We start from the raw sequence: 72,089 nt of genomic DNA, 5'->3' as shown, positions 1-72,089 counted from the left end.
TATGAATAAACAACGTCATCACTTCATAGAGATAATCTCCATAAATTCATATTTCTAGGAAAGAGTCTGTCCTTTTTTGGTAAAGTGAATGAAATTTCACTCGTAATAAAGAGATGTAATGCACAAGTTTACATATAACTGATTGTAAAAATTATTCTATAACTGATAAAGTGAGTGGAAAAACACTCTTTTATATTTATTGTCTTTTAGCTCTGTTATATTTCGAGAATAAAATATAATATTATTCAAATAATTTCTTTGATACATACCTCCTTGATATCATCTAATCTCAAGATCTTCTTGTTTAAGAGCACACTATGAAAACAACACAGAGGAACCTGGATAAACAAAGTAGAAAAGAAAAGCAGAGATTCACACAAACACGAAGATGATAGTGTGGGACTACACAGGTATCTAGGATACAATAATTGTGTTAGTAACGGCACTGACGGATTCCAGCGGTGTAAGATTTACTGACAAAATGTCATGTGAAATCTTGGCTGGAATCCACAGGGAAGTTTGAGTAGAATTGTTGATGTGTAATAGTTTGTGTGACTGGATGAATTGCAGTGGACAATTTACATCAAGCTACTGGGACACTAATTAAATTTCAATAATATTTCCACTGAAATCATATTCAGATTATTAGTTTAATTTCCAAATTCTAGGAGAAAAAAAATCATGTGAAATTCTCATTCTATTCACATATCACAATCCAGTAATAAACCATGCCTTGGGAACAAATTTGGGTTTGAAAGATAAAAGATTCAATGGGTGATTTCAAGTACGGTGTTCGGTGTTGGATTTGAAAGTGTAAAAAGGCAGCAGAACTGAGCTCCAACACCAAGCTGGGTTCAGAAGATCGATACTGATTGTGTTATCGATAGCCCAAGACATCATACCTATGCGCTATGCTGCTAAATCATCTAAACTGTACATGAGAATTCTCAACGACAAAAGTGAAATCGGGGAGAAATTGCAATAAATTCTCATCGTACAGAATGCCAATGCTTTAATCAATTCAAGAATTCCAAAAAGCAATTATCAAAATATATAAAGCTTAAATGATTTGTACTCATCTTAACTGTAAAAGCTGATTTTACTGGGATATTTTATCGTGTTCGCCGCCTGTCCGTGAGCTCGAGATAGCCAACACCAAAACCAACACCGAACTTGAAATCATGATTTTCCCAATCGCTGGGGGTTGGTGTTGGTGAATGGGGAAATTACACGTAGATCGTCAACACCTGCTGGGTTCGGCAGACAACATTCAACACCAGCCTTCAACACGAACTGCCAGAAATACATCATATTTTCCGAGGTCAATCTCAACACCTGCCTGCTTTCTAGTACGGTGTTGTGGCTGGTGTTGTGACAACACCAACACAAGATTTCAACACCGTACTTGAAATCACCAAATGAGTCATCCTTGACTTCAAGATGAAGCACATCTTTTCAAATTTTCACCTCAAGATGAAATTGCTGAGTGCAACACATAATTGATGATTTTCTGGCTGAAGGAAATTGCCTTCCGTCATTGGGATACAACTCATGTTTCTCTCAATGTAATGAAAGAACATGGTCTAGACCACTGTCACCACACTCTATTGCCATAAATATAAAAGAAAACCAAAGAGCATATTGCAAATAAGAAAGCTGTTTCAGAAACCTGTTTTAAATAAACAGATCTTACAATTATAAAATTTGTTTCCATTGTATTTGGACACTCATAATAAAGGACAATTATTTTCTTTCTTTTTTTAATATTTCATAACAAATACTCACTGAACTGCTAGTGCTTGGCAAATTGCAAACAAAATGTAAGCATGAATCTATAAATGAAATACAAATTTGGACAAATTAATTTGTCCAATGTATCATGCATGAATTTATGTTCACTCTCTCTTTATAGATACAACAACATAGGAAAATAGCATAGAAGGAATTTTACTGAGACAAATATTGTTTTATCCTATCAAATTATGAAAAAAAATCATTCTGTGCAATCATTTTTTTTAATGGTAACATTTTCTTCCTTGCTTATGTCTGAACTTTTTATTTTCATTTTTAATAGGTATATCAAAACAAAAGGTAAAGACATTAACATTTTAATGATGTGAATGGAATATCAAGAATTATTTGTCTATCCTGGGAAATATCTGAGAATCACTTTTTTTCTGGGACACTCTATACATATTCCTTTGGAAATTGATCAATGCACTAAATGTCAAGGCTATTCTACAAAGCAAACACAAACCAAAGAAGTTGATCTACATTACTATGCATGGCCATGAACCTTGGGCTTTGAAATCTATAACCAAAATCAATCTATCTCTCATTCTCCAAGGTATATATGAACAGAGTGAGAGAAGATCTTTCCTTGTTTACTCTTACAACTTAAGTGGATAAGTCTACAGGTGTATGGAATCAGAGAATAAAAATTGGGGCACTGCTATAACACTCTCTATTTGTGTCGGTGTGTCTGTAATCGCCTTATAATTGAGAAATCATGAAAGTGTGCCAATCAGATATCACAACAGGGATGGTTCTGAAAATAGGGTTGGCCCCCATGAATGGAAAATGTGGTTAAAGGTGTAGAGAAGAGGCAAGACTAAAGAAAAATATTAAGGGAGGTAAAAAAAGAAGGAAAGTAGTTTTAAAGCGTTGAAGATAATTATATTACGTAGAGCAGGAGAAGAAATAGCTAAATTTGAGGGAGGAATGGGGAAGGGAGGGGGGAGAGGGGGATAGAGGACTCTATTATCTGCAGAGTCAAATGTGACTTAGAGTGATGCCAGCAGGAGTCAAAATTGAATTTGGCAAGGAATGGTGTGGTATCTGATGAAAAATTACTCAATTTCGACTTTATGTAACTCAGAAATGAGTTACTCTAAGAGGCTGTTCTCACTACGTTCCTAAAACTAGTTTACTGGGAACCGGTTCAGAAAGCCAGTTTGGAAGATCGCTTTGCTAGCGTTCTCACTTGATCACACGAAAGTGGTTTTCAAAATCACTTCACGTATAGCGCTCTTGTTGCTATGGAAACGCTCTCAGTGGGGAGACACGTTTCGCGCGAAATTCGAAACCGCAGCATAGGCATTCTACGCCTGTCGTGTGGAGTAGCGCGCTCAAAATGTGCGAAGATCGCTTCCCGAAGAACGGTTGTGTCCTCACTTACGCTAAAACCACTTTTCCGATGCGAAGCGATCTTGAAAACTACATCGCGAGGTGGTCTTCCAAACTGGTTTGGAAGAGCGCTTCCAAGAGCGCTTCGACCGTTCTCACTTAGCGTTAAACTAGTTTCCACTAAACTAGTTTCCACTAAACTAGTTTAAGGAACTGAGTGAGAACAGCCTCTAACTCGAAACAGAGTTGAATCCCAGCCGACACAAGAAGCCAGACAGGATATTAATTGGTATTGTGTGATTATGAGGGGACATCTAGATTAATTGGCTTATGATTAAACCAACACAACAAATTATTCCCTTAAAACGTGAGACTATAAGACATTTGAACTGTTTAATATCTTTTACATTATTCTAAATTCTCAAAGTCCTAAACAGTCAGACGGCAGGTCCCAAGAAAGTGGCTTCTTTCATCCAAGTGATATTCATGACTTTAGATGTTTTGCATATCTAATGAGCTTGATGCGAACAAAAACACCTCTTTTCATTCGGTCATTGCTGCTCTAATTGTGCATCGAATTTCATGATTTTGGTATCATTGTAAAGAAGAAGAATCATTCTTTCAGGTCATGTGTTTGAATTTATTCAAAGATTTTGTAATATAGGTGAAAAATTGATCTAAAATATGCTACAAAATAATTATTTTCACCTGACAAAAGATGCTATTTTCCCACTTTATTTTTGTTTGAGCCCAAATGATTTTTAAATCATGATAAAGCTGAATATGTATGCTTTAAAATGGTATAGGTTTCAAAATAAGAATTAGTTTAATCAGGTCAAGATCACACTTTTCATTGGCCAAGTACATAAAGCAGCTTGAAAACAAGAATACTGCACTCTGATTGGTCAAAGAGACCACACACTGGCAAGTTCCAACGGTTCCAGTGCCTGGATTCATGGGAAGGTCACACTTCCCATGTGGTAATCTCCTCAAATTACCCGCGCCTGTTGTTCTGTGAACCTTATCCAGCCAATCAGAACTCTGGATTTCATGCAAGTACAAAATTTCAGAAATCTCGTCTTGTACCTTGGTGGGAAAAGTGTGATCTTGACCAGATTAAAAGGTGCCGCATATCAAGAGTGGCATTGTGAGAAAGTACAGAAGTTCAGCTCTATGGTGATATATATATCATTGAGGCTCAAAATAAAAAGTATTGCACAATTTGCAAAAGAAAACAGAGGAAGAAAATTCAGTTTTGGGACACATTTTCAGGCCAGAAATTTACTTATTTAACAAAATACTGTATACAAAATAAATGACCAATATGAGAGAATAACATTTACTCTATCTGATGGTGCAATAATATTTCATTTAACTTGAGATTAAATCAGGTAAATTCTTAGAGAAAGAAAATCTCACGAGTCACGAGATTTTGCAAGGAGGATTCAGCCACGAGATGATTTGGATGAATCTGGCCTTTTTGGTCATTAGCATAGGGACCTGCGGTCTGACTGTAAAAAGTCACATTTTCGTCAGGGGAGGAAAAGGAAAAGAGGAGAAGGGGTAAAGCAGGGGAGGGGGAGAAGGGGAGAGGAGAAGAGAAGGAAGGAGAAGAGGAGGAGGGAATGGGAGGGGGAAAGGGAGAGAGTGGGGGGGGGGGTTATAAGGTGTAGAAAAAATGTAAACCTCTGTTGATGCAGAAACTGGCAATCGATAAAATGCTACCAGGAAGAGCCCTGAACATACAGTCTGTACATATAATCAATAATCACCAATGTTGTTTCATCTTTGCACTGGCAACCCTTCTTCTCATCCAAACCATAGATTAACAAGCTCAAAGCCCAATCCAAGTTATCGCAGTGAGTAATAAATAAGAGATAAGTCTTTAAAGTCTAGATGCTAGTTACCACAAATAAATAAAAAGGAGGTATAATCACTCCTTAACCAGTTTATGCAAGCCCAATGGGAGTTATACATGTAAACAACCATTTGACAAAAATAATGAAAATTCAACATTTTGTGATTTAATTGCATTTCCATGAAAAAAAAATTTGCATTTGCGAAATACCCCAAAGTAGTGCAGTGAAATATTCAGCATATACTTTTTAGTCTGGAGAGGGCTTTATGTGTGCTAAAGACCTACATTTATTACAATGCATCCATTTTGGTGATGACGTCAAGACATATATTTCATAAAGAACTAATTTTCTTGGGATATTCCCCTAAGCAAGCCGGCACCGATGCAATAATGCAACTTAAAATGTGAATGATATCGTGGAAAGTAAGCCACTAAATATGAATCTTGCCTTCCTTGTAAAAATTCCCCGAGGCACCTTTATTCCGTTTATTGGGATGACACGATTTCAGCGGAAGAGTTTGTCTCGAAAGAGGCATCAGGTAGTGAAGGATGGGGTGCTGTGATCATCTCTATAGTGCTTAAAATTATGTTCTGATAGTATTGATCTGATATCTCTTTTTGGTTTAGATCATAGATATGCTTGTCATTTCATACCTTGTCCTCCCCAATCTCAACACACCTTCCTCTTCTTCTCTCTCCCTTGTATCACTTATATAGATTTCGATTTGTTTATTTTTTGGCCTTTACCTTCTTTGCGGTCCATCATATTACACTCTCATGATTTAAGTCACTATCAAAGTCATTTTTGTTCAATTAATTTAAACAACTCCAATCTCCCCTGTAATTGTAGTTTATCATTTTTTTTATCTTGTCTTATCTTCTTTTCTATTCTATCTTCTGTATTTTTGCATTGTGTGATGATGTGTGGGTGTGTGTGTGTGTTTATTTATAACCTTTTTTTACCGGTTATGATATTTGTGTATTTGTAGGGCCCCGGCTATAAGCAGTTTTGCTTCTTAGGGGTCCTGTCCATTAAGTAACTTGTAACTTGTTATATTTTGTATTAGTTTGTTGGTATCATGTTATTTTTGTAAATATTTTGATGTTTTTTTAATGGTCAATAAAATTAAATTGAAATTGAATTGAATTCAAATTGAACTTTTAAGTGAATCCTCCCATTTTCATATTAAAAAATGTGTGTTTTGCAAAGTCAATGCCTATCGGTACTTACTCAGTGTTTCTTTACATATTAATACAACTAAAATAATCTTTTCATTTCATCCCTTCTGTAATTCTAACAATTCTAACTATAATTCTAACTTTTTTATTTCTTTTGTGGGAATGAAATAAATATAAATTAATAAAACCTTCACAATTTTATTCTAGTTCACCTGTCTCTTTGCCTCAATCTTTTTTTCTTTAGATATTTTGTAATGTGACTACATCTAGGTCCAAACTTACAACCTGAATTCTCACGAGGTACGGGGGTGGTGTTGTAAAATCTATATCAATAGCTATTGGCTACAATTTCACTAATTTTCCTCTCATCCTTCCGAAAGTATAGGCAAGTATTTGACAGAAGCAGGTGACAGCCATGCGCTCATCTGGCATCAAGCTAAAGCAATTGTCACAATTTCAAGTTCTTTGCTTCACTCTGCTCTCAGGAATAGTTTTTTTTTCTTCAGAACTTTGAGCATTGACACCCCCCTGACTGAAAAAGATGATAAACTATAAATGCCAAGTCACTATGTTAACTAATCAGCAAATTTCAATTTTAAAAATTAGTAATAGCAAAATGCAAAACATAAATGAGTCAAGAAAGAAACATGTTAATGCAGGCAATAAAGAATTACCCTTCTACAAACCGCTTTCCAGAATAGGTATATATTTAACCCGACATTGGTACGTCATTCGACAAAGCATAACAGCAATGAACCTTTCCGTCCTGTGGCACAAGCTAAAAAAATGTGTGCACCCATCTAATGAGAGTTTGATATTTTCTAAAGAAGTCAACAGAAAATTAAGGGAAAATGGTAATTTAAAGATTTCATAATTTTTTTACTAGTATTATCGATATCCTTATTAGTATTCTATTGTTGTTGCGGATGATATTATAGTTAACATTATTACAATTAACTTATTTGGAAGGATATTGCCAGTTTCTCGGTCACAACACCTTTCATCACTCCTGAAATTATTTCTTGCACATCATCAAAAGTGTGAAAGATATTTCAGAGAAATGAAGAAACATGTATCTATGTTAATTTGATTTATTTCTGAATGATTAATTTATAATAATGAAACTGCACTGCCAATTCTACCAATTCTAATAGGCAGACAAAACAGCACCCGGTTAACAGATATCCATTGCTAAAAGTATATCATTATATTTTATTTCTCTTAAGGCATCTCTCGATAGATCTATAGTCCTTATTTCATACTCCGGCACAAAATTGCAAAGCAGAAGAAACTCAAGAAACAGCAACTTTACAGGATGAAATCCTGATGAAAGTCGGAGATGACCGATTTTCAAATTAGCCAATTTGACAGAATACAAAACAAGATTTTCTCAGAAAAGCTGGGTGTAAAAGTCAGTCTATACCCTATGAGTGTGGGAATATAATCAATATTTGATTGGGATATCAGGTCTGAATCGCAAAGAGCACAGCTTGTATTTTGGAGGGCGAGATATTTCACACCCTGGTAATGAATGTTCCAGCATTCTGATTATCTAATCCAAGGGTTACCGTATACACCAGCCATTTAGACAGAGGATTGTGGAAACAAATTTCACCCTTCATTTGCCATTATGCACTTGACAGAATCCTGTTTTATTTTGATTACTTTGCAGCTCATCAAACACTTGATTACTAAGTAAATCCAGAATCTGGTTAGAAGGTGGTTGAATATACACCTATAAGTAATTTTCATTTTACAGTTCCTGCTTTTTCTAACAGTATAGTAATTCAAGTTTAGACCATGCCCCATGTCCTTGATGGATTATTTCAGAATATTGTTCTTGGTTATCTTAACTCTTAACACGCCATACACACTACTAACCCAACGCCACAGTGCTAATCCGATGCTAATCCCCATTCCCCTGTGCCAGCCACAAAACCCCCCTGTGCCACATTGATTTTGGGATCGCGAGTCGTATTCACTCCTTTCAATAGTCATGATTACAATTGCTTGTAACTCTGTAACGATTAGTTTATCCACAAAATATTGTGTAGTAAAGTTGTAGGAAATTTCATACCCCTTATAATGGTGTCCTCATTACATGAATTGGTTATTATCTTTACCGCTAAAACATGAGTTGTATCAAGTAGTTCCATTTTGTGGAGTGTTTTGTATGGATAAAAAAACCTAGGTCTCTTCTCTCTCGGAGGCGGAGCCATATCTTGTAAAAAATGTAGAAATACTCGAAAAAGTTGAATGTAAACCGCGTGAGTAAGTTGATCTGTCAGAAAGCAGAGTTCGCACTGCACACAATAGTGCTAATTACGGCGTACATGCGATGCGCAATACAATGCAAAACGGCGTAACAATGATTGTAATTCCGAATGTGCGCAGTCATGCACGAAGCAGGCGAGGGTAGGAAACAATGCAAGCACAAAGCAATCAATAGTAGGCGTGCGAGCACGAGTGTGGCATGTTATAGTAGGATAGGTAGCGGGCCTTTTTTCATTCAAATATAGGGAACAAACATACTGATATTGATATCAACTGATCAGTGCAAAATACAAGAATTAATAACACACAAGACAAAATGAAACAGAGGAATATCAGTAAGTTCTTGACAGTAGAAGACAACAGTACATTTTTGGCTAAATACCAGCCGATTTATATGGGAAAATTTCTGAAATAATGATAATGAGCATAAAGTTGCCAGCGCATAGAAAAGGGTCTTTTGGTCATATGTACATGGCATCAAGAATGAGTAATGCCCAGTTGGTCCAATTTTCACTTTGTCTACTTATTATTTCTTAGTCTTACTTTGTCAAATGGAAATTTAGTTCATATACAGTTAATTTAACCACATTGTAAGGTAGTGTTTAAAGATAAATACCAGTTGTGGTAACAATCTAAAAATTAGTTCGAACAGAATCCAAGGAAATTACCACCAGTGTTTGTATGTATAAATAAAAAATGTGCCAAATAGCTCTAGAAAAAAATGTGTAATTGATGAGGAATGAGGAAAATAAGCACAGAATTCCATCAGATGTTGGTTATTTTTCAAAGCAATATTCATACATTGTCCCACATATGCTTTTCTGTGTTGGTGATCATCAGAATTATCGATTTTTAGCTAAGATTTCATGATTTTACAAAGATAAGTTTACAGATCTAGATGTACATGTATGATTATATTTTGACAATTAACCATGATTTGAAAGACTTTTTCATCAAATAATTGTTTGCTGCAACTACTGTTCTTTACCTTTAATAGACCAAATGGTTAAATAACAGAACTAGTTGTAGATGAACTAGGACTAGACCATGTAGGATGATACCAAAAGAATTCTAAGGACTGTAGGATTGTAGACTAAGAGGGTGTAGACCAGCGTTTGTCAACCTTTTTTTACTCGAGGACCACTTTGACTCTCAGATTTCTTTCGAGGCCCACCTTCCAAAATTTTAAGAAAACGTCCATTTTGATGAAAAAATGTTTCGTGAAATTTGAACACAAAGCTCTGAATCACACTTGAAACAAACATTTTGAGAACTAATCTGCATTCGCAAATGTCCGGTAAATGGGCGACAATTGCATTAAAACCATCATAGTGTGCATGTGCATGCTTTGCAACATGCATGATACCTAATAGCGTGCTTTAGTTTTGTTTGACCCGCGTAGACTGATCGGACATACCATGTTCGGACAGCTCTGTGAAATATACTATTGTTTTTCTCCTATTTTTTTATCCCCCTAGTAGTCCAGGAAAAATAAGGTTTGACATCAAACAAATTGCAACAGAATTTTTTTCACCACAATGCATTTCCATGAAGTCCCCAAAATGACATACTAAAAGTCCAGAAAAATCAAAGTGGTGGAAAGACGTCTAATTTGCATAAATCCAAAATGGCGGCCATCGTGAGAACTTTTCATGATTATAAATAGTAGTACAAACACTAGTCTGATCATAGCACCTTTACAAATAATGATTAAAGCATCAAAAGTTCACCAGTGTTATATCTTACCATAGGCTTCATTCTAAAATTAGAATGCAAGTCAGATTTGACCTCTGATGACCTCTAGAGGTCAATGACCTTTAGGTCAATGACCTCAAAATATTAGAAAAATTGATGATTTGCATCATTTAGTTCATGATAAATATGGTTATAACGAAAAAAAAAAATCAATATTGACTTTCAGGGTATCCTGATATTCTAGAATGAAGTTTGTGGGTTTTAAGATTTGACCTTTGACACTGTAGAGCTAGAAAAGGTCAATGTCTTTAATATTGTGGAGTATTGATGCTCATTGCTCACTGTTTTATGATAGGCTTAAATATGCCTATCATGTAAAAAAATTGCAATACTATTTATTTCAACACAGTGCATTTCCATGAAGTCTCTAAAATGACATACACAAAGCAAAAGTCCCGAAAAACCCAAGTGGTGGAAAGGCGTCTAATTTGCATATATATATATCCAAAGTGATCGAAAATGATTAATCGTAGAAGTACAAACGCTGGTCTGATCATAACACTATAATTATGATTAAAGCATTTAACTTTCACCCATGTTATATTTCATCATAGGTTTCATTTAAAAAATTAGGATGTAAGTCAGATTTGATGTCTGCTGAACTCTAGAGGCAATGACCTAAATGATTATTGACGTCGAAATATCATAAAAATTGATGTTTTGCATCATAAGTTCGTTATAAACATTGTTAGTTTGTGAGAATAGTTAATTTTAACTTGTAAGGTCCTTTTATATTCATGAGAAAATAGCCAGATGAGTATTAAAAGTTGTGACCTTTAACCCTGAGGGCTTCAAAGGTCACTGGATTTAAAATATGAAACTTAACTAGTTTACTAAAACCAGTTTCTGCTGAATAGAGCAACCCGGTACAAGCCACAGCAAAGTGAATATCTTCCATGGTACCAATCGCTTTGCAGCACGCTTTGCTATACAGTCACATTTTCCAGAAATTTGGAGGAAGGGTAGAGTAATTGCTATCCTCAAACCTGGGCAAGATCCAAATGTGCCTAAAAGCTTCAGGCCGATCCCCCTACTATGATATCTCTACAAGCTACTTAAGCATCTCATCCTGAACAAAAGATGGTCCAATATTATTAAAGAACAGCATCCTATTCCTAACCAGGCTGGTTTTTAACTTGGGAAATAATATACAGGCTAGGTTTTCAACCAGACTCAGTTAACTGAGGACAGTTAAACGGGTGTAGAACATTTTGTTGAATTAACAACTGCATCTGACACTGTGGTCTACTCATATATTGGTACAACACATTGATTCGACATTCATCTGACCAAACTTATCAAACTTCTACTAGAAAACAGATATCTCTTGATGGAGCTCAACAGGAAGACCAGCTGTAAAGAATTCAAAAGAATTGACTCTGTCAAGGTAGTGTTCTCGCTCGAGTCCCGTCTTCTTCTAACCCAACCAAGACAATTAAAGGTTAGCTTGTTTTATCCCCGCAATCCTCATGCTTGAAGGAAACTCAAAACAACCTATGGTTGGAATTCCCTTATAGAACTGCGACCATGCAATTTATCTTGGTGTCACTAATGATCAGTCACATTAAGATGAAGGGGGAAAGTGAGGATCCATAACTACCTTGTCAGGAACTGACAAACTCCTCCTGGAAGCCAGTACTCTGCTACAGGGTATGCATGTCCCGTCTTGGACCTATCTCTAGACAATAAGTGGGAATATCACACACTATCTAAGGCCAAAAAAAAAGTGAAGTCTGTATGTCCTGTCAAGTATAACCCATCTTATGCAGATCAGTAGCTAGCACCACAGAGCTCTTAGCAAAGCGAAGATACCGTCCATCCATTCTATGATACCAAACTAGTTAAAAAAACTAAAATCTAGGAAACATATTTCTAATTCTCGCTACTGGGCGTTGTGGCGTGCGCCTGTAATCCAAGCTATGCGGGGAAGTTACAAATTGATGTAGAGGTTCGAGGTTCGAGCCCTGGTCACGTCTTTCGGATGGTGACGTTAAAGGTCGGTCCCAGACGTAAATAATCATATCTGATTGATACACGTCTGACAAAACTCAAATACACACACCCAAATAGCGATTTCGCCGAGATCCGGGAAAATCCCTGTAACGCGCATTGCATTATGGGATAGCTTTTTCGGTATTACAACTTCCTGTTCGGAAGTCCAATGCACTGTTTTGCCATTCAGATCAACAGTGCCGTCATGCACTACAACACAACGTCGCTTTCGCTCGGAAAGTTCGTGATCACAACCCTCTCTTTCACGATACAGTTTAACGGCCTTTTCTGCTAAAGTCACTAATTCTGCCCGACGCTTTCCATTGCAAGGTATTCCTCTGTCAGTTAAGATTTGTTTAAGTTCCGAAACTGATTTTTTATCCATTTTGTGGTCGACTAAAAATTGAACGGAATGAATGCTGTATATATTTAGCGTCTAGTCGAATACGATCGTGGTGTCAGGCCGGTCGCTAAATGCAAAGTTTTAAGATATTCATTTTTTGTTTAATTTTTTATAACCAAATAAAAACATGAATAAAAATTATTTTCACGTGAAATATATTTTTTATTTTTATTCATAATTCAAATGGAATCAAAACTGACCAAATTAAATAAAAAGTATTATAATCTGTACATATTACGCTGATTGGCATCGATTTCAGCGTGGTGGAAAACTCAGAATTGCGAACCCCGTGCGAGCATGACTCTTAACCGGAGTGGTGATGACGACCCGACGGAGTGAAAATTATCTCGTCTCGCGCATTATGAGATTTTTGTTCCTATTTGGGGTAGCGAGAATTCTGTTCAACCTCTGACAGAGTCACCATTATGACTATTAAAGTGCAAGTTATGGGAAGAGAAGGGCAGTGTCATCCAGCATCATTGTAAGCTGCATCTCCGTTCTAAAGAGCAACTACACCAAGTTACAATCTAGATAGGAAAACTTCCATATCTGTCGGGGAGTATACATAGATTATAACAGCAAAATTTTAATTGAGGCATTTCACGTATCATGTCAAACCTACCCAATGCTCTAACCTCATGCAACTTTACCATTGTGTCAGTTACCATTGTAACATGGCTCAGCAGCCAATCAAAATCAAGGTAACCATGGTAGTTGCCATCGTGGCAAAGTACAGCAGTTGTAACTCTTTATGAAACGGGCCCCTGATGACTACAAAAAGAAGGTTGTGCAATAGTCCAGGTTTAACATTGTCTAATCAAATATCTGACATTGATTTGTAGGGCCTACATGTAGACGATGGGCACAAAAGATAAATTTTCAAATAGTCAGAATAATTAAGAGGATATTGCTGAGTATTGCAGGTTTTAACCCTTGACATCTGAGAGCCTTTAGAGGTCATTTTCAGAGGTCAATGACCTCAAAGTATGAGAATGATAGTACTTAGCATCATTGGTTCATAAAAAACAAGGCTATCGCATACACATGATACAGTTTTGTTATTTTTCAACAGATCATTTGGGTAAAGTCGCAGATCTCAGCATTTGACTGCTGAGAAAAGTGAAGGTCAATTATCTCAATTATCAGTGATGCCGAGTACCAACATTTTTACATTTTAAGGACAATCATCTTTAGAGGTCTTCAAATTTCAAAACTCAAAGCCTGTAGCATTTATCTCTTGAATTTTCAGGCACATAAGAGTTGATATGACAAATATTTTAACACGAACATGCGAATCAAGAACTATCGATACAAAACATCAATATGCTGATATTTCAAAGTCGTTGACCTTGAGGTCATTGCCCCGTAGAGGTTAGCAAAGGTCAAATTTGACTTCTACGCTAATTCTAAAAGGGAGTTTATGACAGAATATAACCACGGAGCTACTCACCAGTGACTGTTTAAGGCTTTCATTTTTAAAAGGGTTATGATAAACCAGTGTTTTTACTGTACCTGGAATGGGATAATCATGTAACATTCTAACGATGACAGCCATTTTGGATTTATGCCAATTGGCATCTTTCCACCTCTTGGATTTTACTGGACTTAAAGTATATCATCTTGGAAAATCCATGGAAATGTATTGTGTTGAAATTAAATGTATTGCAATATTTTCACGTGAAAGCCTTGTATATCATTAACCAGTCAGTGTCAATATTCTATAACCTATAGCTCATTGACCTTTGTCATCTCTCCAGACAGTGTCAGAGGTCAGAACTTCAATTTACAAAATTCTCTCTAGATTATCAGGATCGATACCTTGAAAGTCAATAAAACATATTTATTTTGCATTTTAAGCATTGTTTTATGAAATAATGATGCAAAACATCAATTGTCTGATATTTCAAAGTCATTGACCAATGATCTGACCAGTGTTGGTACTGCTAATATAGTAACCATGAAAAATTCTAACGATGACCTCCATTTTTTATTTATGCAAATGAGATGTCTTTCCACTACATTGATATTTCTGGACTTTTAGTATGCCATTTTGCAGACTTCATGGAAATTCATTGTGCTGAAATAAATCATATTGCAATTTTTACACGAGATGTCTGTTTATCATAAACTACTGAAGCTACATGTAAGTATCAATATTCTAACATGTTAAAGCTATTGACCTTTGCCAGGTCAAAGGTCGGAATCTATAATACACAAAATTCTTTTTAGAATAACAGGATACCTTGAAAGTCAATATTGAGTGATTTCGTTTGCTTTATAAATATTACAATATTCATCATGAACTAAAAATGTAAAACATCAATTTTCTGATATTATGAGGTAGTTGACCTTAAGGTCATTGACCTCTAGAGGTCAGCAGAGGTTAAATCTAATTTTAAAATGAAGCCTATGGTAAGATGAAGCCTATGGCAAGTGAAAGTTAAATAATTTAATCATAATTTTTAAAAGTGCTATGATTATACCAGTGTTTGTACTACTATAAGTAATCATGAAAAATTATCATGATGGCGGCCATTTTGAATTTATGCCAATTAGAGGTCTTTCCACGACATGGATTTTTCTGGACTTTTAGTACGTCATTTTGGGGACTTAAGGGAAATGCATTGCGGTGAAAAAAATTGTTGCAATTTGTTTGCGGTTGACCCCCCAAATCAGTTATTTTTCCTGGACTATAGAGCTAACACAATTTTTACAAATTTGAAATGAAATGTCATAATGGTTAGTCGCGTGCATTTGAGTGTCCGAAAGTCCACACACACAGCTTCAACACAGGGAACAGTTGTTTTCATGAACGTAATATTGCAGAAATCGGAATATGTCTTTATAACTAATAATAATCTCATACCAGATTGATAATAGTGTGAAAATTTTATCAAATTCCATTAATTTAATGTAAATATGATTACAATTAATTCACTATTCACGTCTTGCTGTTCATTTGAAAGTGTCCATGTTCACAAATCTTGCTATGACAAACGGTCGAAAACCACCCATATTTTCGAGACACCAGCATCTTTGATTTCCCCCTGGAATATCCCTAAGGGTCAGAAAGGTTGATTGATTGTCATCTCAATGCTAAATAGATTACCTACAGTTTGATGTATAATACTTTATGACTGGTACAATGGTTACATCTCATTTTTCTCCCAAACTTTGAGATCGAGCAGGCAGAACATGTCATATTTCTGTGTACAACGTCACGTGACTAACGTATGGTAGTTTCCGTTCCTAGACCCTTTTTATTTGAAACAATTAATACAGTCCAAAGAAACTTAATTAACGCATTCAATGTTGAAAGTAACAATGTTCGTGTACTATAAAGCTTTGCCTACTAATATTTATAATATAGCTACAGTTTGAGGAAGCAAATATCGAGCCCGGAATTGATTTTGATTTGCAATAGGGTCTGCGTAAGTATGCTATATACTAGCAGGCTAGCATCGTCTGCTACGTAAACCAAATGAGCGATAATGACCAAAACTAACCATTATGGTTGCGTTTATTTTGATACACACTGTACAACATAATATATCCAGGGGCGTGGCTTCGTCAGCCCCCCCCCCCCCCCCGAGAGGGCTAGGCCTTGATGTGGCAGCACTTTTTATGTAGCTGACAGAGAAATGGCTAATCTTATCTCTCCAAGTGGTTAAAAAAGAGTAGATAAATACATACAATTTTTAACTATACACTATACATTATACATATAGTCTTCGAAAATGCATACAAAAGCGACATTTGTGAAATTTGAGTAGTCAACTTTGATACCTTATGAATTCATTAAAAAGAAAGAAATCAAGTTAGAATTTCATCCACATGCTAATAGTATATCAATAAGGTTTTCTGGAACATTTCTAGGTAATTGCTTTATTTTTCTCAGATTTATGTAAAATCATGTATTTCCAAAATTTTAAATTTTTGGAAAAAATGACAAAAATGAAGTTTTCCACTTAAAATATCATCCAAATTACCTTTTTATCCCGTATAAATAGTACCAAATTGTAGGAAATTTATTTCTGCTTCATATGACACCAATTTTGTGGCAATTAAATGTTCATGTCAAAATCTATGTACAAAAATTCAAATTTTCTGAAAATTTGGCGGCCATTTTGGATTTATGCAAATTAGGCGTCTTTCCACCACTGGGATTTTTCTGGACTCTTAGTATGTCATTTTGGTGACTTCAGGGAAATGCATTGTGGTGAAAAAAATTCTGTTGCAATTTGTTTGAGGTTTACCCCCCAAATCGGCTATTTTTCCTGGACTATAGAGCTTCTCGCGGCCCACCTGAAAGAGCTTCGCGGCCCACCTGAAAGAGCTTCGCGGCCCACCGTTTGGGAAGCGCTGGTGTAGACCATGCAATAGGCAATTTCTAATACCCAATGTGTTCAAATTACTCACCAAGAATCGGACTTCTTCTTCCAGTACTTTCTCTCCAATGACCTGTTTGAATTTGAATGAAATATCAACATTACAAGTTAGATCAAAATATTGCAGGCACACTCTCAATGGTAATCTGATATTTTGAAAATTAATGAAAAATTCTCATAAAACTTGGATTAGACTATTTTCTTAGGGATATCATGTGGTGTGCATGTATTATTTCATAATTTAAGGACAAGACCACCCCAAGAATTTTTTTTTTTAATACAAAGAGAAAAATTCAACAAGCATAACACTGAAAATTTAATCGAAATCGGAAGTAAAATAAGAAAGTTATGACATTTTAAAATTTCACTTAATGTCACTTAACAGTTACATGCACATCCTGGTCGGTATGCAAATGAGGAGACTGATGACGTCATCCACTCACTATTTCTGTTGTATTTTATTATATGAAATATGACATATTCTAACTTTCTCCTCATTGTCAAGTGAAACAACGATTAATTACTCCCTGAACATGTGGAATTAGTATTGTTTAATACTCTATGGTTCAGTGAACTTGGTCCTTATGGTCAAATCTGTAAAAAATAAAATATTGTATAATTTAAACAATAAAAAACAAAATAAATAGTGAGTGAGGGATGTCATCGACTGTCTCATTTGCATGTCACTGAGTTGTGGATATCACTGTTATGTGAAAAATAAGCAAAACTTTAAAATGTCATAACTTTCTTATTTTACGTCCGATTTTTATGAAATTTTCAGCATTATACTAGTTTGATTTTTCTTTATTTATTCAAATCAACATTTTCCTGGGGTGGACTTGACCTTTTAAGTAAAAAAATGTAGCCTTATTTCAATTTCGGTGATCCCACCACAAAAAAGACAAGTCAGTATACCAATTAACAATCTCATATTTTCATGGTGTGTGAACATGGTAAAAACATGTAATATCAGAGGAGCCAAGGCCAGTTTAAATTGCCTTGTTCTGAAGGATTGAAAACCAGAAGCACTGTATATACTCCACCTATAGGCAGAGTAGTCCCATTGCAGTGACTGCCACGATAATGAATACCGCCCCGCGCCCTTTACTATATACATCTTATTTATCAAATCAATCAAACAAATTAAAATGGAATTACTACTGTTTATGATTGAAAAGGTCACAAGTCAAGTAACACACATACATGTACATCCATGTGGTTGGGAAAGGCTTGTTTACAAAGAGAACAGCTTATGAAGAATTACAGTAATCAATTTGAGTTATGACGTTTGCTCATCCACGTCACACATCAATCGTCACTAAGGATATCAAACCATATTTTTCAAGGGAAAACCTAGATGTTTTTCTTGCACAATTCAACCTAATGGATACATTTAAAGACAAACATTCAAATCAAATTACAAGACGGGAGCCCGGATGACGTGGGAGAAACGTCTGATGGAAGCTGAACCATGCCGAGAGTCTGATGGATAGGGTGGAACTCCCCCTCCAAAATCTTGACAATGTCCCACAAATGCCTCTTAGGAGCACCCCTCTTATTCTTAAGGCACTGGGGGAAACATTAAAAGCGTAATTGAGTTAGTGGGGGGTTTGTGGTGTTGTGGTTGTGTTTATTTAGCATGTCAAGGGGCGTACAATGGCTACGTGGTGGCGTCGTGGACCATTACGGTCAACGCTTTCAGTCAGATTGGTGCTCCTCTTAGTAAGCACTCTCAGCTATGATTATCATTCAAAGTAAGAAGGGACCCCGTCCTCCATCCCTAACCAACGCTGCTAATGGGTATGGGCCTGTTCCCATTTCTACTACCAACCAGGAGCCTGTAACACAAAGCTTAGCAATAATCGTAGAACAAATTTTCACAATTGATTTTGCATTGACCACAATGTACAATCAATCATAAAATCAAGCCTACGATCAATTCTTATGCTTTAGTTACAGAGCCCTGGACCCTGTATTTTTAAGATCAGCAATTGATCGTGAGGCGGAATTCTACGATTGATTGCATTGACTATTGTGCAGATCAATCGTAAATATCAGCCCTCTGATCGATTGCTAAGCTTTAAGTAACAGGGCCCAGTATTGCAAACGAATAGGGAATGTTCCCATTGGTTTATCTTCACACATCAACATCACATTTTGAATGGGTAAAAAGGAATACTGCATTTGGTTGAAATATAATCCTGTTAAAACCCCATGCAAATAGCAAACTCTTCAGAGTGTACACAGGAGGTATGTTCACAGCAAGATGATTTGAGCCAATACAATCATTTCACAAAATGAAGTTTGAAGGAAACTGCACCATTCATCCAGACCACTTTTCCGCTTTTAATCACACGTTTGAACATCCAATATTTATACCTTCACTGATCACTTAATATTCCTCTACTATGTTGAATTTACCAGAATGCTTCTTTCATAAATTTTCTTTCAAATTCAATTAATTTTTCACATATGATTTTCAGGAGGAGCAATAGATCACACACTCTTGCCACTTGTAATAGTATTTAAAGACAGCCACACCCTCCTTAAACTACCCCCCCCCCAAAAAAAAAAAAGTAAATACATAAAATAAATAACAAATAAATCAAATCAAATAAATAAATGAATATGATAGATAGATAGACAGATTAAAAAAAACCAACAAACAAACATTTTAACTCTGAGGGAAAGTCAGGAATTCTATTTCGGAGGAGAGGTACACTATCTTATTGCAGGCCTAGAAAATGCATCATAATCATTCAGTCAACAGGTAATACACATTGGAACTGAGGGTACTATCTGAACAAACACATATTTGTACAAGTTTTATATGGAGTAACATTACAAGAAATAAGATGGCTTGCAAAGGGTGATCCATTCTAGGACATGTGTACGTTTTTGTTCAAGTTGTGTGAATAAATCCAATGCTTGAAGCATGTTAAAGAGTTGGACAAACTGAGAAGGTTATATGATAATGCAGTACTTTAGCAAGATTGCTATGCTTGTGTTGACAAGAAAGGAATATATAATTCCATCGCCTTCCAAAGAGTATTGCCTTTAACGTCTACTTGATGCGTCGAGATAAATCCCTTTTTAACTTCCGTTTGAAATGTTCTTTTTTATGTTCATGCTATATTTTCCTTTTAGACAGACCTTTTAGGCAGACATGAAGGGGAACACAGTTGAGCATTCAGCATTATACTGAGAAATGAAGTCCACACTTTCTAGAGGACTTATGGCAATTATTCCTCTCCATAAACCGATGTGCATCCTTATAGAAATGTGCCTCTGGCACAATATCTAGAGTGAAAATATTTTTGCCACTGTGATAAAACATTGAGTGCCATAAAAAAGGAAAATGAAAATACAAAAAAGATGAAACATGAAAATATACATAATTTTTTTCTCATGATTGCAGGAGAGTGCAATTAACCAAATAAAGAAGAAATGATAGAATTTGCAATGTTGAAATAAATAAATGATTTTTTGCAATGTAATTCATATCAGATGCCTATTCCAGTTTTTCAAATTACAACTTGTGCTTTATGCATCACAAGAATGTAAAGACACCTCTGACGTGTCTCACACAGCGGATCTTCACTGTACAACCAAATCAAATTCATAGCTTGAAGCAGAGTGACCCATGGGCTGTGAAAACTGTCTAGTAGCGACAGACGCAAAGTGTGAGTTGGACGGCGTAACGTGTGATAGTGATCGGTCAGCGAGTAAAGACGAGTGTGACAACCTAGTATGCTCAGCTGTCTGCAGTAGTACGCAAGGAGCTTGTCTTCAAAACAATCTCTCTATTTCAACATGCCGACACACTTGCTGTTATGCTGCCGACTGGGAGGCGTTTTAATGACATTCCAGGATTAGATAATCAACTTTCCTTGTATGAAGCTGTGTTTACTCAGCACTGCCAATAATCATTCAAGATACAATGGTGAAATACTCACCTATTTGTTTGATTTTTGCTATTTTGCATATTCACATTGCAAAAATTTCCATTTGAAAGTAACCATTTTAGTATGCTTTAAACTATTTGTATGCCAAAATATTATATGCTTTGTGGTAAAATTTAAAGTAAATAAAACAAAATGCAACTACATACATATATGGTTGTTTCAAAAGGACTTAAGTGTTTAATGTTAACACAATAAAGTAACTACATACATAAAGGGCTGTTTCAAAAAGACTTAAGTCTTTTATTTAAAAATGTAATATCATTGGTGAATATGAGATAGCATGCAACCTCTGAGAATAATCTAACCAATGTGATGATGTATTATATATGACAACTGTAAATTCAATGCCAATGTTAAGTCACATTTAGGGTGAAACACCACCCCCTAAGAACCTAGATGTTCTTATTATAACAATACACCTTCTACTGTATTGTTGATGTTCTATTATTAGGTTGTTAGGTTGTTCTTAGAAGAAGAAAGAGGGATTATCTTACCTGACAGAATAATTCATTTGTATCTTCTGAAACAACCAGTAGGGTACAGCATTCAGAGTTGGTTTGTTTCTCCAGCTGTAAGATAAAGAAAAAGAAAGATGAAGAAAACATATTCATTAGAATACCTTTGCGTACATTTGATCATACTTTGAATCATCAAAATCAATACTAAATGACCCTTTTTAAAAACTAAATTGAGGTTTCTTTCAAACTGCATAGATTATACATGGGTTTTAACAGAATCCAAGAAAATGAAAATGAATTGTTCATGTATTCAACTACAAATTATTTTCCACATGATTTTTTGTTTGTTTGGTAGGTAGGATCCGAGTAAGAGATCAGTTACCGTATTCAGTAAAAAGACAGGGCAATGTCAGTGGAAAAGTCTCCCTCCAGGCTATAATTTATCAAAATATCATCATGTGCTTATGTGTGTTTTCTGATTTTCAGAATACTCAGTTTTCAGATTGATTTATTACTTCACATTTGGCATGCTTAAACTACGTAAGAACTTCTAGACTTTTTATGATAATCAGAAGAAGAAAAATTTGCCTTGTTTTCAATTACATTTTCTCTCTCAAATTATTGCTCATAGTGACAACTCGATTTTTGGCAACAACTTGAATATGAATAACACAAAACAATCAAAATTGAAACATCAGTAAAACTACTTGAGACCACAATACACACTTTGTATTCCAGTCATCACAAAGCTGTTAAAAGAGTTCACCCCAGCATCAATATGATTTGCATAAAACTAGACAAAAGTGAGAGAGAAACACATCTATATGTATGTGTGAAGTTGAGAAAAATCCTTCAAAGAATAGCAGCCTTAGATTTTCTCAAGTCTGGATTTTGTATTGTCACATTTGAGCAGCTACCCAATATGTCCATGTCATGTTTTATTTCTTTATTCCAATTATAAAGGGTTAATAATATTTAAGTAAAAATCTTTTTCTTATTCAAATCATGTAGCAAATAACAAGTCTGATGATGAATTGCAAAAGATAAAATCATTTTTGAAATTTTTGAGGAAATAGCATTTAATAAGGAGTTTATATACCAAGACATAAAGGGGGGAATTGCCTGCATGTAACACTACAAAATCAACACTACAAAAAGTTATAAATTTTTAAGGATTTTTCACAAAACCTTAATACCTTTTGTAGCATTTCTGCTTGTATTAAAAATCAATGATATTCAGGGTGAACTAATCCTTTAATTTCATGACTTTTAACACTTTCCTGAAACATCCTCAATCAGTTGCTATCTAATACTGATGTGAAATAATCAGATGCATACAATACATGATGGTTACTGTAATGACAACAAAGAAGAGAGCATGATGAAAATTGAAACTCTTTTTAAGTTGTAGTATGATCATTATGTTTTGTATCATTATATTTCACAATAAATTATACAATTACTAAATGACTTTAATAACTTTCAACATGTCAAAGATACCCATTAGCATTAAATACGATAAAATAAATTTCATATCATCCCATTAAATGGATTTTTTTCATCAATTATTTTTAATTTTGATTATAGGGATAAGAGGATACTAAAAAGGCAATGTAATTGTAAGATTCATTTTGAAAGGCAGTGCCTCACACCCTGAATTATTTGCACGTATCGACCATGTTCACAAACTCCCATGATTCGAGCCCCAACCGCACCTTCCCCCTGCTGGTACCAGGCCCAGCCTGGCCTGGCTAAAGTTGTTTAGCATCTTGTATGTAAACCTAGTCTACAAACAGAGATATCAACTTTAGTGACTGTCTTAAGTTTAAAATCACTGCTTTGACTAAGGTCAGATTTATCAATAGCTTTCCCATAAAAAGCATGTGACCCACTGCGTATTACACCATGTATTACCGCACATGCCACATGAGCCACCGCAGTCGAGTAGCAGATTTTGGTCAAGTTTTAGGCTAAAACCTTCTGAAATCAATACCAATCTTGACTGAAATTATCGACTAAATATCCCTACACATACTAGAAAGATGAAGTCAGTTTTAAAAGATCACCTGACATTTAGAACCCATGTTTTTAAGTAACATGGCTTCAGCGGGTATTCTGGCCTATCAGGTATTTGCACGCTTACTGCAAGGCCGGTATTCCGGCCTATAGGATTCAAAGGGTTAAGAAAGGGATAAAGGTATGTTTTGATTGTATCTGGATTGAAATGAATGATATCGGGTTAAAACAATACTGTTCTTATAATTGCATTGGATTATGATTGGTACAGAAGATGAAGGGCTACTCCAAAGTAAATTGCAATTTAGATTCATAAGGGTAAGGAGAATTTAAAAGCTCCTTGATATAAAGGGGAACTGTCCTGCCTATAGGAGTTCATGGGGTTGACCTAGTAAATGGTATAGCACTGGAAAGAGAAAAAATGGAGTGAAAGGAAAGACGGAGGAGAAGTGGAGGTTATGGATTATGATAATGTAAATTATACAAACAGCAAAAAAGATTGACGGACATAGATTCATGATGAGGAGAATGTGGAAAGGACAAGCTCGCACTCAAAATTTTAAGGATTTCAAATAAATCAAGATCAGATGCATGGAGAATGACCAACCAAACATTAGATATACTTTTAATCCTAATGATTTAAAGTTTGAAACCTCAAATATAAATCATTTAGCTCTAAATTGTAATCTGCCAGGTTTAAATCTAAATCTTATGTTCATCTGGTTACTAATTATTTTATTAATTAGTAATCATTAAATATTTTGAAGCCTTTAAAATTTAGAGTGCTTGATGAATAGAAGATAGAAGGAAGAGTGGAAAGGGGAAAAAAGAATAAAGACGGCAATGTTTAAAACAGCCAGGAAAAAGCTGGCTTCAGAAAGACAAAAGGAATCATTAGAAAGCATGAAATAAAATGAAAATACAATGAAAATTTTACTACATTAAAGAATCACAAAACAAAATGCAAAATGTAAACAAGAGAAATTGTACATTCATCAGTTTTGTAAGAAATCAAGTGAGAGAGAGAGAGAGGATGGGGAGTAGGAGACAGAGAAAGGAGTTAAAAAAAGAGGTGGTAGAGAGGGAGAAAGGAAAAAGAAAAAGAAAGAACACAGATCAAGAGAAAGAGAGGATGGAAGAATGAGAAATACAGAAAGAGACAGGAAGAGAGAGAGGGAGAAAGAAGGGAGAGAGGGAGAGAAAAAAACCAAAAAACACCATTATGAAGTGAGAAACCTTTTGAACGGATAGAAACCCAACCCATGTCGTCGGCGGTCATCCGAACCATCGTATCAGCGAATTTTGGTCCAAAAAAAAAAAATTGATTTTGAGATTTTTGCATAAAATAAAAGTAAAAGTCCTACTCTATTCATAACTAAATTTCTAGGCATTTATCATTTATAATCTAAGCCGCTCAAACAGAAATTACAAGCATGTAGTTCTTTTGCAATATTTTCTTGGATCCTTAGATTTGTGTAAAAGTAAAGATACCAATGTCAAGCAATTTTCTTGGTCTTTCCAACCATGTATTTTTCTAGCAATTAATATGTTGTAAGGCTGGGGAACTTACATACATACATACATAACAGGTACTTATATAGCGCTTTACCAAAAATATGATCAAAGCGCTTTACAATTAATGAATAACTAATAATACAAATAATGGAAATTACATCAAAAAGCACTTAAAAATATCTATCTACGGGGACTGATGCCTGATCTTTATGCCCTGTTCACCCGCAGTTTAAGGAATTTAGTGTAAAAATTATAGTAAACTTTGAAGTTGATTTTCTTTGAAATAGGTTTGCACCATCGTATGTGTTTGCACCATCGTATGTGTGATACGACGGTTCGGATGACCGCCGACGATGCCACTGTCAGTTATCCCATTTGAATTTATTTCATAGCTATTGGTTTTCCCTTAACTCTCTCATAACAACGCAGATGCAAATCCCTTTCGATATTCCGTGGAGTATGAAATTGTTTCCCCCTAATTTAAAATGCACATAAATACATATAGCCAAAGCCACTGGAGTCTGAATATGGTATGATACTAGGTCTGTAGCATCTAACTGTCAATGTAAGGGAGTGAATTTCACCATGATCTGAAGGCATGTGGGAATTATGGCGTATGCTTAGAATACAGTTGTTAAGATGAACAAATGCATAGAGGCATTTCCCTTCTCTCCCTTAAAAGCATAGATGAGTATATACTGTGTTGTTGCTTGGACACCTTTTCCCTGTAAGGCATAATAAAGAAATGAAAAGCAAATAAATTATCAAAATAGCATGTTTTTAGTGTTTACAAAATTTGTTAATCCCCAAAATTGCATTTTGTAAAATTAAGTCTTTTTCTGAAATTCTATGTTTTTGTTTTGTTTCTGTGTTGCAGAAAATTTGGGACTTTATGATAGACACAAAGTATGCTAACACATTTTAAATTTTGACAATGTTTGATGCATGTGAAATATTGTATTTGCTGATTGGCCTAAACAAAAACCAAAAAAAATGCTACATCCTGAAATAAAGATGGCTGAGGGATGAAATGAGTCACTTGATGTGCCACACATTATCCAAATATACAAACCATATATCTTCTGAGAAATTTGGTGTTTTGTAATACTACTAATGATAAAAAAATGATAATGATAAAAATAAATGAATAATATTCATATTACAATCAAAATTATAAATTTGAGGAAAGAAATGAAACTTATTCAAAAAAAAATGTTTGCTTGATATGTGTCACACAAAGGTTAAAAGTGAAATGATGAAAATCATGCATTGTCATTTCATCATGTAATGTAATTTTAAAGTCTGCCTGACCTTTGCTTTTTAAGAAATGGTACTAATTCATAACGAGAATTGAGAAAGCACTATGATATCAATAACATGACCATTCCAGCATTCTTGGTATATGAACTTGAGGTCATTCTCTTCAGGGGCGGATCCAGGATTTTCCAAAGGGGGGGGGGGGGCACATTTTCCTAAGGAAAAATTTGACCAAAAAAAAGTAAAAGGTTTTAACCAAAAATGAAGGACATTTTGTCCACGAAAAATATTGACAAGCAATAAAGAAAAGGTCTTTACTTTCAAGGGGGGGGGGGGCACACTTGTGTTTTAACAGCATTTTTACATTGCAAATTTTAATTGTGCCTCTCAAAAGGGGGGGGGGGCACAGGCCGGCTTTGCCTCCCCCCCCCCCTCCCTGGATCCGCCAGTGATTCTGTTCATCTAAAAGGCACTACAAAATGCTTTCTCAACGATGATGAAAAGGTATTTCCCATTATCGTATCCCTTTCAGGGTCAGCGTCACTCTTACATCAAAGCTCTTTTATTACAGTATCATGCCCTGTCCTCTATATCTAAATCTAATCTCTGAATGTCTCTCATATCCTAACGATACAGCTTGCCCTGCACATTCTTTATGTTATTCTGTGCCAGTTGACTGCAATAAAATTGACCAGTTATTCCTGTAGAACTGGTTAGTCATATGATTTTGTTTCATCTGAAACTGATACAGAATTTCATTTCATATGCATCCCAGCTAATGATATGATTCTCCAGTGCAATTTAAATGAAAAATAGCAGGGTCCTGGTACCCATATCGATAGTGAAGGCAGCTTGAAGTAGTATGGTACTAAATATGACATTATATGAGTGGAAAAGTCTCAAAATAGAGGCATGGGACTAGAAATCCCAGAGGTGGTTTTGAATAAATGGTCTGAAACCGTGCTTTAAAAATTATTCTAAATCATCTAGATGTGGTGCAAACAGTCTAGACTATTGACCCCCCCCCCTTCAGATGTTGTGGCATATTCAAATGAAAAAAAAAAAAAGGCTGGCTTCAATTCCTGTCAATCACATGCCTCATGTCTTTCAAACAAACTCCCTCCAAAGTTTACACCATATTACCTGATTTAACCTGCTCTTATAGCATTTGAAAACACATCTATCCAATTAATTTCAACATACTTGATGCCTTAAAGGTCAAGTCCACCCCAGAAAAATGTTGATTTGAATTAATAGAGAAAAATCCAACTAGAATAATGCTGAAAATTTCATCAAAATTGGATGTAAAATAAAAAAATTATGACATTTTTAAAGTTTCGCTTATTTTTCACAAAACAGTGATATGCACAATTCAGTGACATCCAAATGAGACAGTCGATGATGTCCTTCACTCACTATTTCTTTTGTTTTTTTATTATTTGAATTATACAATAGTTAATTTTTTTTTTACAATATTTGACAATTAGGACCAACTTGACTGAACCATATAGTTTTAAACAATGCTAATTCCACAGGTTCAGGGAGGAATTAATTGTTGTTTCACTTTACAATGAGGAGAAAATTAGAATATTTCATATTTCATATAATAAAATACAAAAGAAATAGTGAGTGGATGACGTCATCAGTCTCCGCATTTGCATCCCGACCAGGGTGTGCATATAACTGTTTTGTGACATTAAAGGGGAAGTTCACCCTGACAAAAAGTTTATTGTAAAAATATTAGAAAAAATAATATAAAATACTGCTGAAGGTTTAAGAAAAATTCATCAAAGAATTAAAAAGTTACTAGAATTTCAATTACTTGATTTGTGACGTCATATGCAAGCCACCTTCCTACATAGCGAATGGTAAAAAATCAATGAATAGTCATTTTCTCAGAAAATTGAAAATGGTTTTCACTGTACCTTTTGTATATCAATAGACAAATCATTTTACACCCGATCATGAATAGAAAACAAAATTAAGTCATCAGGAACCATACAAAATTTGAAATTCATGCATTTTATATTTCATAACATATGGGGCAGCTGCTCGTTTATGACGTCACAAATACAAAACTTTGAACTCTAATAACTTTCTTAATCTTTAACGGATTTTCCTCAAACCTTCACCAATATTTTTTATTATTTTTTCTGCTATTTTTACAACAAAGTTTTCTTCAGGGTGAACTTCCCCTTTAAGCAAAACTTTAAAATTTCACATCTTTCTTATTTTACAACCGATTTTGATGAAATTTTCAGTGTTATGCTTGTTAGATTTTTCTCTTTTAGTTCAAATCATCTTTTTGTTGGGGTGGACTTGTCCTTTAAACAGCACTTTGAATCCTCTAAAAAAAGACGTTTTCCAATATTATCTTGATTATTTCAATCAAATAAACAACAATGAAAATGCATCTCCAGATATCTGCCAATCACATTAATGGGATTTTACATTGGAATGTTTCATTCACTTCAGGTGGTTTATGAAAATCTGGAGGTATTTCTAATGAAAGTTTCAGTATTGAGTCTCAAGTTGAACCACCTGTATATATCAAGTGTAATAACAGAAGGGGCTTTAGTGTTTATAGTAGACCCTTAATGGGCTGATGGATGTGGCCTTCCCAATTAACCTAATTCAAGATGCAATAAATCTCCTTCAATGAAGGCAGATGCACTCTGACGTCACACCATGTCAAAACCCACCGAATAGTCCAATGGTATTTTAACAGCAGCAATGGAGCTAAAGATTAGATTTCAAATATTATGGCAAAAGAGATCAATATTATTATAACATATCTCCAATAAAAAGAAAGTTGTTTGAAAAATTCAAAAGTATATGAATGGAATATACATTAAAAACTTAATAAATGCTAGATTTCAAGGGAATTTTGACATCATCTACATTTATATTAGGTGTTTACCCCCATCAACAGGTGTACCCCATGAACTTGAGTATAAATCAAGTTTTTAAACTGATAGGACCTTACATGGTACACTCTAAAAACAAATCAGTCAAAAATGACTAGTTAATAAGGTCAGCTGGGTGCAACTGTTATTCTAGTTGTATTTTACTCGAACATAGTAATTTCTTACTTAAATATATGTCACAAATGTGATTATCAGTGATCGTCATGCCAGTTGCACCCAGCTACTAGTCTAGTCAATTTGACTGATTAGTTTTAAGAGTCATTCGTATATCATATTCTTGAAATTACCCCCATATTTCTATTGAATGAGCATGTGTGATATAATTGCATGTCAACTCTGCTCAGGGAAAATGATATTGATGTAAACCGGGCTAAAGTGAAATTGACACTCTAAACTTTCATAGCATTAAATGTAAAATGTATAATGGATGATAAAAAACGAGGTGCCATGACATTCGCTCCGGCAACAATTGCTCCGATGGAAAATCTGCACGTTAAGCCAAACATAAAATCAAACCTCCAAAACTAAATAAACATAATCCTTATCTTCACATTATTCTGAACCAAAATCTCTATGCTAACTCTAACCCTATGCCCTCTGAGATATGAAGATCAGAGCAAATGTCCCAGGACATGTCATTTCACCAAAAAAGAAGATATGCTTTTCGTGATACAAAAGAATGGCCAAGCACCATTTTCTGCACAAAAAAGAAAATTGATATGTATGTATAAGTATAAAAATATTTCAAGTCATGAGCAAAATGATCAACTGATTCTCCACAGCGGCTCTATATTATACTTGAGTATACATGTGTAAATGCATATTCACACCAATCTATAGGTACCTGTCCAAGCACATCTTGTGCCAATCATAGCTGACTAAGCATAGGCCCGGGAGAGAATTGAACGGAGAAGTAAATTGGATGGGACAGTACAGGTGTTGATCTCCACACCATCTCAATCTTGAAATCATGATTAAATCATCAAGCACTTTAGAGATTAGAAGAGATACGCTGTCAGTCGGGAACGTTGCACCTTAGCCCCCTCCCCATCGTAGAGTTTTTCAAGCGAATAGAACACAAACAAAAGTGCACTTTGTATCCCCACCCGCTCCCCTTCTTAATCAGACATAATAATATCAGTAAGATGGAAAATAGAGAGCGAGGCGGTTAAATCACTATGGAAAATAGAGAGCGAGGCGGTTAAATCACTATGGATTACCAATGCATATTACGCAAAAAGTTTGAGCAGGTGAGTATAAACCAGGCCGTAAATCACTATATGCATACCTGCAACATCTAGGTAGGGGTTTTTACCCTGTGCACAGTTCAGGAGACTGATAGAAATGTAGAAACAATGGTTATGGGCCCTTTGTCAAATCAAAGGAGGGGATATGAACTTTCAAACGAAATTCTAATTTCATCTTAATCTTTAAATGAGAATTTTGATCTGCAAATTCGGTTAGCCAATATGGTTGAAGACTGTCTTTCAGTATATGCAAAAAACTCAGTTTCTGAAAATTAGGTTACTGACAGTTCATATAATCTGCAACAATGTGGGGTGATTTTATGAAAATTTTATACTCCCTTCGTATAAAATTTGGGAGGCATCTCATTCCACACAAAAAATGGTCTCCAGTAGTGCATTATTAAGTAGAGTTAAACAAATAAAAAAAATTATGAAACAGTCCTCTGGAGTATCAGGTCAATGTCATTCCAATTAAATGAAATAGTATCACCATTTAATTTAGATTTATAATTAAAATTCTCATTTCAATGTAGCAGGTTGATAAAAATATGTCTGCATAACAGAAGAGTGATTGAAACTGAACAAGGTCTTTGCGATGTCAGTCCCTCTCCCGTAAACTCTAAACCGTAAACTCTAAAATGAATTGCTTTTTAACTTTTGACTCAATAGAAGTAAAATCTACAAATATCACAATGCAATTGCTACTCCAGCTAAAGCTATCAATTATACTTTATCAAATTTCTTGCAAATCTTAATTGCTCATATAAAACAAGTGGAATGCCTCTGGCCGTCTCACCTGCATCACGCGATTCAATATAGCAGCAGTGCTGATTTTGAAAACTACTATAACTCGCACAAGATGTTCAGTGATACTTGGTTACTCTTATTTCCACGTTTTATGAACTAGACCAATACACTTATAGAGATATGATGGCAATTCAACAAATACCCCCAACGTGGCCAAAGTTCTTTGACCTTACATGACCTTTGACCTTGATCATGTGACCTGAAACTCGCACAGGATGTTCAGTGATACTTGATTACTATTATGTCCAAGTTTTATGAACTAGACCAACACACTTTCAAATTTATGGCTGTAATTCAACAAATACCCCAATTTGGCCAAAGTTCATTGACCCTAAATGACCTTTTGCCTTGATCATGTGACCTGAAACTTGCACAGGATGTTCAGTAATACTTGATAACTATTATGTCCAAGTTTCATGAATCAGATCCATAAACTTTCAAAGTTATGATGGTAATTCAACAGATACCCCCAATTCGGCCAAAGTTCATTGACCCTAAATGACCTTTGACCTTGGTCATGTGACGTGAAACTCATGCAGGATGTTCAGTGATACTTGATTAACCTTATGTATAAGTTTCATGAACTAGGTCCATATATTTTCTAAGTTATGATGACATTTCAAAAACTTAACCTTAGGTTAAGATTTTGATGTTGATTCCCCCAACATGGTCTAAGTTCATTGACCCTAAATGACCTTTGACCTTGGTCATGTGACATGAAACTCAGGCAGGATGTTCAGTAATACTTGATTAACCTTATGGCCAAGTTTCATGAACTAGGTCCATATACTTTCTAAGTTATGCTGTCATTTCAAAAACTTAACCTCAGGTTAAGATTTGGTGTTGACGCCGCCGTCGCCGCCGCCGCCGCCGCCGCCGCCGCCGCCGCCGCCGCCGCCGTCGCCGTCGGAAAAGCGGCGCCTATAGTCTCACTCTGCTATGCAGGTGAGACAAAAATGACCAAAGTGGAATTGTCTCATGAGAAACAAAATGCCTAAATGGTTTCCTGGTAATGACTTTCAATTTGGCCTCCTCCTATTTGCAAAGTAAGATTGGACAAAGAGAGAGAGAGAGAGAGAGAGAGAGAGGGGGAGAGGAGAGAGAGAGGAGCGAACAACAAACATGTTTAACTCCCATGTGTACCCTATCAGCAATCTTGTGATTAAATCAAATTGCTGCGCTCACGTTTCATACCTCTAGATTCAATAGAATAAATCATCATGCCACCTGTGCCACCATCATCTATTACCCTTTTTACACAGGATTTTCTTAACCCCGGACTATCGCTAACCCCGTACTATCCTTAACCCCGTACTATCTTTTTTTCCTTTTCACACATGCCAAATCGTTATTGCTAACCCCGGATAAGGAATGCTTGCTTTTCACACACGAATCTCGCTAACCCCGGACTAGTGGTAGCTCATGAATATTCACGAGCACACTGAGTGTTCATTCCTTTTTACACACGCTAAAATTTCCTTAACCCCTTACTATAGGTGGGGCTAAATTGCCATTTAGCCCCACCTATAGTACGGGGTTAAGCTTAGCCCACTTTCGTTTTACACTAGCGATCTTAACCCCGTACTATCGCTCTTAGCACCGCAATTGCTGGGATAACCCTGCTTTTTTGCAGGGCCAAATAATCCCGTACTAAAGGTGGGGTTAGCCCACTTTGCAAAAATGCTGTGTAAAAAGAAAGTGGGCTAAGCTTAACCCCGTACTATAGGTGGGGCTAAATGGCAATTTAGCCCCACCTATAGTACGGGGTTAAGGAAATTTTAGCGTGTGTAAAAAGGGTATATGAGAGATTGCGAATAGACCAGAATTGCCACACCATGATTGATCGCAACTCAGTGCTCACTTTACACTTCCTGCGTACGGTGGCGGCAGGGGACATCATTCGCCTTTTTTAAGTTTGCCGAGTTTGGGTGCAGCGACAATGTGCAGAGTATATGTGAATGAGAAGCAGCAAGCGAATGTTGGCAGCCATTGATCCGTTGGGCAGGAAATCGCTATGACGTCCTTACAAGCGGAGAGGATCAGCGAGGGAATTAAGTCATTTGGGTTTTTTATGGTTTAATGCATGAATCCATTGATCAGGATGAAAGAGACAGCCAATCAAACATTCATATTTGCAATATTTGCCTGAGGTGGTATAAAAATAACATTTGATGAAAACATTCTGTCAGTGATTTTCACATACTTTTACTCTCAACCAATCATATGCATGCAATTGTAGTAGCTTATTAAGTGGAAATTACTGACAAAGCTTTTCATGGAACGATCCCCAGTATGTACCAGGGTCTTAAAGAAGCTAGCTCTACAAAAGACAGTAGTAATGCTTTTCACCCTGCATTTAACCCCGGACTATCACACAGCTCATGAATATTGATGATTTTACCATACAGAGCGCGATTAACATGCAATTTCGACTTCTGTGATTGGCTAATGCTTAGCCACACTTATCCTTAGCCCAGTTTTGTTATACATTGCATCTCTTAGCACCGCGATTGTGGTGCTTGCTTTTTTGCAGGGCCAGATGGTACCATACTATTTACCGCGCTAGCCCACTTTGCTAAAACGTAGTGTGAAAACAAAGTGGCTCAGCTTAGCCCTGGGAAATTGGTGGGGCTAAGATCCCCCCCCCCCCTTAGCCTTACCAATTTCCCAGGGTTAAAGGAAAATGAAAGGATAGATTTATTATCTGATCATAAAGTGATTACATTTCACTGATTAAAATAAAATTAAAATGAGGCAGAACGATTTCCTATTTCCCATGATATGCCAAGTCAAAGTTATCAATATTTTGATATTTGAAAGACCCGTGGAGATCGCCATTTTGCTCATACTCCCTATATCTCCGTGGGGGGTTGTGACGTCAGCGACGTACAACTCGGTGTCCGACCTCGGCACTCGCCTTTGATTGCTAGCATAAAATACATGGGCCAGGGTGGTCAGAAAGGGGCATGCAGCTTTTGCCAAATTCCTGATCCCCAGAAGAGGCCAGAAATCTCTGTAAAAAATGAGTGGCTGCACTAAAGGTGGAGAAATACAACAATTCTTCCAAATTCATGAGGAATGATGTTACATGTATTCGTAGCGAGCATTTTACCGATTTCTTCGGCCGAGTATTGGGACTCGAAGTCGTAGGCTCTCGGGCCTTCTAACTAAGTTCTATTTCAATACAAACGTCCGATAAGTTATGTTTTACTTAAAATCGACGGTAACAAATAATAAACAATGTTAGATATATTGAAAAATAGCACAATTAACAATTTAACGATATTCAAACGGGATAGACAACCAAACTTCCAACATAACAGTTAACACGATCAATCGGTTCGTGGGCCGGTGGTCGGCACTCAAGGGTTCATTACATGCTGCCGCGCACAGAAAAATCAAGCCACCGAAGTGGTGTGTTGTGGACACCAGAAGGAAGATCCCAGCACGCGCGACCCACTAGATAGAAATCCACTGCCAAATGCGGTTCACGGTGCTGGCTTATAATACTAACCTCGCAATACGTGTGATGAGTGGGCGGCCGGGGACGGCTGTATATACTGTCTACGTACAAATTTAGCTTTGTCAAATTTGCCAATTTGGTAATAGTAAATAAATGTGTAAAATTTTCATTAAAACTCATCAATTTGTGTTTTAAACCATAGAATAATTTGAATAGCTTTTTGATAATATTTTCAAGTGTTTTTATGTGTATATTATATTTATTTCTTGTAAAAAAAGTATCTATATTATGCGAACTCGGGATTGGTTTCAGCCTGTGACTAGCTGCACATGGAAGCTAGTACCGAGAGCAATTTTGAACGAACCTCGCAACAATGGCGATCTCCATTCAGAGACTTTGAACGTGAAGAAGTCTAACTTTGAAGAGGTGGTACTCCACTCTGGGAAATCGGATATGGGTAAAAGTGGATTCATTTTGATTATCATTTACTTATCAATGATATTATGTGGTATTGCATTTTGGGTTTCATTCTCCTTTAAGGAAAAAAAGTGCAGTGTGAAAAGCATATTAGAATTGGAATCATGGATATAATTGAGGATATGGTAAAGATATGTTCAGACAAGATGCAGATATGTTAGAAATTTAAAAGAAACACAGAATACAAAGGGCTTTTTAATTTGCACTGCCAGGAGCAAAATGCAAAGAATGAACAAAAGGCAAAATCAAAGAATGAAAAACAGAAGCTAAAAGGTACCAACATGGTGAAAAATTTAAAGCTCTGACTGTATGTAAGATTGATTGATTGATTTAGGTTTTAATGACAATACCAACACAATGTGTCATATCTAAATGTCTGAATATTAATCTGTAAAGTTATGCTAAATGCAGGGTGCTACATAACTTTTAGAAGCGCTTGCCCGGTCGGGCAAGTAAATTTTTAGATAGTTGGAATATACTTGCCCAACAATCTATTTCACTTGCCCGAAAAAAATCCTTGAAAAAAAAAGATTTTCCTCTTCAAAAGAAAGACATGAACTGATCTACCTTGTTATTGCATTTTTTTTCCCAAAGTGACTTATCTTGCCTGCTATGACCAAAATTAGGGTCAATATCATATCATATTGACCCTAATTTTTTTTCATTCTACTGTGAGAATTTTGCTTTCTACTGTGTGAATTTTGCTTGCCCAATTTGGGCAAGTATTTTTGGTCTTTACTTCAAAACACTTGCCCGACTCTAACTTTTACTTGCCCTGGGCAATCGGGCAAGTGCTTATGTAGCACCCTGCTAAATGGTAGGATTTGTTTTCTTATATATATATATTAGAAGATAACAGTAAATTTAGGTTTAGTATCATCTGGTTATATTGCAAAATAATAAAATAATGCAAGTTTGAGCAAAAATCTCTCTGTCGGCATGAAATACCATCTACTAGCATAATGCTTGCAGCTTCTAGTACTTTACTGCACACATGAGGTTTATCAGGCACAGTATTGAATTGATAAAACTATTGGTAGGTGTATATATATGAAGGTTGGACTTACATATCTGATGACCTTGAGCTGCATAGATGCTGCATCTGTATCGTGTAGGTCAGCACACAGCTGGAGAATAGCATCATCATGAACAGTAGAACTGACCTGATGCTGACCTTGAGGGCCTCCCATGGCTACCCCGCCTCGAAGACGCTGCATACACACACCAATCTGTATCATGTAGAAAGATGTAAATATGTTTAATTGGGCTTCTACAGTGCGTATCAAAAAAAAGTTTACACTTAGAAAAAATCCTGTAAAATTGTACATTTGCAATATCCTGAAGATTTTTCCACATTTTAACATTGGTACAGATCCATTTAAGCAAATGAGGATATAACTATCAAAAATATTTCCGCTTGAGTGAGCACCACTTACTTTTGAAAAGTTGTTGAAAAAAGATTTGCGCAGAACTTTGAAATAGTTATGAGAATAAAAATAGACCACAATAATGAAGAACACATGGAATTTAGCTAGTAAAATTGATTTGAAGATATCTTTTACCTTTTTTTAACTTGTTTCCTTGCCCAAAACACTTCGAAGAGTGCATTGCGCCCCACCCCACTCCCCAACACACTGAGGCCATCGTGACGATATTTGCTTTACACTGAGCTGTGATTTACATGAAATGGCTTAGGCTTGATTTTCATTTTGTTAATCATTGTCAAGCTTAGAAAAAGTGTGGAAAAACAAGTATTAAATGAAATGTAAACCCACTTTAAATGATAAAAACTTAGTGAAAATGCTGGAGATGTCTGATATAAACTTTTGTTCAGATTCAGTTATGTCCTCAGATCCAGCTGGCACAAAAAGGGTAAAGGGTGTGCTTACTAAGTGTTGAAATTTCAATTTGGGTGGCAAAATTGTTACAAAATGCTTGAATGTAACCATTTTATTTCAATTGACTAAAAGTGCAAGGGAAATGTATGAGAAATGTTTCGCAGGGTAAGTTTGATTTCGCCCTTTCCCCTTGATACAGCGTGAAAACAAGCATTTCTGCGCAAACAGATTTCTGCGAGCTTTACAAAAATGGACAGTGCTCTCTTAAGTGTAACATTTTGTCAAAACTTTTACATTCATTGGATAGATGAGACCCAAACCCAAGATTATATGTGAAAAAATTACCCACATGTTGTATATTTTTTAATTCCCAGGGCTTTTTCAAAGTGTAAACTTTTTTTTGATACGCACTGTATAGCTGGAGTAACTACTGATGGTAAATTCTTTGAATGTTATAGGAAAACAGAGATTCATCACTAAACATAGCTTTTACGATGAAGGATATCTTGGCCCATTCTATAGAGACAACTATGTTTGACCTAGATGGTAACTACCATGGAAACCTTAATCGTGACTGGATGCTGAGCACCGTTACCATCATAGTTTTCAAATAGGCTAAGTTTATAATTGTAATTCTTTATTAAATGGGTCCCTAGAGTCTAGACTGAACCCTTCAAATCAGATTGTCATCATTTATGAATGCAATGTGGCAAAGTTCAGGCGCCTACTAATCATACATTTTAGGAGTATAGTTTAATAGATAAGAGGGCTACATTGAGCAATTAGGAAGGATCAGCCAGGAAATTAACTGAAAGATTGGCTCTTTTTATACGCATGACATTTTAACAAAAGCAATATAATTGATGAATTCAGCATCAATTCAGTAAAACACTTTAGAATGCAACAGATGTGAGAAGGGACCATTTTCACTATAATTTGCTTCATAGCTTCCACTCTAATTCACTTCATGTAGCCTCCAACAACTTGTGGTTTTAAGCAATTTAAAGTTAATGATGAAGGATACGGTCTATTACTACCAACATAAGCTGTAACTATCAGAGTAGCACAAATTGAATACATGTATGTGGCACGGGTCATTCATCAACACTTTAAAATAATAGTTTTACAGTACAGGTAGCGAATGAACAGGAGAAAATAGAGTTGGATAAAGACTATAGTGCCTGTTGGGAAAGATCAATTAAAAAAAAAAAAAAATGCAGGTCCTAACGATTCACTTCCAAAAAAGATGCATTTCATTTGATTTCTGGAGTTGCATCTGATTAAATATCTTTCTGCAAGAAAACCCAGGAAGATTAAATATACTGTTATTCAAGACAGTACTTGTACCTTGTTTGCCTTTTTTATATAAAAATCACACAATACAAATGATCATTATATTAAATTATACATTATCAATTTATCATCATTATAAATTTGTTATCATTATCATGGTTCATAAAAATGAAACTAAAGTTTTAAGGAAAGGGGGAAAAGAGCCCCACAAAATGGTTACCCAAAGGCAACAATTGCAAAAGTTGATTTTTATCTGATGCATGTCATATGAGCCCTTATAGTAAGAGAAGGTATCTAAAAAGGACAAAATAATGAATAATTTGTAACCTTACTTAATGCATCTTTATTTTTTAAAAAATATGGAGTGTTTAGCAAACATGATGTCTGATTCATGAAATGAAAGAAAATTGAATATTTCAAGTTTCTATGACCCCTTTGAAAAAAATCTTTCAGCTGTCCATATGACAAAATCAGATAAGTCTAGAGCTCTATCGGTGTGTACCCTTACACCATGTTCTGACAGGTCACCATCACCCATGAGGATTGATTGACCCATATACATATGAACAGTATTGGACAGCAGCGTAGTAAGATCATCTCAAACTCCTACTTGGTAATTTCAAACATGGCTCTCTCTCTACGCCATGTTCTTGTGAAGAGTATCATTGCTGACAATGGAGAGTGTTACAACTCAGTTACAACTACATTGTATGTAAAAAAACAAAACAATTGTAGGTATTGAAACTGATTGAAAAATCACATTTGCTTTCTGGTCTGCTTCTGGCAACATAAATCCTACATTCTTAAAACCGATTTATCAATTGCCAATTTTAAATTGATATTTGAAAATATGTTTCAAGAAACAACCCCCTTGCAATGTGTATTATGATACAAACAATAATATCGCCCATATGTATAATATGTATAATATTGAGCATCACTTTCTCTACTGAGAAGGTGGGGCAGTGAATGATAATTTTCTTTCTTTGTTTTTTTTTCTTCTTTCTTATAACTGAAAATCAAATCAAATCGACTGAAAAAAGGGGGAATATCGGAACAATACAAATAAAATGTTTATTTTGGATAGGAAGTTGATTTCTTTCAGATTTCTGAATGGAATGAAAACCAAAGCAATGTGAACAGACATAATAAGGAGGAGGTTTGACACGCTCCCATACAAAAGCACACGTCTCGGGAGTATTGGATGACCAAGATACATGTGTCGGGGAGGTAAATTGACGCTACGCTGGACATGATGAATTGCAAACAAGACTTTGATGGTTGCGATTGAGCAACATGCCATACGTGAACATCAACACAACTACCTTAGAGTGCCATATAATACCCCATGAATACTGATGTATCAAAGCAGATTGGCTCATCCTCTATGAGAATTAAGGTAACACATAACTCAATGTACTACAGCAAAGGGGTTTTGTTTTAGCATGCCAATTTCAGCTTTTCAGCCAGCAATTTTCTTTTTCAGTAAATAATAATTCTTCACAGATGAAACACAGTGAAATATTTATTCATAATCATATCAAACCTTCTCTCCTGCAGTTTATCATTTTTTTAGGGAGGGGGCATAATAAACAGATCCTGATTTGGAGTTTTGTAATGCTCATGTGTTCATTATATAGTTTATCAATATAAAATCATTTTGTTACATATTTTTCAGAAAAAGAGGGAAAACTGGATATTCTTGATGGAAAAAAAAATTATTGAGCTGCTTATGTCTCATCCCCTTCTCATGATTGGGCTTAAACATTTCAAAACATTGTGTAAACAATCATTTGATAAATGGTAATACGTATAGCATTGTATTATTAATGATCACTCTGAAGTAACAGTGCTCCATAAAAAAGCTGTTTGGAATCAATGTGGGAATGGGAACTTGATTCCAACATAAGATGCCAATCCAGAATGACATCGACATCATCATCATCATCATCATCTCCTCCTCCTCCTCCTCCTCCTCCTTTTCACATTCCTTTGCCTATTCATTCTCCTTCATATTTTCCCTCTCCCTTTTTTTTCTTTATGTTAGCGTTTTTTACGCAATTGTGTACTTTTTAAAGCTATATAGCTCCCTTTTTTGCTCAATGAAAAATTCTGAAAAAATAGACCCACTTCTGAATTCGATCGTTTCTCCTGAGGACGACAAGAACACACTTGTCGAAACGTCGAGATTGGGTGGTCCTTTTCAGGACCAACATTTGCCCAAGAAAGATACATGGTGTACCATGAAACCTACTACACTATTGTTCTTCTCCGTGGAAACCTTCAGAAGTTACATTAGACCCACTTATGTTCCCCTTCTAATATGAAACCCTAGACCTGCCTCTCATAACACTAGACTTAATCAGGGAATGGGAACATGACTCCATCAGAACGTCATTAACATTCTTCCCCATCGATCTCATGTCTGTGTAATGACCAACATGTATGGGTTTGTATGGGAACATGCTCTGAATTTCGAATGCGACTGTCAATCTGTCTCCATCATGTAGACATAATGTGCATCAAATCAGAAGCACCCCACAAAGGACCCTGTCACCTGCTTTGAATGAGAAGGCAGTAATGCAATACCATAACAAACCTATCATCCATTGAATGTAATTGATACAGTCTTATTCTCGACCTGTCTGATCTTTGTAATGTCAATCTCATGTCAAACTTTGATTAGTGTGCTTGTGCTAAATGCAGTATTTCCACAGCTCCAAAATAAATTTTCCGAAACTGAATCCCAAATTTCCTGAAATTAATAAATATTTCCTGGAATTTTCAAGTTTGATTTTAAACAAAAATCGGGCAATAACACAGCGAGCGTAAATTTGGTCCAGGTGGCCAAAATCAGGGAATTTAGCATTTTTTTGTTCACGCCCTCTTTAAAAATAGGAACAAATTAAAAAATGCGAGCGCAGAGATCGAGCGGAAAATTTTGAGCTACATATGGAGGTTAAAAATTATGTAAATATAACATGAATATTAATAGTTGCTACGTTTAATTGTAATTTTCGGATTTCCCAAAATTTCCTGGAATTTTTTCATTTCCCGAACCTTTCCTGGAAAAAGTCAAAATTTCCTGAAATTTCCTGAATTTCGGGAAGAGTGGAAACACTGGCTAAATGGATAGAATGACCCCCGTATTCTTTCCCCCAACGTCAGAAAGATAATGGTATGGTTTATTTGTTGTTGTTGTTATTTCATTCAAACCAAGATGACATCCTCCTGTTTACAAATATATTACCCCAATCCACCAGTGGAACCCCCCCCCCCACACACACACACACATGATCACCCACAGAACTCTATACAAAAAAGGATTAAATTACATGACAGAGATATAGCCAGCTATAAACCTATGAATATTCACCGTTGGCCCAATCTTTGGTAGATATTAACCCACTCTAAACCTTGTATCTATCCATATCCCCAATGACCCCATCTTAGGTAAAAATAACATATTACATTGTAATGTTGGGGTGCTAAAACTGACACCAGTTGGTGTCCCTAGAGGAGCACACACTGAGGTTTTAAAATTACACCCTAGACTTTGAACATAACACTACAGGGAGTTTACGTAACAACAGAAGATGTTGTAATAGCCCCCATGTGTGTAAACCTAACACTGTAAATTTAATTCTGGAGTAAAACTGGTGTTGTACTGTATGTACACTGTTTAACAACACATTATTTGATGTGTATGAACCTCTGGTCCATAGATGATCACTAATGACCCCATATTAAGTATAGAATTCAATAGGATATTGATATTAAATCACCGAGATCAAGCATTAGGTAAACCATTGCCAAGCAGTGTTCATGGCATTGTTGAATCAATATCACCATCACATACCAAATTAATTCAAAAAGTTGTGGAAGAGTACTCTAATAATTAGAATGTTATGAATATTCATACTTCATGATATCCAACGATGTGACTGCAAATTACCCGAGTATGTCAACATATTTCTGCTATATAAATGAACCTCATATTGCAAATCAGAAAATGATTATCAATGCATAGCACTTTCGTGTAATGAATCTATTTTGACATATTACTTTTAGGGTGTTCTGAATCAACTCTGTCAATGACTCAACACATCCTGATAATTAAGTCAATCACTATTACTGTGGGAAAATATTCAAATAACAAAAAAGAATTGTATCTGATTTCCAGCAGCTGGCAAGCTATTTGTATAATGTAAAGTAATGAATATTTGAAAAAATGTATTTCAAGGTTTTTTATTCAAGAGAATACTATATACTTACTTTAAGGCAAGCCATGTATGGTATCCTTGAGAATTGGCACTCAAACCACGTTAGACAAATTGAATCAGATGACAGGCATACATTCACAATATACCATGTACCTAACCCTGCACTGGCAGACGCACAAATTATTTAATGAACTCTGCAGACAAGCTGGAACCTATACACGGTGCATTCATGGAGAAATCTTATAGAATCAATACAATGTTTTCAATGTGACATGCAATCATGATCATGTTCACGTAACAATCTAGACTTGGATGGGATGCGCTAACGCTCCGCTTGAAAAGGAAGACTCTCCTTCCGGCTCGTGTAAAAACAAGCGACCTTGTTCTCCTCTTGGCCTCCTCCCCACAACACTCTCCCGCTCCACTGAAGATCTAATTGAATAGATCCACTAACAAAATCCCTCCTTTACGGTCATGCCCCGATGGATAGATGCTCAACAATGTTTGAAGAACGCAGAGAATATGCCCGTTCTCGCTAAAAGGAAGATGGGGAATTAATAAACGGACATCTGGACACAAGGCTTGATGTTCACATCAACTTTTCCTAATGCTCTCCATCAAATGACAGAAATGCTCCAAGCGTGAACCATACTGCCTAACATCTTAGCTGACGTCATGTATAAAACATGGATGTCTCACACACGGAACAGAAAATGCATGCGGTAGGGCAATGTTTCTTGGATTTCAAAGAAACAACTATAATCATTAGAAATGCCTTTCTACTGATTAGAAATTGTGATAAGTCATTACTTTCTCAATCCAATTCAGGTTTTAAATCCTTAGTAAATTGGATTGAGAAAACAGCAACGATTTTGTCTGTTAATCAGTAGACAGGCATCAATCGTTGAAGTTGTTTCTCTCAAATCTAAAAAGACAGTGTTCTCCTCAAACCTTAGTCCTTTCATGGTTTGTTATTCATGTGTGATATTCCCTTCAATGATTCCCAGAGCGCCTCAACCTAGATTCAAATTCAGTAAGAAGTGGTTTTCTTTTTCTACTTGACATTTTCTTCACCTACTCAATCTTTCGGCACATGAGTATGGCTTGAAATAATAGAGCACAGCAGGGCCGCCATAAATCTTGACCTAAATTTCACTTTTCTTTGCTTGTTTTATATTTAAATTCAGAAATAATATCCTATAAAAAGCTTTAGATTATAAAAATAAATTAATGAAAAGTATTTTTACAAAATATGCAATATTTGACCTCTATATTTTGCAAATCAATATAAAACATAAGAGTTAAGTGTTTTGACTATCTTTTAAAAAAATGATCTTAAGAACTGATTCAAAATGCAATGTAATCTATTCCAAAGAAAAGTTTTGGAATTACATACTTTACATTCAATTATTTTGACATTCTTCTCCATAAATTATTATAACACTTACAGCTTTTGTTCTCTTTCAAATGTTCCTACCAGTTTAGTACACTGTACATTATAATTTAAGGCATATATACCCCAAAAAAGAATAATGTAAACTGTAAGATTGAATTAGACATTTTAAAAAAAGAATACTGAATGAAAAATCTTAAATCACAACCTTGTTGATTAAGGTGCCCTGTTTCTTCAAGCAAATTTCTACAGCTATTAGAAATAACAATATCAGTACTGGTATGGGTATTTGTTCCCTCAATAAACCAAGAAACCATTAATCAGAACAGTATAAAGTGAGATAATCTTCATTCTATTAAGCCCTTGATCCTCACACTTCAATATTCACCATTCTGGGAGAATTTACTGTAAAACTAGGTAGATCTTTCTTATTTACATACAATCAAATGGAAGAGATCACTCAAAATTGGTCAGTTTTTCAGGGGGTCTGCCTGACTTGGCAGCCCTGCTCTCAGTCTATTAACTCTTTCACTCCTCATGTCATACTTTTATCATGCCACAATACTAAATGCCTCTCTTATTTATCAACTTCAACTGCAAACACACTGTGATACAGTGAAACCTGTCTTTAAGTTTAAATACCATCCAGTGGAGACATAAAAATTATGAGCAGTTGGTCTTTAAAGACAAGTTCCTTTAATACTTAAGTAGGAATACTTAAAGGGAAACAAAATTTGTGGCATGTAAAGACAGGTGGTGTTTTTATACAGGTTGTCACTTAACCAAATTTGACTATATTACATATTTAGATAACTGACTTGACTCTGACTGTTTAAAACAGAAAAAAAATATCAGGAATAAGAATCTAAAAAAAAGACTGGATCACCCCTACAGTCTGCAGCTATGCAGCAAGGCAGGAAAAGTGGGTCGAAAGATCCTCTGTGGGGTTGCAATCATTCCCCATGTGATACATGAGCTTCTACTAAGCAAAATAAGAGGGTAGAGTTAGAGAGGTCTAGCAAGGGATTGGCTTTCATTTTTGTCTCTACCAATAGTTTGCCTGATCGTGAAAAGCGCTTGTGGTCACGTCAGGGCAAGGTGTCCCTTACGCCGTAATTCCACGTTTGCTTCTGAGGTACAACAATTAGAGATAGCGGGTAAGTCGTGACTGAAGGCTATAGTTGCATGTTGTTGTTTTATCAAGGGATGGAGCCTAGGAAGCCAGAGATGCCCAGAATGACGGATGAAGCCGCCATTCGGATAGCAACCATGATATGCATAATTTGCTTTTTCTCTCGCTCTGGAAATGAAATCTTACTCCTCTCAAATCGATTCTCTATGCTTTCTTTATCTGCCATTTGCAGTCTGTTTCCATATGTTTACGCAGTAAAATGCCCTCCACATGTAACTCTCATCCTACATTGCATAAATTTGCATCTGTAAAATATCCTTCTTAACTTTCTGTTCACCAAATGGTTAATATTTCCATGAAGTACTATTGTTTCAATGAAAGTTTTTGAAGGAAATGAGAAAACAAAAAGATTTGGGCATTATAAAGAATAAATCAAAATAAGTAAAAAGCTTTTCAGTCAATGGTTTTACGCTTTTCAGTCAATGGTTTTAATGGATAAAAAAAAACCTGAATGTGATTGGAGCTTGACAACCATTGATTCAAGATACATGAAGAGGGTGTGGTGTTTTACCGAAAGTCACACTCATATCCTATTTCAACAAGTGAAAAAGTATTCTTTGATTTTTTTTTGGGTGCGGGGGGGGGGGGGGGCTGAGTATTAGAACAATATAGTTCAATATGACTTAGTACTTGAACCCCAAAAATTATTTTAATAATGCTCGAGTATAAAAGCAAAGAGGCTATGAATCTTCATCAACAGATACATGTACATACACATCCTTATGATTCCACAAGTTTCTCTCATAGCTTTCCTCTGCCATCTTGATACAGTCTGTACCATATAAGAAGAAATCAGAGACTTTTTTTTTTCTTCCATCTAAATGAGAGCACTGGGCTCCTCGAGAGGACATGGATTTGTGACAGTTATTATTCAGGGTCGCTACCCTCTCCAGCTTCTTCATCACAATTTTGAAACTCTTTACTAGCCTCTTATGGAGCGCATCTTGAGCGCTCTACAACTAGCTCTTCAAAACACCATCTAAGGTTTCCTCCATCCTATCACTGACATGCAGCGCAGGTGTGGTAGTCTTCACTTGCTAGACTTCATTAGGAATATTGCCGCCGAGTGCGTTAGGGTTAGATGTATTATGGAAATGTGAATAAATGTCAACCTTGTTGCCATAGCACAAGTTCACAGGGTAGTCTTTAAAAGATGGATTTGTGTGGTCAGGGGCTCGATGCTGAAGAATTGAAAGCAAACGCAGCTAATAAAAATCAAATGCACCTTGATTTTGAGCCAATCATACATGCATTTTCAGGACTAGTGATTGATTTGGATAATTTGCCAAAGGACCCATTATTTTGCTAAGCACCACAGTCGACTTATGATTCTAATCTAGAGATGAACTGATGAAATAACCCGCTAATAGTGTCTTCATTACAAATAATCTTTGGGATCATTCTGACCGAGATGCATGTAGTTTGCCAGATCAGATAGCATAGTTATTTTAAAACTCTGGCTGATGGAGCTAAGCCTTAAGTACCTATAGGAGTTCAGTCCTTATACAATTTCCAAGACAGCGTCGCTATTTTTGCAGTAAGCTATCGATTGCATAGGGACGCATAATCATCCTGGTCTATTCTGAGGAGGTATACCTGTTAGTAATATCATAATCCATGTCATTTCAAAATATTTGAGAAAAAAAGAAAAGGACTGAAGTACTATAACAATAAAGATTTCACTGAGCTACAGATATCATGGAATTCATCTCTGGAGATACAACTTTATGAATCTCTATTCAATAAAATCCTCATATTATGTAAGGATATTGAATAGTATAAAGCCCTTAATTAAACATTAATATGATTAACAAAAAAGACAATGTTTATTCTATGATCTCATACAAATACATAAGTATGATTAATTAGAATCGTTATGTACGTACATATAGGGATGTTAAATAGAATATAGCGATTATAGCCCTTAAAACATTAACATAATTAGAGGAAGAAGATGAAGACTGTGCTGTCAACACAGATACAGCACTAAAGCAGAACACAATCCTTAATATCTGGGACTATAAGAGAATGAGAAAAATGTTTATTATGAGAATGAGATTGGCTGACAATCATCATACTCTAACAGGGGAAGAGAGACAGCCTCTCCTATGGGACGTGACCATTGTCTTGTTCTGGATATTTCAAGTTTTCTTATTCTCCCTCTCATCTTTATATAAGATGTGCAAACTGGCCACATTGTTTGAAGAGAAGGATCCAGGTTAATAATTGCTCTCATTTCCATGATGACAATCTTCCCATGTGAGATGGCTGACTTTGCAGCATGGCATACTCCATTGTGGTAGAATTCAACGCTCCATTATTCAAACATTCTAACATTAATCTAGTTCTTTGTGATGGTACATAAAAGCCATGTAAATGAAACATCTAGAAAAATAACATGCACACAAGAGCAAGTTTAATTTCATCTGCAAACTGCACTGCATAAAATTGAAGTGCAACCAATTGTAATGTAAATGATAATCACACAATAATTAATCACCAACTTTTATGAGGTACCTTTTCAATCTCAACTATTTACATGTAGGGCCCTGGTCACTGTTTCATAATTTATAATGCAAAATTTGAAATTTAATTCAATGATAATAATAATGATAATATGCAAATTTATAGAGCGCAGAAGCTATTCCATAAAGTATATATTCTACTGCACTTTATGGGACTCCTAAAATGCTTGTTATCAATTAAATAGATGTGTTTTGAGCTTTGATTTACAGTTGTTTATGGATAGTGCTTTCCTAACTTCCAGGGGTAAGCTATTCCAGAGCATGGGGGTTACACAAGCAAATGCTTGATCACCTAGTGTTACTTTTGTTTTGAAGGATGGGATCTGTAAAAGCAGAGGATCCGTTGAACTCCACAAATTGCGACCATGATTACTGGTTTGACCAAGAACTGCTTTGTATACAATAAGTAAGACTTTGAATGATTTTCTCTGCCATATTGGTAACCAATGTAGGTTTCTTAGTATTGGTGTGATGCGTGCATATTTTGTACAACCAAATATAAGCCTTGCACAGGTGTTTTGCACCCTCTGCAATTTCAATAATTGAGAGTCAAGGTTGAGTAATTTTTCATCACATAAAAGCCACTTTTATAAACGTACACAGAGCGTTTTCTAGAAATATTCTCTCTGAAGGTGCTTTTACGTTACCGTGTCATGAAGTGAGTTGCCAACAAATTATTCTGCCTTATATGCCTCCTGTAAAGCAAATCTACACAACATATCCCATGACTTTTCCTGTATTCCCATACAAACTAGAAAATAAATAGCATTAATGCCCGGAGGATGAAGATTTGTTTCTTTATCAATACAGCTCTGATGACAAACATTATCTTCTAAATGATAGCGATACAATAAAGGAACATACAGTCTTCCTACAAAGACAGAGGAACCCAACGTTCTATCAGTAGTCAACAAGAACAAACAGATAATAGAGATAATAAACACTGCAGAAATCCAGGAAAAGCATTGGTTCGATAAGAGGGGGGGGGGGTACTTTACATAGCTAGGGTCTTCAATGAAGTTTTAAAAGTATTTTCCAGTAATGACTTATCCATGTCATACTAAAATTCAAACTTAAATAGAATTTCTTACTTTCACTGAAATAATGATTTTATTTCATAGTTCCGACATTTGCAGAGTTTATTTGGTGAAAAATAAGAGCTTTAAAAATATGTGCAAGTAATCCATCTGTTTTGTTGTTGTTCAATTCTGCATTTTGATAACAATACAAAGCGATGTCTGCTACATATTATCCCCTTTACAAACAATCATATGGGTAATCTTAAAGGGAAATCCAGCCTTGGCCATAAAATGTTGTGTTGAGAAGGAGAAAAATAAATTAAACAGAATGGCGAAAGTTTGAAAGAAATCGGACAAGCAATAAGAAAGTTATAGCTGCTTTAAAATTGAGATCACTAATAGTATGTAGATTTCAAATTGGCAACTGGGTAAGTATATTATGACAAGGGGCAAGGACAACTTTCCCATAGGCCATGTACTTTATTATCAGGGATTTGTGGTTTTCTCCTAAGTACCCATTCCCCTGGGGCAGTAATCTAAATATAATCCAGGTAGTATATTGTTTTATGTCCTCATGAAAGAAAAATATGATTTGAAATAAAACTTTTGGGAAAATGACATTTTAGCCATATTATGTATTGGAGTACATGGAAGAGTAGTCCTTGCCTTACATCACTATGACATCCCATATGCGGCAAATTTGAAGTCTCCATGGGTATAGTGATTACCAATATTTACAACTTTTAAAAATTCATAACTTTCTTGTTGTTTGTCCAATATTGTTCAAACTTTCACATATCAACTTGTCTGATTTTTCTTTTTCTTATAAAAACAAGTTTTTATTTGGTTTGGATTCCCCTTTAAGCAAAGCCTGTGCACTCTAAGAACCGTCGGTTCAACTTTGCATCTTTTACTAATGACACACAAGGAACACCTTTACCAGTGTAAAACTGTGCAGCTTCCTGGCACAACTATTAAAGCCTAAGAACATTTGCACCTTCAAACATGTTCTCAATTTGGCATTTACTAGCACCTTTAAAAATGCAAATGTGAACATATTTCCATAAAGCACTGAATCTTAGGAAATTTCTTGGTGATGCAAAATACAGAAGCTTGTTTCGCACTATCAGTGCGGACATCTCATACCATTAATGGCCCAAGAGAAGAAGGAATAAGGAGGAGCAATGGGAAGGTCCAACCAGCCAAGAATGAAGGTTACCCATAATTGGGATTATCAATGATAATATTTTTAGAACTTAGTTGTCCATGTCAAGCAACAAAAACAAGTCAAATTAAAGTGAAGAAACATCGATTTTAAAACCAACAAAAGAGTATGATTAAACAGTTAGTAAATCAGATACAATGCATCTAGACGCCATTTTGTAAAATCACATAATCAATCATATCTTCATTATCAATTATCAAAAATTAATCATATTTACATCACATTATCTTCAGGTCAAGGGTCAACTGTCCATATCATCAAAAGTCATGTAAAGGTCACGACGTGCGCGTATGCGCGCGCCAAAATTTTAAAATGCTCAAAATCACTTTTTGACCAAAGTAGAGTATGAATCAGGCCATTTTAAGCATTTCAAAAATTTGCGCGCGCGCACGGTTACGCGCGCGTTCTCGCGCGTAACGGCACTATGCAACATAGGATCGCCATTTTTTTTTATATCAATGCACCTATAATATAATTCTGAACAATTTGATACCTTGATCAACCTTCTACAACAAGTAATAACGGAATTAGCCTCCATCAAAGTTAACAGCACGTGCGCGCACTCACCATAGACAATATATGTGCAAAAACATGCCTATACAAAATTCATTATAGCTCTTCAGGAAGTCGGTTGACCCCCAATTTTTTTTTCATATTCGAATAGAGTATGAATGGGAGATATGATTTCATGTCACATTTGACCCGAAATTTTATCATGATGTCATCAAAATGGCGTCGGAACACATAATTCCCATTTTGCTACTTATGACGTCATCATAATTATGCATATTTGACTCTAACTCCATAAATATTGGCCAATTTTTGCTCAGTTTTTAATATGTTGTAGCTGAGGACATACTCTTTCTAATTTGATGGCTATATTTACATTTAAAGGAACGAATCATCCTGAAAAATGGCAAGTTATAGAGACATGTCATTTTTCGCTCATTTTGTGTGCAATCTCTATGGGAAATGACTTTTTCTCAAAATGGATTTTACATTCCTCTATTTCGCGAGCCATATCTCCATTTCTTTTTGTCGGTTTTCTCTGAGCTTGGCGTATGTTGTAGCTGAGATCGTAAGCTATCGCAAGTGTGGTCTCCATTTTCCGATCAGATGCCAGGATCATGCCCGTATTTCACTTGCAAAATTGGATTTGAGATCCTCTTGTTTTGCTTATGTGTAAAGTCTATGGGAAGTGTGTAGCTCAATGGGTAAGGCATGAGACTTGCATCCTTAGGGTCCAGGGTTCGAGCCCAGGGGGCAGGGGTGAACATGAGAATTTTTTTTCTTTGTTTTTCTTTTTAACATATCACAAATGGTCCTTTATGACCATTACAATGTATATAAAATAAAACATTGGACAATAAAAGATATTAAAATCCCTTTTAATGTACAATGTTCCTGTACAATATGTGTATGACCTACACTTTTTTACACAACTTTTTCACTTCCCTCTTTTTCAAGAGTATTCAACACGTTCTTTTCGTAAGAGAAGTTCAGTTTTCATCATGATGATGATATAGATCTCAATAAACATGCTGATTGTCTTCCTGATCATAAAATCAGAGACAGATCACCTAATTCGTCCTCATGACGAATTAAAATTCTAGTTCCATGTTTCTTTTCTTTCATGTAAAATGTGCACCTGTCATGTTGATGGGGGAAAAATATGAATTCATTCTTTGCAAATTCATCAGGTTCATCAAAATGTGACCTTTCAAGTAATGAAGGATGTACAATTTGCGGTGCCCATCAGACTGTTTTCTTGATTTTTTTTAAATATTTTGGTTATGTTCTTTGTTTAAAAAATGTACCACTGGGAAATGCAATATTAAAAAAAATATATATTAAACCTTCACCTAAATTTTTATTACTGCCTCATTAAACATGAATGCACTGGTTCTGCATTGTATGTAAAAGTAAACAAAGTGATTTTTAATGAGATGTTTGTGACGCTGAATCATATAGAAATGAAAGTTTCTTTAATAGTTGAATATTACCTCCCAATTCCTAGGTTTAATCTGTAGTCACTACACTTGTTCATTGTGTATTATAAAGTCTCTTTGAATATTATGATGTCATCCATACATGTACGTCCTACACTCTAATAACAAATCAGTCATAAATAACTAGTTAATGGGGTCAGCTGGGTGCAAATGTTATTCTAGTCATATTTGACTATTTTCTGGTTGTATTTTACTAGAATTGTGTATATCTGACTAGAATATATGTCAGAAATGTGACTAAACATATCAGTTGCACCCAGCTGACAACTGGTCTAGTCAATTTGACTGATTTGTTTTAAGAGTGTAAGGATTCTTCCTTTCTTACCAATAAGGTGAAAGGAAAAGGAAGTGTTGACCAAAATAATAATTTAAGATCCCCATACAATCACTAATAATTCACAAATCTTTCTCTAGCAAGGTTTCCTAAATTCTTTTATGCACTCTTCTACAATGCATTCAATCAGTAGAAGTCTGTAGAAATAATATTAAAGTAACTTGCAAATTATCTATCCTCCCACTCAATTCATGGCCATCCCCACCCAATAACCTCCCACTCCTGTCATACCCCCCCCCCACCACCACCACCAATAAAAGATACGGATGCAGAGTGGGAGGATAAGAGGTGGTTATCCTCTGGGATATACTTTTTTCTCAGACCGCAGACATCAAAAATTGATATCACTGGATGGAAAAATACATGTACGAGGAAGACAGTAAATTGTGATGAACAAAAAATCCAGAGAGCTGATATCCCCAAAATGACCTTCATCTACCTACCCCCCCCCCCCCACACACAAACCAATTTCCCCATTTCATCTTTCCTTTGCTGCTCATCTTCAAAATGAGACAATGGAGAGGGGGGAAAACGGAGGGAGGAATCATAAAACTAGGCTTGGAGGTATCCAGGAGAAATTGTATATCACTGATTGGGTGCCAGGAGATTGAATGGTTGTTATGGCCTGATTGGCCCGGAGAGACGTATCGGAAATCGTTGCCCTGGAACACAGTGAAGGTGCTCTTGTTATTCGCGATGTGACGGATGTATCGTCTTCCCATCATCGAGTTAGGACTGCCGATGCTCAGTGGTGGCGGGAATATTACTGGAAATTGGGGTCATTTGGAAGGATTGTAATTGTAAGGTTTCCTGATCAAACAGCATAGAGACAGGACAGGTGCTATGATATAAGGCTGGAGGAGGGGGGAGGAGGGCAAACATTCCCCTTTTATCTCAGTTATCCCCACAATGCTACATGTAGGAGTCCCAATGTTACTCAACTCAGATGGTATTTACCTTGTACTAATTAGAGTTACTTATTGCCTTAATGCATTAAACAATGGGAATAGGAAAAAAAATTGCAACTTTGCATATGATTTAGAGCTGATGCATGAAACGAAAAATACAAACTTTATCAACAGATATAAAGTGAGGGTTTTATTTCTCCATGTCTGGGCACAGTAAAAGAAACAGCTTTGATGCACTCTGCACAAGGCATAAGTGGCATTTTACTTATTTTCTGAGGAAATTTTTTTAAAAGCTGACTTCTGGCAGACATTGTACCTATAGTATTGCCTGTTTGATGCTTTTACTTTTTTTAATGTATTGATTAGGTTAAAGAATGTAGGTTGACATCCAGCTAACAATCACACTGAGGCATTCCACAGGGATCTGTCTTGTCACCAATGTTAAATATTCATGGCAAGTTGCCACCTTACTTGTCGACTCTGAATTACCAAAGGCGCTTGTGCGATCACATATCCTTAAATTACTATGAAATGTCCCTCCGTGCATTTGAAGTGAAGGATGTGAGAAGCAGTATGAGGAATTGATATGATTTAGTAAACTACATTGTAAATATCAATTACACATTATGATGCAACTGCTTCTGTCTATAGTGTGCATTCTACTTGAGTATCATCCAACATTCCAAACTCACAGAAGTGTAGTGACTATTGAACCTCTTACATCCATTGATTTCTCTGTGAAGATTGAATTTTTAATTTATTCTTCCATTCAATGTCTACATGTAGCACCCTCTTTTTCAAAGTAAGGTTTATAAATATCTTTAAAGGTGGCCCTAAGAGATTTAACTATTAGTATTTAGGATACAAGAAAACTACTGACAATAATTATTCTAACATTATAAGCTCATTCCATGCTTATTAAATGGTTTTATATACAAAAAAACATATGCAGGTATTTTTTGTCATGCACTAGGCAGCCCAGCAAATTAGTTTTTCAAGTAAAGTCACAAAATTTTATCAAACAAATTTTGTTTAAATTTTGTTGGTGTTTTTTTTTTTTAATCACCTTCACCACATCAAAACTATTTTAGGGCATACACATTAATCTAGCAATAAATATGAATAGTAACATGTACTTTGGAGAAAGGGAATTTAGCAAAACCTAAAATAGACTTTAAGCTTTAATTTACAATTGCAAAAACGGGATGGAGGAAGAACAAATAAGCTTTTTACACTACGTTTTTTTAACCGCGTACTATTCATTACCCTGTACTATCCTTAACCCCGTACTCGTTTTTTTTTCCTTTTTACACAGGCCAAATTTTTTGCCTACTCCCGGCTAAAAAAATGCTTGCCTTTCGCATACAAAATCCAGTAATCCTGGACAAGTGGTAGCCATTCATAAGCACTTATCTCTGATTGGACGAGAGCGCTGGCTCCGTTGCCCCTAGGGCATACATCGAACATCGTCATTAGCTTGGCCGGGAATCTTTTTTACACTTGCGACTCTTAACCCCGGACAATCAGTCTTAGCACTGCCATTGCTCCATTAACCCAGCTTCTTTGCAGGACTAAATAATCCTGTACTATAGGTGAGGTTAGCCTACTTTGCAAAATGCTGTGTGAAAAGTAAGTGGACTAAGCTTAACCCCGTAATACTTATAGGGCTAGATGGCAATTTAGCCCAGAACGGGGTTAAGGAAATTTTTGCTAGTGTAAAAAGCATACAAGTGTTTATGCAGAAGCACGCACCCACATTCGTTTCGTAGAGACATAACAAAATGTGTATGAAAGGGACACACAATGATTGTCATCAAAATCATGAGCCATGACTGGTGCATGATGTGGAGTCCAATTCAATTGCACATTCATGCATAATTTGTCAGTTTATGAATAAGATATGGAAGCTGTCAAGACGGTTCAATTATTGTGGCACATTGTCACTTTTGCTGATATCTGAATTTTTTATTAAAGGCTTCAAGCATAATACATCTGCAAGAGAAAAAAATAGATTTATCATGAGATATATAGGATTTTTTCTTTTCTTTTTGCTTGAGGTAATATGAAGATATCCAATGGATCAATCAATCGGTCTTTTAAAAAGATAAACATCTGTTCTGGGTGTGAGATGTAAATAAATGTGGAAGAGACTTTCTGAAGGCTTTTGCAGAAAGTGAATTGAAATCTGCCCCAAAATTATATGGTGTCAGCTGTTGGAATTACTCAAATTACAAGAAATTAACTCAATTGTACTTATATACTAATGCACTGCACAGATGTTTTGGCCTGATCAATTCAGAAAATGTTGTCGTATCATGAATATAGCAGTTCATCTAAGAGCACTGCTTTAATAGTGGACCTTTTAATGATGACACTTCCCAAACACCATGAAAAGAATGTGGAAACTCGCAGTAATTATCGCCCTCCTTTCAAAAAAATAATACTCAGGCTTGAAAAAAAAGTTGCAATGAATACACAAGCAGAATTGAGCACCTGTCAAAATTGTTGAATGTTAGATCCAATTAGTTAACTCAGTATTGTTATGAGGAAAGCTTGAATTTGTATCAGATGAATGTTGTATCGGTGACATTCTATGACATTTATCAGGTGTACGTTCTTCAAAATTAAATTGATATTCCAGTCTTATTAGTCGCTCTCCCTCTTTCCATCTCCTCACCCCCCCCCCATCTCTCTCTCTCTCCCTCTCTCCCCCTCTCTTTCTTTCTCTCTCTCTCTGGCTTTTCTACTTAATTTTAAGCAGTAGGACTTGAATGACAGATATTGGGCCATTTTCATAAAGACCAATGAACTAAAAACATTGCCATTAATTTATGGCACCTACCAGAGGATTCTTTATTTTGAGTGGCTGCTGCAGCTTTTTGTGACCATCCAAATGGGTTTTATTTTTCCTATTATCAGCCTTCAGTATTTGATATCAATAAATGTGAACAGAGTTGTAATAACATCCATTTGTATGTACAATTTAAATTGCTATGTGTTCCAGATTACAATTTTAAGTTTTGAAAAAACAATGTTAGATGATGGGCCCTGCAGATGTTGTAATCAGTGCATTCGCATTGAATTATGTATTATTTCAAAAGAGAAATATACAACAATAATTACACTTGATAACTTCATGTTTATTTCATAGAAAAACAAAAACTAATGGACTCATTAAAGGCTTATATCAGATTACATCCCATTTAATTATATTGTAAAAACAATCCCATACCTTCAATTATCAATTCAAGTGTAAACTATGCCTTGCTTTTCCATGAGGCTATAAATCACATTGATAGGAAAACTGCTGGTGATGTGTAAGTCAGTTATCTTTATTTAAAAAAATGTTCATAGTTCAACACAATAACTAGCTTTTTTCTTCTGTAAATAGAGCTTTAATGCACATTGACATATAAAGTAGAGAATTGAACAAATATGTTGTTCATGCCAAGTCACATTTTTATCAGAACCTATTGCAGTGTAGGGAAGTTCTTCTGGGGCTACATTTTATACACTTTGGATCCATACCTCTCTAGCCCTAGTGGTTTGTTTTCAATGACCTGATAAGCAAATATGACAAATATTCATATTAATAAAAACTTACATGTCTTTCGATAAGAGCGAGTCTTCGTAGTTCAGTTTCTGTAGGACAGTCACAAACAATCTGAAAGAAATAAAGACAAAAACAAAATATTATTTTGTACCTTCAGGTGCATTATAAGCATTGGTTTTTCAGGGGTTAATTCAATTATAAGCACTATTTTTCCAATATTATCATTAGGATAAAAATATAACATTTTTTTTTTATAATGATTGAAATAATTGAAAATAATGTATTAAACACATGAATAAAACTTTTAAAAAATCTAATGATAAAGCAATGTTATCTTTAAGGCTTTACCATATTGTTTGGTTTCCAATAGGTTATTTTTCATGTTTAACAGAAAATAATGTTTTCATATCTAATGATGACTGGAGAAAAACTTTCAATCTGCATTATGAAAATGATTAATCATTCATGATCCAAGACTATTAAAAAAAATTAAAAAAAACATGTTTCTTCAAATTATCTCCATATATAGTAAGTACTATCAATAACTTTGATCTTGCATTCTTGCTTAGTTTTTTTTTCCATGCAAGTCTGGGTGATATATTCATCAACACACAGAACACCTGGAAAAAAAGCTAATAATAGAGATAAGGTCAACTGGATGTTGTGGCATGCGACTGTAATCTAAGCTATGTGGGGAAGTTACAAATTGATGCAGAGGTTCAAGGTTCGAGCCCTGGACACGTCTTTCGGATGGTAACGTTAAAGGTCAGTCCCAGACGTAAATAATCTTATCTGATTGATACACGTCTGACAAAACTCAAATACACACACACACTACCAGGTACATGCATATTATCACATCAATAGGCACAGTAGGATATGGTGATTTAGAAACAGCATGAAGAAATAGTCAGCAGTTGGTCAGTAAATTGCATTAAGATGGTCCACAGTTTCAGTTTAATAGGAAAGATTGCATAACGCTCAGCACAATGAATAAAAATCATGTATAGACATACATGTATTAAATATACAACCTAAGTGTCAGAAACTGTCAAGAAAATATGGATGCTATCTCATCTAGCCACAATAAAACAAAAAGTCACATCTAAAAACTATCCAAAAAAATATTTGTATTTATACACAAAAGTCAAGTGTTAGCTCGGTTATCTCAGTTGACAACTATTGGGCCGTCACACAACAAAAGGAAGCAACTCCCTTTTTTTTTGGGGGGGGGGTCAAAATTGACTTTTAACAATAATTTGTGATATTTCTGTATGCTCGGAAGTGAGTGTCTCAATGAGATAATGTCTTCAATTGATTACCAAGAAGATTCATGAAGAAAAATGTACTGCACTAGATCAACAACCTCATACCCACTGACCACTAAATGTATATCATCATTAATGGATTACTCAACAATCCCTGTTAAAAAGTTTTCTGTCAAATTAAAGCTATAAGATGATTTATCATGTGGTCATCTTTAATACCACATCTTTGTTTTACCATCATGTGACGGAAGCCTATAGATCTATGCTATTCAATCCATCCCCCATTTCAGACACAAAACATTTATTAGGAAACTTATTACGAAAGAACACAATGTAACACAGTTGTGAACACAAAGATAATATGTGAAATATTCCAATTTAAAATAGTCATTGTACAAAAAAACTCAAAATTTCACACAAATCATTGGAAGGAAAATGCTCCAATTTAACCCATTCGCCACTAAGCCCGCATATCTACAGGGCTGAGTCTATGGAAAATGTATGTTTTAGCAAAATTATACAGTCTCCTAGGGGTTAACACAATGACAGTGACAGAATATGTGATTATGAAGCTATATGATTACACTTTGTTCTGTCCAGTAGGGTGATTGCCACTGCATAGCTTACATATTATGTTCAGACACATCTCAACCTATTTGAAAGAAAAACATTAACAAGATGCAGTCTTCCAGCACTCCTGCTGTTTTGCCAAGATCCTAAGTTACATGTATATCGATTCAAGATTGTCAGGACTATGCTCAAAAGGGGATTCTTTTATATACATGTAGTTCTAAATGATGCTTTGACTCAAGTTATGTTACTAGAAATTTCATTACAAGTGCCAGCATTCAGACACATGAATTGCTCATATAGCTAAACTTTTTAGAGTGGATTTTTTTAGTGTTGTCTAAACACAAGCTGCTTTAATACCCCATGCTCAATGACAGGTAATTGTTCAACAGAAAAGAATTTGTTGGTGTTTCTGAATTTCAATATGTCATGGGTGACGTTTATATTGATATGTTGATATGACAGCCAGCATTTTATGAAATTTCATGAAATCTGAATATCATGGAAAATAAGCAAACGTTTGTGTGTGAATGGAGAATGCATACATGGTGTTTATTACTTGGTGTGTGATGACAAGTGTTTTCTTCATGTTCATTGAGTAATAGCTATATATTTTGTGTCAGGTCAAATTAGATTATATACAAACATGACAAATCTGTTTAAAAGAATCATGGAATTTAAGACACAACAATATGCCGCAGATGGAAATGAGCATTGACATTTCCCATAATTTGAATGACAGGCATGTCCCCATGATTCCCCAATATAGAAAAAAAAAGATAAGTATAGGTGAATAAAAAAAATAATAATAATTGAGTATATTCAAAGGTAGATAAGATTTAAAATCACCTTGTATTCAAATATTTCATCCTTTTGAAATATATTCACATGGAAATACATGTATAATATGTTTAACTCTATCCTCTAATATAACTTCAAGGAAAAGCAATACATATGCATTTCTCCCTTTTCTTTTTATCCCCAATTTTTTATTTGTAGTCATCCAGCACCTCATGTGGAGGATTTTTTTTATCCTTCTGGCTTCTGTACAATGTGAATGAATGGGATCGATAGGCATAAAGTGTGTTCCTCAAGGGTATCTACTTGGCCCATTTATCTTTGTAGTGGAAGATGTGAACCTATGTAAAATGGTCCTTCAGAAGCTGTACATTTTAAGGTAAGTACAATGTCAGAACTGAAGTACTTGGCAATAAGATACATGTAAGCTATTACAACCCTGGAAACACTCATACCCTAACCCTTTTACATGTATCCCTTAAAAAAACAATGGTTGCCTATCTGGAATGGCATCAGGTCAGAGTCCATCTACTCACTCTTTTTATCTCATGATTTGGGACAAAAGCCATAGCCCACTCCATTCACAACCATCTTTCCCATTAATGTTACATGATCATCTCATCAAAAACAGCACCATGGCGACACATCACATCATGTAAATCATGTACAGGAATGCACTACTGCTACATGCCTCAAGCAGGCTTGTCAAGTATGGGATGCTTAATCACTTATCAGAGAATTAAAGCACCATCTGGTGGAATGATCTTCCTAATGTGTGATTCTTTTGAGGATAATTAATATGTACTTGCACCAATGCACAGTTTGCACAAAAAAGGTCATAGCAGCATATCAATACACCACATAGCTGGTCTACACTCCTGAATAACAGATCTATTCATGTCCATACATGTGATTATTCAAAAATATATTCTAATCACAGATGGCATAATGAGAAAGGATGATTTACAAATTTTGAAAGTCGTTGAAGCTATAGAAGTCATGTTAGAAATACATTATACACCAAGTTCACCCCAACTTTTAATGAAATAAATAGGGAAAATAGGGAAAACAGCTGCGAATTTCATCAAAATTGTATTCGAAATAAGAAAGTTACATCATTTATACTACAGGTTTCACCAAAACAGTAATAAGCACAACACAGGTATAGTGTGCAATGAGGAAACCAATTACTTCACAAACTCATTATTTCTGAAGTTCACTCTACGATTAATGAAATATGATAGCTTTTCCAACTTTAGTGTAAAAAAATATAATTTGACTCCCCCCTGAACATGTACGCAATCGCCATCATTGTAACACATGATTGATTAATGGTTTCTAATTAATTTTCTATATCAGATATAGAAAATGAAGTATCTGATACAGTACTGCATTCAAAATATATACAAAGGAAACACTTGCATATCAACAGTTGTTGTACATAAGCCTACTGATTTGTGGGATCAAACAGAAATTTCAAACTGAAAAAAAATTGTCTCTATGATCAGAGGGGCGGGAGAGCATTGACTGATTTACTTTGGATAACCCCCCCCCCTTTACATCTTTACATTGGTTTTAATATTCAGTACATCCTCCATCATCAGCCCAACCCATTAAATGAATTATCCTCTCATTTTCAGCCATATTTTATATTGTCACTGAATGAGGTATTTTCTGATCTCCTCATGGTATCCTGTAAAATGCCTAAATAGGTGGTTTCAAACCGCCTCGATCTTAGGAATCCCGTTAAATTACGAGAACTTTTTTAGGCTAAAAAATACCCATTAATTATTCCTGCATTCACACCGCCCCGAAACATACCCTTCGGGAAAAATTCCTGAAGTTAGGAGCATGCGCAGTATGGTCCGATAAGCAGGCAAGGCGCGAGATTCAAAACCACTAGCTGAGCAGCCACCCACAGCGCCCGCGCCCAACTACACACTGGGCTAAAAGTTCCCGTAAATTGCTTTCACATTGCCAAAATACCTGCGACCTTGGAAAAATCCCCGCGAAAGTTCTCATAATTTTTGCCATGTACCTACTATTTAGTTGGTATTTTCTTTCAGGGATATTATGCGTAATTTGCTTTCACATTGCCAATATTACCTGGTATTTTCTGATCGGGTAAATTTCCCAATCAGAAATTACCTGGAACTGACGAACTTTGAGGCGGTCTGAAACCACCTATAGTTCCAATTTAAAAACATAGCTTGGCTCCACCTAAAACATGTGGAATCATCATTATTATGAGTTACTTAAATCTAATTAAGAGCTATTTCAACCATCTAATACACAAAAATAAAAATATATCATTTGTCATGCGGCATAAAATACAAAAGAAATAGTGAGTGTGACATCATTAATTCTCTCATATGCACATGTATCTCTTATGTCAAGAATACATTTTGTGAAACAATGAAAAAAATGAAATTGATAAAATTGTATTTTTTGCTTAGGATTTTTTTTTTTTTCAGAGTTATGCTTGATTAATTTTTTATTTAAGTGAACTTATTATTGGGGTGGACTTGACCTTTAACTTGACATGATTTTATCTCAGGTACATAGCATATGAATCTCCAAACCTTACCAAAAAATGAATGATTTTGCTATTCAAAATAATTGGAAAAGAAACAGCATTTGACAGCAGGGTGTGTAAAGGAATCTAGAAAAATAAGAAAATCATATCGAAATAAATTCAGAATGGGCAGGTTGTCTGATTTCATACTGTAGGGTAATGCCATTGATCAACTGACTAACACATTGCCAGCACTCTAAGGCTTGAACGTCCATTACCAAGTGCACATATCCCAACTCATGTACCATCAATCAAGACTACTCAGTATATACTGTAGCCAAAGACCTGGACCGCTGGGCCAATTATCACATGATTGTTTTGCGAGAAAACATTTCCCCCTGACACCATCTCCTCCTCCCGATTTTCAATCAAGACTCGGCACACTCTCTCCTAGGCGTATTCACACAGCCTCGAAGTTCAAGAATACCTGAGCTCCATTGTATAAAAGATAAGATTATTGTAGCTTTACCATCCAATGGTATCTTCCATGTAATCCTTGATTTTGATTGGCTGAGCATTGTTAACATGGTAGTTACCATTGGATGGCAAAGCTTAGGGGAGGCGCAATAGCTCAGTCGGTAGAGCGGGGGTTTCGGATTCCGGTGACCCGGGTTCGATTCCCAAGTGGTGCGCTAGTGCCCTTTGGTAAGGCATTTATCCTCATTACCAGGTCCCTCTGAGAGGACCTAAAGCTGTTGGTCCCCTGGTTGCTTGCTCACAGGCATTCATGCTTTCTTAGCAGTCAGGTAAAAACCTTGGTATAATAGTAACTTTATGCAATAGGGCACAGGTATTGATCTCTGATTGGGAAATTTGCACTGATCTACTCTGATCAGAGAATACTAGGTATCTTTTCAAATGTGAAAGGAAAGTGCTCATAAAAATATTCCTGAAAGAAAATACCTGTGGAATAGTAGGTACTCAAAATTACTACCAGAACATTTGCAAAGATTTATACAAGGTCGCAGTGTGAAAGCAAATCATGAGAACTATCTTGAACCAGCGAGCAATTGGGTGCAGGCGCCTTGGCCTTGGCTGCTAATCAGATCATGCTGTGCATTTTTGTAACTTTGGGCCTTTTCACACGGGAATCTTGAAACATCATTGTATTGATGATTGCAATTCGTCTCTAGAATCATTAGACCTATCACACGCTCACTGGAAAACTGTGATTTGAATTCAAATTCTTAAGCGAAGGAGGTATGTGTCCTTGGTGACTTGTCAATCAAAGCACAGCATCAATATGATGAGTGCATGGCAATTGTATTATCTACCGAAGTGCTTGAAAGGACACGTAAGCTCCGCCCCCCAAAAGATGTTTTGGAGGTCAAGCCTTTCACATGTAAAATTTGTACCACAATTAGAGTGAAACTTAACTGGAATTCACCTCCGGAGTAGAATTTAAATTTGTGATTGTGATAAGTGTTTGTGATTCTAGTTTGGTTTCACACAAGCTGAAAATTTGTCATTAGCCTAATTTTTCACTGGAATCATCATTCAAATTACGATTTATTTGCCGTGCGAAAAGTTTGAGAACTTAAACAGGGTCTGCTTCGGGATGGTATGAATGCTGAAAATAATTATTGGTATTTGAGGCTTGAAAAGGTTCTCTAATATTTTTATGAGTATTCTGGTGATAGAGTCGGTCTGAATACACCTTTAGTCTTCATTGAATAGTTTCAATAAATGACCCTTCACTAGCCTAATCAATCACCACTGTCATCACTGTAGGAGAGTGTGAGCAGTTAGAGCTGCCTGAAATCATCAATGATTATTGTTGATCTTTCTGGTTAGCTTGCACTCTATGCTAAATGTTTAGGTCATCTCAACCCATTAGGAAATAAACATGACAATGACTATACTTGACAGTGCAATGTTAAAGGGTACGCATTATATGTATGCTGTGAAGAAAGAAATTCTAGTCACTTGTGTCGGCGTGACATACGCAAAATTGGGATACTGGTTCTGTTGTGCGATTTCAAATCCAGTCTTAATGTGTGTATTTTTGCCACTCTAAGCTTGTTGTAGTGACTGATCAGCACCACATACTTATAAATCACATAATTATTTAGTCTCTATCACATTTTATGAGTTAAAAGAGAATAAATCCCTGGAAATTTTTCAACTAAAAGAGAAGATTAAGAGAAGCAATTATAACAACTTCCATTAAAATCAGTTACGAAATGAGAAAGTTGTGAAAGTTTGAAAAGTCTCAGTTCCCTTTTCGGGCGATTCTTAAATTGGAATGTTCATTTCAAAGCAGCAGTCTCAGTAGTCTAACTCTCCATACTGTACATAAAGCAATGTTGCATATTTTCTCTCTAATAGGTGAAGATTGTCTCCGCCTTCAAAAGGGACCCTTTTTTCACCATTTCACATGATGATTTGAAAAAAAGTTTTATAACTAGCACAAAAAATAGCTCATAGGGTTGTACTAAACATCAATAAAAATTGTGTTTCTAGCATTGAAAAAAACTATTGATTGAAAGCAATCCTAGACAGTTCAACTCTTGAGTTTCTTAGAAACAACACATGACTGTAGTTTCATTGTGGCATGTTGGTGGTTCATTACTTTAACAATTCACTAGAAATATAATACCTCGGCTTCCAGTCAAATGTTATTTGGGAGTAAACATTTTTTTTCTTGGAAGCAATTTCACTATCAAATTTGATTGAAACTGGCTTTAACTTTTGTTTTTAAGGTCAATTTACAAGTATCAAGTTTTCTTTCTGGAACCATGTAACAAAGACTTGTTATTTCTGCAAAAACAAGTTAATATTAAAACAAGTGGTTATCTCTCTGTGTCCCTTCTCTGTGGTTGTGGGCACAGATAGATGATTCAATGTGGTTAAATGGCTATCAGAGCTGAGAAACAAGTAAGGAAGAAAAGCCCAGACAAATTCTTGAACAACATGAAGGCTGTATTGTTTGCCTTGGGTATTGTAACTCTTCTATTCTTTCAGGTAATTAAAAAGTAAAAATTGCACACAAAAAACTTTCACTTTAAGAAAAACCATATATATAAATCTATATGATGATGATGATGATAATGATGGTGGTGGTCGTTGTGATAATGAAGATAAAAATGATGAAGATGATGATGACGATGATGGTAGTGGTGATGATTATGGTTATAATGATGGTGATGATGACGATGATGGTGGTGATGGTGATGATGATGACAATGATGATGGTGGTGGTGATGATGAGGAGGATGAAGATGATGATGATAATGATGATGAATATGATGATGATGGTGGTGATGATGATGATGATGATGATGGTGATGATGATGATGATGATGATGAGGAGGATGTGATAATGATGATGATGGTGGTGGTGGTTGTAGTTGAGGTGGTGGTAATTATGATGCTGATGATGATGGAGATCATGAAGAATACAGTTAAGATGGTGGGGTTAATGATGATGATGGTGATGTAACTACATAATCATACTAATCGATAACACCTATCCATATGCTTACACTTACAGAACAACAGTAATTGGGAGTATCAAACAATGTGCCAGAAAGTAATTTAAAAATGTAACTTTTTTGTGGGGGGTGAGTCGGCTTCCAATTCATAATGCAAAAACTTGTTACAATAATAAAACAAAATGAAAATACTGAAAACACAGCATTTGATGGGCTGGTAGCAAATTTGTTGTTGTCATTGAAGTTTGTTTTTTAGAAGTCTGTTTAAGTTTCTCATAAAATGACTGACCTTGTGTGGTATCTACTTGAAACACACTTTGGTTTATGCAATAGCTAAAGGCAGTTCATCAGATCACATCTAAATGTTCCTCTAAAAAGGATCATCTTCATCTGCTCATATCATTAATGTCAACCCCAAGTCCAATTCAATCCATCAATAGCTTCATATAAGGAGAGAGTAATCGGTTCTCCCCTCAAGAAGCCACCTATACTAAGTAATCAATCCCAAAACACTCAGCTCAAGATCATATTCAAACAACATGATATGAGATTGCCACGGAGGTGACATTTGGTGCAGACTCCTGGTTTCATTACAACAGAGATATCAAGTTAGGAAGAGAGATTACATTCCAGGTTTTAAGGGGAGAGTTAATGTGTTGGAGTATGTTATCCAATAAGAATAGATAACATGATGAAGTGAATTAAAGCCTGTTATGTGAAGGTAACTTTCCGGTTTAGGTTTAACAGTGATAGCAAAAGGAGAATTGGCAAGGGCTTTCATTTCTTTTTCTAAACATGTGGACATATTAGAACCATTAATGCCTGAAGCATTATCATTTATTTCAAAGTTGGACAGAACAAGCACTGTTGATTATATGCCCAGCTCAAGGGCCATAAGTGCCATACAGTTGGCAGCAAAATTATTCAACCCCTCACATTTTCTACATTCTGATGAATTGAATAATGTTGCATCTGCAGATTATTACTAAATCATTTCAGTAATCAAAAGATAGTTAATTACAATTGAATACCAGAGAAATAAACCCAGATTTAATTCCTAGTCTATTCTAAATTGCAGCTTTCACATAAAAAGCAGGTAGCAAAATTATTCAACCCCCCATAAATATACGGGGATGAATGCATTAATAATGAGAAATTACAAGCCATATGCACATGTTTATTATATTAGAGGTGAATTCAATACAGCAAAGGAGCTGTAGGAGGACTTGGCTAAAGGGCGCACTGAGGTTTCTGTGGACACAGTACGCCGAACACTTTATGCTGAAGGCCTGAGCGCAAGAGCCCCTAGACACACATCACTTCTGAAGCCACATCACAAGAAAGGTCGCCTCCACTTTGCTAGAACCAACCTGACAAAGCCACAGAAGTTCTGGGACAATGTTCTCTGGACTGATGAAACCAAGATGGAGCTCTTTGGTCCTATGGATCAACGATACGTGTGGCGCAGGAAGAAAGAAGCGGACAAAGAGAAGAAAACTTTGCCTACTGTGAAGCACGGGGAGGGTCTGTGATGCTGTGGGGGTGCTTTGCTTCTACTGGCACTGGGAATCTCCATCGTATTGAAGGCATCATGGATTCTGTCAGGTACCAGGATATTCTAGCGAAGAATGTCAAACCGTCTGTAAAGGAGTTGAAGCTTGGACACCATTGGACATTCCAGCAGGACAACAACCCCAAGCACACCTCCAAATCTCCAAAGGCCTGGCTGGAGAAGAAAGAATGGAAGGTCCTTGAGTGGCCATCACATTCTCCAGACCTAAACCCAATCGAGAATTGGTGGGATCTGAAGAAAGCTGTTGCAGCATGTAAACCTACCAGCATCGCTGACCTTGAGACCATTGCGCAAGAGAAATGGGCCAAAATCCACAAGGAGCGTTGTGAGTGGCTATTCATCTTGTCTGCAGGAGGTCATTGCAACAAATGGATGCTGCACAAAAGTACTAAAAGACACACCCATCTAGGTGGAATGACGTTACAACTAGTTTGTTGTGCATATAAAGATTCCAGTTTCAGGTGGTGGATAAATAAAATCAGCATTCACCTCGGAATACATACACTGGCTTTAAAATTGTCATTATTTGTGCATTCCTTTCTTGTGTGTAAATAGGGGGTTGAATAATTTTGCAACATACTTTTTGTGCACAAATTGCAATTTCTGATAAACTATGAAGTAAAATTGACTTTTTTCTCTGGTATTCTTTAGTAATTAACTGACTGCTAACTATCATAATGGTTCAGTAACAATCTGCAGTAGCAATGTTATTCATGACAAAATGTATAAAATGAGAGGGGGGTTGAATAATTTTGCTTCCAACTGTACATATAGCCGCTGATCAAACCCAAACTCTTCTGCATCTAGTCAGGCACCATTGGCCACAACACGTCCACCAAGGCTGATTTCTAGCATATCTGCATCAGGGTACCATTACTAGTCTTGGGTGGACAACCAGGTATCAAACAATTATCTATTTATCTAATTATCTAATTATCTAACAACATCCGCTGCCAACGGCCACGAACTCACTCTACTTGAGCAGGGACTAGTCCAAAGTCTTCAGACTGTGTGTGTCATCATCTCTGGCTCTGCTCTCCTCAAAAGCAACTTCACAGTTTTGGCGTACTACACTTTCCTGTCCAGAATAGCTGATGTCTGCGATGTCTTCCGCAATTTTCATAGCAGCAATATTTTTGCAAACTTCTTACTGCAATATTCATAGCTGCAGAGGGCGCTTTGCAATCTCGAACGTGCAACTTGGTGCAAGTCCCATCATGGTTGTCTGCATGGAGATAGCTTGTACCCACTTTAGTGAAACAGCATGCATTACGGCCACTATTGTTCAAAGAAGATGTCAAAGTCACTGGCAAACCAGCACAAGAAAATGAAGAATTATACATCATGTCCATCCCACTTCCATAATTCAGTTTCATTGATGTAAAGTTTGGGGTTAAATGTCAACGTTGCAAGAAAGCTAAAATGACAAAAATATTCAACATCACACAATATACAATTGTAAGCTTCCTATTGTCGGTTATTGAGCATTTATTTTTTTATCTTCCAGGACTTCAAGCTTTTTGGTAGAACAAAGGGTTTCTAAGATCATTCCCATATTACCTAATATTGATAAAAAGATAATATAAGAGAGCATCTAGCAAACAATTCATTACATTTATTATAATAAAGTTACTTTCAAGGTTATGAGCACTCATGCTGCCACTACAGCAGTGCATGCATAGGGCTGTGTATACCTATGACACCAATGTCACATGCGATATCCCTGCGATATATAATTCTGTATTACATGTATTGTTATTAAAGTTTGATTATTGTTATATTGTATATAATTATTTGATCGTGTAAAGTTTATTTTGTTTATATTTATGTATTTTTTAAATCGTGAATAAAATCAAACCAAACCAAACCAACAGACACCTCATACATAGGATCTACACTTGGGTGGCCTATTATTCGCCTTATTCATTCAATATCCAAATAATGCTAATTCTCTAGAAATTTTATTCTTTTTTGTTTCAAATATTGAGAAATATATTAAGGGTACAGATAAATCATAATATAGTACCCTGATAAATAGTAGGAGTGACAGCATATTCAGACAATAAGGCAAATCATAGTGAAACTTGATAACCAGAGCTGCCAACCTTTGGAATAGTAAATTAGAATTTTGTTTCTCTAAAATAAGTGTTTTCCATCAAATTATTTCTTTTCATGAATCAACCCTCCTAATTTCAGATTTTTTCAAATGTAATTAATTTGGGTTTAATAAACACAATATACATTTCATTATTCGTATTAACCTCAAGTTCTGCCAATCGTGTGGAAAGGAAAATGTCAATTTGACTCAATGTTTGTAAGACAGATAGAGTATAACATTGTATATAAATGAAAACAAGTTGTTATTACTGTTGGATATATATAGAAACTGCAGAGAAGAACGTCTTCATGCATGATTCCTAGGAGGAATTATAGAATAAGCACAAACTAAATCTTCCACTGATCTTTCTCTAAATGAATATTCCTCCACAGAAATCCTATTCAAACTACTTCCATTTTTTACCACTTTCCCATGGGAACAAGATATGAATACTAAATTCAACAAACCACTTCTTGGGTGAGGGACTCTTTCTTATTCTCTTTTGTGCTCCGTGTGCATGTATGTTTGTGTATATGAGCGACTATCTCTCTCTCTCTCTCTCTGCTGAATAGTGTTTCAATATTTTTCCGCAATAAAAAAATCAAAGAAAGAGCAAAAAACTTTTGAATAATTGAATAATAATTTTTGCATAGTTCAAGCTTGTTGTTACATCATACAAAACAATAAAAGAATGCATTTCATAGGAATAAAACCTGTATTTTAGTTGCAAGAATGGTTTTATGCAAGCAATTTCCATCAGTTGTGATATGTTGGAAAGGTTTAAATCATCAAACGTTGATAGACGTATACATGTTTTAAACGGTCATTCTGCCAGAATCATGACTGCAAAAGATATTTGAAGGCAATAGAGATTTTCAAAAACATTTATAATGATGTCACAAAACCCAGCAGTGACAGTCATGAAGGAAATTGTAATATATTCAAGAGGTCATATTGCAACATAATTTTTATCCTGAGTACAAAAATAACTCTATATACAGCATTTGGTTAAATACTTTCATAAATGCCTCTGTTGAAACAAACATTTACAAAATGCAAAAATAATTCACGAATCATGCTCGAGTTTCCAGGCTCAGAATTTGCTTGAATGCATCTTAATTCAATTCTATCTCTATAGATTCCATATTTATTGATCCAAGGACATCACTGATCAAATTAATTGGATGTAATAATATCTATATGTTCAATCAGCTTCAGTTAATTACTGGTATGCTAAGCCAAAAGTAGAATAATTCATCTAGTTGTTGTATGTATAAAATGTATTTACACACTGACTCACATAGTTCAGTTTGAATAGTAGAGATGAACACTGCCTAAACAATAGTTGTGTATGGTCATATCTGTCTCAATTATCATGTCAATGAAGGGACTGGTCTATTACAATATATTATGCATACACTGTAGTAGTAATATTTTTTCCATAAGCAAAGCTACAAAAAATTGAATTCAATAATACAGTCACTGTCATAGTCATGAAGCAAAAACATAAAAAACATGATGTCTACAGTAAATAGCTTAACTGGATTACCATTAATTCTCATTCAAATCTAAGAACACTACTTTTACTTTCTTATTCATAGTAAGACACATTAAGGCATACTACAGACAGAAAACTAAGTCATGTTTTTTGGTCCTGAGCAAAACATGAATTCTGAAATGCCATCATGTTTTTCAGGAAGATAGGTGTGCAGGGAAGGAACGCCACATTAAAAAATAGGAAGATGCTTGGTCTTACAATGTTTTTACATCTATGAGAAAAATGGGACTAGTAGAGAGAGAGAAATAGAGAGAGAGAAATAGAGAGAGAGAGTGACAGAGAGACAGAAAAAATAGACAAGCAGACAGACAGAACATGAAGACATAGTGTGTGTGAGTGAAAGAGAGACACACAGAGAGAAGACAGAAAGTACACGCAGACAGAGAGTTATAGAGAGACAAAAAACAGACAGAAAGACAGGAAGAGAGAGTGAGAGAGAGACAAACAGAACAAGGGAGAAAAAGATTAGAGGGGGTGGATAAGCTAGTACACACATTAAACTTCCTTTTAAAAAAACATTTCTTTTTATTTTCTCTGTCTACAACATACATGTTTCTATTCAAAGAGTGCAATTATGTTCAGAATGTAACACCTGCAGACTGACAAATCAATCAAATAATTTATGATAAAAGTTTGACTGATTGGCTTACCAATGGCACCTCACAAGGACACATACATGTACTTCATGATACAATGTTGAATACATATTTAAGATATATACAAAAACTGAATCCAAATCACAGAAACAGTACACTCCACTGCACCATATAACACTCTCGATGTGCTTGTAAAATATGTCTTGATCTGTTTTTTTATTCAAAGTTGTTTGCGGATGCTTTAACCATGGACCTTTTACGAATGGACATTCAACGAATCCCCTCCTTTGACACAGAGACCGTCGCCGCTAATCCTTTTATAAACAGAGCGCTGGCAGCTGACACCCATCAAGCCGGTCGTAAAACATGCTCTCACTGATTGACAGCGGAAATCAATTGTACGCTGCTCCTACCCATTGCGATGTTGTTCGTTCACTTTATCAAAAGCAACGCACAGCAGCGAACGTTAGCGCTATGAAAATGATAGCAGAAACAAGAAAACAGGCGTGCATAAACATATTTTTTACGTACATCGCTAACAACCGGAAATGAAATGCATTGACATCACCTTGCAGATCCGTATATCTACGGCAAAAAAGCAGTTGAAATTCGACGAAAAAATCTGCGGAAAAACGTTAAAATATCGGCTTTTTCGGACAGTATCGATGTCGATAGTAGCGCTTACCTTCGGTCAGAAGTTGATTTTCATTTGGGCATAAAATTCCACAGGATTGATGAAATTTAACGGGATTTTTTTTGATGGACAGACGACAATCGCACATTATAGAGAGCCTAAAATAATGTACTGAAAACCGGATATGAATTGCGCATTGCATTCTAGGTAATATAAGGACTTTCCCTATTGGCAATCGGGGCTACAACATGACCGTCTTTGGTCGAAAGAGGGCCAGTGATCGATCGGTGACGATCATCGGGCGAAAGGAGCTTGTGTAAACAATCACCCCGGGCGGTCGTTGTAAAAACCGCGTAAAGAGAAAGT

The 72,089-nt window shown here is 35.7% G+C and overlaps 1 protein-coding gene across 1 annotated transcript in view; it reads right to left on the bottom strand.

Moving 5' to 3' along the window:
* The window catches only part of LOC135154070 (uncharacterized), an 18,232-nt gene extending 16,279 nt beyond the window's left edge, over nt 1–1,953 (bottom strand). The window contains exon 1 of the mRNA XM_064099261.1: nt 270–1,953. The gene's annotated coding sequence lies outside the window, so the exon portion shown is untranslated. The remainder of the gene's footprint in view (nt 1–269) is intronic.
* Between the last annotated feature and the right edge of the window lie 70,136 nt (nt 1,954–72,089).

Source organism: Lytechinus pictus, chromosome 5, assembly GCF_037042905.1.
Source record: "Lytechinus pictus isolate F3 Inbred chromosome 5, Lp3.0, whole genome shotgun sequence".
Taxonomy (NCBI): Eukaryota; Metazoa; Echinodermata; class Echinoidea; order Temnopleuroida; family Toxopneustidae; genus Lytechinus; species Lytechinus pictus.
The sequence above is the reverse complement of the archived record's forward strand: the minus strand, read 5'-3'. Positions and strand labels throughout refer to the sequence as shown.